At 47.4% G+C, this 70,997-nt stretch overlaps 2 protein-coding genes and 1 pseudogene across 2 annotated transcripts; 1 reads left to right on the top strand and 2 right to left on the bottom strand.

The window, feature by feature from the left end:
* Positions 1–748: 748 nt before the first annotated feature.
* LOC123630976 lies at positions 749–840 on the bottom strand (annotated as a pseudogene).
* Positions 841–15,945: 15,105 nt separating this feature from the next.
* On the top strand, positions 15,946–33,202 carry IDH3A (isocitrate dehydrogenase (NAD(+)) 3 catalytic subunit alpha). Its single transcript, XM_045542138.1, has 11 exons — positions 15,946–16,044; positions 20,974–21,036; positions 23,129–23,212; positions 24,787–24,901; positions 25,261–25,448; positions 25,947–26,080; positions 26,924–27,026; positions 27,125–27,189; positions 28,581–28,665; positions 29,091–29,243; positions 31,616–33,202. Exons 1-11 carry the CDS (start codon positions 16,018–16,020, stop codon positions 31,697–31,699), a joined length of 1,101 nt encoding a protein of 366 aa, XP_045398094.1. The 5' UTR covers positions 15,946–16,017; the 3' UTR covers positions 31,700–33,202.
* A 277-nt stretch (positions 33,203–33,479) lies between these two features.
* Positions 33,480–65,047, bottom strand: ACSBG1 (acyl-CoA synthetase bubblegum family member 1; the record flags this gene model as incomplete). The annotated part of the gene is made up of 13 exons (XM_045542129.1): positions 33,480–34,161; positions 36,898–37,144; positions 37,678–37,817; positions 40,812–41,029; positions 41,722–41,952; positions 43,212–43,393; positions 44,193–44,369; positions 44,690–44,839; positions 44,930–45,010; positions 55,414–55,534; positions 55,839–55,927; positions 56,369–56,589; positions 64,864–65,047. Coding segments are annotated over 13 exons (2,127 nt in total), but the record flags the coding sequence as incomplete, so codon positions are not given.
* Positions 65,048–70,997: the final 5,950 nt, after the last annotated feature.

Below are 70,997 nucleotides of genomic sequence, written 5' to 3'. Positions count from 1 at the left end.
TTGCTCAGGCTGGTTTCGAACTCCTGACCTTGAGCAATCCTCCCGCCTCGGCCTCCCAGAGTGCTAGGATTACAGGCGTGAGCCACCCTGCCTGGCCTCTGTTATGACTTTTTAAATGTTTTTTTTTTTTTTTTTGAGACAGAGTCTCGCTCTGTTGCCAGGGCTAGAGTGCTGTGCTCACAGCAACCTCAGACTCCTGAGCTCAAACAATCCTCCTGCCTCAGCCTCCCAGAGTGCTAGGATTACAGGCATGAGCCACCGCTCCTGGCCTTAAATGTTTTTTTCTTCTTCTTTTTTCAGATTTTTAATTTGCTATTTTCTATTCTATGTTTCTTTTTTCTTTTTGTTTCTTTTCTAGATTATTCATCCAAGATCATCTGTCTGCCTGGAACTCAGTTCCCAACTCCATGGCCCACGTGTGGAGCAGATGTCTCTGTCAGCCTGCGGGTCCACCACAGATCTCGTGGCAGAGTTGGCCTCTGTGGCACCATTGTCGCTCGCTGTCCCCTGAGGGTCAGTATTCTTCCTCCTCGGTTAAAGGGGGAAGATGCGCCAGCGTGTCCTGTCCTAGTTTACGTCTGCAGCATTTTGACTTGTTCGTACTTCCTTACTATGTGACAAATGGTGTGACTTATTTTTCTTTGTTTCTTTTTATTTATTCTCTCTTTTTATTGTAATTTTTTTTTGCTTCCTCTGTCTTTGCTAGTTTTCCATTTTTTTTTCTTTTTCCATTTTTTCCTTTTTACTACTTCAGACGGGTGACGTGTGGACACACAAGGAGGCACAACTCACATGTGCGTGTGAACACTGAGTCATCACCCTTGTGAACTGTAGAGGGATCTTGTATGACTTTTTTCGAGAACAGGTCCAGTGGCAGTTGGCCTCCTTGGTGCCGTCGTTGCTTGGTGTCACCCGAGGGTCAGTATTCTTCCTCCTCTGTAAAGGGGGAAGATGCTAGATGTCCCTCTCCCAGTTTGTGTCTGTGGTTTGTTGGCTTACGACTTGCTCTTACTACATGAACAGCGGTGTGACTTTTTTTTTTACTTTTTTCAGTTTTCCTTTTTCTAATTTTTTGTCTTATTTTCTGTTTTTTTCCCTCAGCTCTCTTCTTCATTCCAGGGGATGAGGGGGCCCCCACACCCCACTCTCGCACTGTTGGGTGGACCAGAAATGTCTCATGGGTGTTAGTTGCATGGGCAGCGGAGTCTGAGAGGTCATCTCGTGGTCGACCAGCTGTTTCTCCCTGGGCGGCAGACTTCGGCTCATGAGTCCATCTGGGCCTGGGCTGCAGATACCGTGGCCCACAGGTTGACCAGATGTCCCTGTCAGACATGTTTTGGGCTGAGGAGAGGTCTGCAGGTAGAATCAGCCCTTGCATCACTTAGAAAGTTAACATCCATTGGAGTTTTAGAAACTGATTCTCTGCTAGACCTTATAAACTGCTAAAGGAGAAGAAATGCCTTTGGTAGGATATTTTTTAGAAATGCCTTTCACAGGTGATTTTAGCAATGAAAGATGTTTCACATGAAAACACTTTCATTCATTGAAAGAAAGCAGCTAGAACTGAAGCAGTCAGTGTCTTCTATTTCTTATCAAACACCTCCATTTAGTAAAAGAAGTTACATAGACATGAATCTTTTAGGAAGTTTGCATGCGTAAGAGTTTTAGAACCTAATTGTCTCCTAGGCCTTATAAGCTCCTAAGTGGAGTAGAAAGATGTTTTGCAGGAAGAGGGTGATGTTAGAATGGAAAGATGTTTCATATGAAAACTATTCCATTCACTAAAAAAAAGCAGGTAGATGTTAGGTTTTTTACAGGTTTGCTTATCTCTGTAAACTGAAGCAGTATGATCTGTTTCTTACCAAACGCCTCCATTTACTAACAGAAGTTACATAGAGATGAATCTTTTAGGACGTTAACATGCATTGGAATTTTAGAACCTGATTCTCTCCTAGGCGTATAAACTTCCATGTCGAGAAGAAAGCCATTTCATAGAAATAGTGCAATATTAGAATGGAAAGATGTTTCATATGAAAACACATCCACTCACTTAGAGAAAGAAGACAGATGTTCGCTTGTTTGCTGGTTTGCTTAACTCTGTGAACTGAAGCAATATGTTCTGTTTCTTATCAAACGCCTCCACTTAGTAAAAGAAGTTACATAGAGATGCATCATTTAAGAAGTTAACATACATTAGAGTTTCACAACCTTATTCTCTCGTATCCTTAAAAGCTTCTAAGAGAAGAAGAAAGGCATTTTCCCAGCAAGAGGGTAATGTTGGAATGGAAGGATGTTTCACACGAAAACACTTCCATTCACAGAAAGAAAGGAGCTAGATGTTTCGTTGTTTACAGGTTTGCTTAACTCTGTGAACTGAAGCAGTATATTTCTGTTTCTTATCAAACACCTGCATTTACTAAAAGAAGTTACATAGAGATGTATCTTTGAGGAAGTTTGCATGCATTGGAGTTTTAGAACCTGATTCTATCGTGTACATTATAAACTTCTAAGAGGAGAAAAAAGGTATTTTCACAAGAATATTGTAATGTTAGAATGGAAAGATCTTACATCTGAAAACACTACTACTCACTGAAAGAAAGCAACTACATGTTCACTTGTTTTCAGGTTTGCTTAACTCTGTGAAATGGAGCAGTACATTCTGTTTTTCATCAAACGCCTCCATTTAGTAAAAGAAGTTACACAGAGATGCATCTTTTAGGAAGTTTGCATGCATTGGCATTTTAGATCCTGACTCTCTCCTAGGTCTCATAAGCTTCTAAGAGGAGAATAAAGGCATTTTTGTTTAAGCCAGGCTAAAGACATTTGCAAGCATGTAAAAAGGCCTTCTCTTCTCACTACATTTTTTTTGTCTTTGAATGTATCATTATTTTCCACGAAAATGTGTTATCTAATATATAATGGGTTTATTGTTATTTTGTAAATATTTCATAAATATTTTAAACATCTTAGTTGAATTGCTAATATGGTAAATAATCATAGGTATAATTTCTATCAGCAAAATTTGGGGTCTTTAATAATTTTTAACAGTGAAAAATAATCCTGAAACCAAAAAGTTTGAGAATCATTGCTCCACGGTGTGGCAAAAAAACTTTTTTTTTTTTTTTTTTTAGCACTTAAAGCCTTACATTCAACAGGATCATCATAAACACATTAATAATGCATTGCACTATGACATTATGATGGCTGTGACATCAGTAGGTGACAGGAATTTTTTAGCTCCATTATAATCTTGTGGACCACCATTGTATGTGGTTTGTTGTTGACCAAAATGCCATTATGTAATATATGACTGTATTTTCTTATTCTGGATGTTTTATATAAACAGAATCAGACAATATGTGCTGTTTTGTAACTGATTTCTTGCATTTAGCATTTTTTTTTTTTTTTTTTTTTGAGACAGAGTCTCGCTTTGTTGCCCGAGCTAGAATGAGTGCCGTGGCATCAGCCTAGCTCACAGCAACCTCAAACTCCTGGGCTCAAGCAATCCTCCTGCCTCAGCCTCCTGAGTAGCTGGGACTACAGGCATGCACCACCATGCCCGGCTAATTTTTTCTATATATATTTTTAGTTGTCCAGATAATTTCTTTCTATTTTTAGTAGAGACGGGGTCTCGCTCTTGCTCAGGCTGATCTCGAACTCCTGATCTTGAGTGATCCACCGGCCTCGGCCTCCCAGAGTGCTAGGAGTACAGGCGTGAGCCACCGCGCCCGGCCTGCACTTAGCATTTTTTCAAGATTTATCCATGTTGCAGCATGTATCAGCACTCTGTTCCTTTTTATTGCTTAATAATAATCCATTGTATGGATATATCACAACTTATCCATTCATCAATTAATGGACATTTAGGTTGTTTTACTTTTTGGCTATTATGAATAATGGTGCTATGAATATTCATATACAAGTTTTTGTGTGAATTTATGTTTTTATTTCTCCGGGATGTACAGCTAGGAGGGAATTGCTGGATCATATACTAACTCTGTGTTTAACCTTTTGAGGAAATGCCCAACTGTTTTCCAAAGTGGCTGCACCATTTTACATTCCCCTCAGGAGTGTGTGAGGGTTCTAATTTGCCCACATCTTCTCCAACATTTGTTATCTGTGTTTTTGATTGCACTCATCTTAGAGGGTATAAAATGGTATCTCCTTATGGCTTTGATTTGCATTTTCCTGATGTCTAATGATAAGCCGTTTTTGACCACTCTTATTTATCTATTTATTTATTTTCCAGCTAAGTCTCACTTTATTTTTTAGTTACAAGATTCTTATGAGTGTGGGTGTGTGTGAATCCAGATCCTGGAGTCCAGGGTGTGCTTGATCCCAGAAGTATGGAGACGTCTGGATGTGTGGATGACATTGGAAAAGACCACTCTAAGTGACAGCCCTTCCTCCTTATTCTCTATGGCTTCTTTCTGTTTTATTTTTCTATCTACTTGTCACCATCTGACATACCATGTATATTTCATTTGTTTATTTATTGTCTGTCTCCTCCCCCAGGGGGTAAACTCCAGGAGGGCAGCGATTTTGGTCTTTTCTGTCCTCTGCTCTATTCTCAATGCCTACAGAAGCTCTGTCCAATGGAAATATAACACAAGCCACATTTATAATATTAAAATTTTTAGTAGCCACATATTGAAAAGTTTAAAAAAGGTGAAATTAATTTTAATTAACCATATATATCTAAAACATTGTCATTTCAATAAGTAATCAACATAAAATATTAATAAGGAGCCATTTTACGTTCTTTTGTTCCAACTAAGTCTTTTGAATTCAGTGTGCATTTTACACTAAGCACCCATCTCAACTTGAACTAACCACATTTCACATGCTCAATAGCCACATGTGGCTTGGCTAGTGTGCTTCAGTATTGGGCAACACAGCCCAGAACGTTCATTTGATGACTGTATGAATGACTTGGAGACAGCTCACTGCCCTGGGGACAAGGAGGACTTTCATAAACATATTTACATGTGGTCTAGGGTGTAAATGATAAGCCTGGGCTTAGGTTTCCAATCCCAACTTGCTCACCGTGTCCTTGGGCAAGTCATTGTCCCTCTCTGAGCATCCACTTCCTACCTCTTTAGCTGGGAAATAATCTTTATGGTCCTTCCTAAGCTTTCAGTATCTGAGAGGAAGGTGGAGTGTCTGTGGGGGTGAAAATAGCACCCCAAATGCTGAAGTTCTCCATACTTTTTAAGAGCAGGTTGCTTTCTCCCTGGCTGAGAAGAACTCTTAATCACACAGAAAGGTGTTTCCAGAAGACCCCTGGGAGAACCACAGTGAGCTGGGGTTTCTGTGGTTGTAGAGAGGCCCTGGCATTATGATTTACATGAAAACAACAGAAGAATCTATCTAGGAATCCCTCACCCTTCCCAAGCTTCATCACACGGGCAACATCAGTGCCTCCAAAGCATTCACCCTAACGTGAACTGAACTACCTTCTAGAATTATCTTTGTAGCTCTCCCAGGTGACTCTGGGTTCCTCAAAGGCAGACTCTGAATGATTAGATATTCATTTCTGTGTTTGGAGAATTGTTCGGAAGTCTGTGTTGAGAGGATTCTAATTTAATTCATTTCCCTGCATCTTTCTGATTAGCCCAAGAGAATAGGAGATTCAGTAGTTTTTTTGCCATTACATTAGCTTCTGCTTGCTCAAGCATTTTTAAAGATGTCATAAGGTGTCACTTATATTAATCATAGAATCTTCAGAACATTCTGCCGGATGTTAAGCCCGTTTTACAGCTGAGGGAATGGAAGTTCAAGTTCACACATGTAGAGAGTCTCAAAAGAATGAGAATTGGGACACATGTTTGCCTGAGGACCTTCCACTATTGCCCTGACACCTTCGCTGAGAATGGGTGGGCATTATCCCTTTGAAAGTGGCAATGAGTTCCTCTGTCCAACCCAGAGACTTTGAAAATAATCTTTCAGGTGTTTGCTCCATTAACCTTGCAGCCTGAGGCTCAGCTACTCTAGGAAGAGCCAATTCCCATTGGCTGCGAGTCATTATCTGCTTTGAGGGAGGCTTTATCACTGTCTATATACCGGCCTCTGAACTTGACCTGTGGACTCAGGCAAACGGAGCGGAGCACATGTCAGATAGTACCCCATTATCTCCCCAGGACAGAGTCCAAGCAGCTTACTATGATAGGTGTGTGAGGGTCTAGACTCAGCCTTTCTCCAGCCTCTTCCCACCTGGCCCCTCGCTCTCCAGCCCTTGGTTTCCTCACATGCTGTATGATTGTCATTCACCTCCATGTCTTTGCTCATGCTGTCCCTTCTGCTTGGCACCCCTTTCCTTCCCTGATTTCTGTCTGGAAAATTGGCCTCCTTGAAGTCTTGTCTGCTTGTAGCAATCTCTGTCTGCTGTAAGCCCGATGTTACTCTGTCCCCTCTTCCCTAGTTCCAGAGGTACCCCAGGCTTAGAGCACCTGCACACCCTGGAGTCCACGTTGCAGCACATGTTACAGTGGATTGGGATCAACTGTTTGAATATTTGCCCTCTAGACCAGTGTTCTTATGGAAAGGATACTGCTCCCTAAGGAATATTTTGAATGGTATAGGGTGTTTTGTGGATGCAATGACAAAAGGATTCTATTTCCATTTAGTGGATGGGGGCTGGGATGCTGGGTGTCCTGCAATGCTGGGACAGTCCTGCCCAGTGGAGAATGTTTCATGTCCTGCAGGACTTTGTGAAGTTTAACCACATACTCATGTAGGTAGCACACCTGTTTATTATGATCTGAGTTTGGAACCTAACCGTGTTTTACAAATAAACTCAGTACTTTTTGCATGCTTTTAACATATGCTGAATTGTCCAGGAATGCAAATACTATGTAAATTAAGGGAAGGCTATACTTTGTTCAAAACTTTAGCAAGGGTTGGAAAATCAAATCAGTGTTGGCAACATGACTTGTGATTGAGAAAGAAGAAATTAACTCAGATGCCTGCTGGCAACTGAGAATTTTGCTTCACCATGGTGTAAATCCCCATGCAATACACCTATATTCATCTGCATTTCTGGATGTTGCCATCACTGTGATTCATGGTATACTAAAATTTACTTTTTTAGTTCTTAGTTTTAAATGCCAGAGCCAGGCAGAGTGGCTTACACTTGTAATTCCAGTGACTTGGGAGGCTGAGGTGAGAGGATCACTTGAGCCAAGAGTTTAAGACCAGCTTGGGCAACATAGTGAGACCTTGTCTCTACAAAAAAAATTTTTTTAAATTATAGTGGGACATAGTGGCTCACACCTGTAGTCTTAGCACTTTACCAGGCTGAGGTGGGAGGATCGCTTGAGGTCAGGAGTTTGAGACCAGCCTGAGCAAGAATAAGATCCCATCTCTACAAAAAATGGAAAAATTAACTGGGTGTCACGGTACACACCTGCAATCCCAGCTACTTGGGAGGCTGAGGCTTACTATGTAATTAATTACTATGTAATTTCCTCTGTTAATCATTTAGACTTTTTAATTTTCAAAATTATAAATAGTCCTATAATGAATATCTTTGCATTGATGGTTTTCTTTTCTGGATTTTTTTGAGCCCAGGAGTTTGAGGTTGCAGTGAGGTATGATGACACCGCTGCACTCTAGCCCAGGCAACAGAGTGCGACGCTGCTCCCTCCACCCCAAAAAAATTAGCTAGGCATGGTGGTGCATACCTATAGTACTGGCTGCTTGGGAGGCTGAGGCAGAAGGATCACTTGGGCCTAGGAGTTTGAGGTTACAGTGAGCTATGATTGTACCACTATGTTTCAGCCTAGGCAACAGAGTAAGACCTTGTCTCAAAAAAAAAAAGTGTGGCCTGAATATTAACTTACCTTTCTTAAATCCAAATTTATTTGTTATAAGTATGTACAAGCATGGGGCCGCTTCATTATGTCTTCTACAGTGTTAGACCTGACTGAGCATTTACATATTGAAACAGGTATGATAGTACTCCTTTTATTTCTCTTTCCTATTACAGTTGCAGAATTATGTTGATTTTGTTTTTGCATTATGTGTATAGTGGGTTATACTATCCATGCATTTCATTTCAGGATGGTAAAGAAGATATTCAAAATGTTTACTATAAAAAGGGGCACGTGACAGCACTGAGAACCACTCTGAAGTTCAAGAGGCAGGGACTTCACCTCCCGTGTCACTACCTTCTCTCCTGTGCCAAGCATAGGGCCTGGAATATAGTAAATGCACAGAGAATTTTGTTGAATGAATGATGCATTGAGGGTGATATCCTGGTTTTAGGTTTGGGCAACCAGCTAGGTAAGTGATGGGGCCCTTTCTGGGATGGGAACACGGGAGAGAAAGCAGTTGTGGGGGAAAGTGGTGAGTTCAGTTTTTAGTGTGGAAGTTTGGAGGGCCGTGGACCTTCCAGGTGGAGTGGCCCGAGGAACAGTGGCTCTGCAGGCCCTGATTCCTCTCTAAATGCCACGGGGAAGTAGGAAGTGCAAAGTCATAGTAGCAATTCATCTCTTTGGTCAGTAAACATTGCCAGATCTGTGTGGGATGAACAGACCAGTGGGGGCTGCCCACGAGGGGCTCACAATATAAGTGGTGGTTTCTGTACCTGCCCAGACCTCCAGAGGGTAGGGGCTCCTCCAAGGTATAAGATGGGGCTCCTTCATCTCTAGCCCTCACGGCTTCCAGCCCCAGCCTGATACACTAGGTGCGCAGCAGCGATTGCTAGAGGGACCCACACAGCAAAACCCAACTGTGGAAACACAAGCATTCAGGGCAACTTTCTCTGAGCTGAAGTCAGCGCAGTGGGGCAGTTGGGAGCAAGTTTGCCCAGGGCCCAGCTGCTCTCCCCCACCAGGCTCTGTCGTGCCTCCACAGTGGCAAGCCCGTGGGTGGCCTCCTGCTTACTAACAGGAAGGTATGACCAAGGGGAAAATCTCCGGATTGAAGATTTATCTCAGGCATTTTTTCACTCCTCCAGGCAAGGGTACAATTCCAGGCTCTAATCTCATCTGGAGCTTGTATGTGTGCATGTGCTTTAGGCAATACATATGCTGCTAGAAGGTCAAGGTACGAGGATTTTTTTTTTAGAACATGTAGTTTTTAATTGCAAAAGCAATATTTCAGGAATAATAAAGGAAATAAAAAGAAAAGCACAGGTTCATAGCAGCATTACTCATACTAGCCAAAAAGTGGAGACAACTCAGATGTCCATCACCTGATGAATGAATAAATAAAATGTGCTTTATCCATGCAATGGAATACAGCTTGACAATAATGAGGAATGAAGTACTGATACATGTTATGACATGGATAAGTCTTGAAAACATGCTAAGTGAAAGGAGCCAGTCACAAAAGACCACATATTGTATGATTCCACATGTATGAAATGCCCAGAGTAGGCAAATACATAGACACATACGGTAGATTGGTGGTGGACAGGGACTGGGGAGGGGGGATAGAGAGTGGCTGAGGGATCAAGCCATATGGCAGAGCATTCCAAGCATTAGGAACAGCAAGTGCAAAGCCCTGAGGTGGGAGAAAGTGTGGTGTCATCAAAGAACAGCAAAGAGGCAGGTCTACCTCAAGGCGGACAGTGGTGGGACATGAAGTCTCAGCGGGGGATTGCAGGACCAGACCATTTAGGGCCTTAAGGACCACTGTCAGGGCATTGGCTTTTACTTGGAGAGAGACAGGATGCCACTGGCAGTTTTGAGCAGAGCAGAGTATACTTATCTTATGTTTTAACATGATCCCTCTGGCAGGAGATAAGGGCTGAGGGTAGAAGCAGGGAAGCCAGTTTGGAGGCTACTACATTGGTTCAGGCAAGAGATGACTCTAACTTGGACCCAGGTGGCAGCCGTGGAGGTGGGGGGAAGTGTCCAATTCTGGATCCATTATGAAAATAGAGCTGATCTTCAAGCTCTTGGCCTGCACAGCTAGGAGGCTGGAATTGGATTTTAAGGAGTGGAGGAAGACTGTGGGAGGGAACAGGTTCCCTTCTATTCCTTGTTCACATACAGAAAGAAGTTATAGCAGAGCACAGATAACATCTTAAATTTTGATGTTCTTTTCTGAACATGAAACCATAAATATTTACCAAGATGCTAAAGTCCTCATAATGCTCAGTTTTGAGGGCTGTGTGGTAGTCCATTCAATTCATTTACTCTAAATTACATAACCATTTCCTCTGTTAATCATTTAGACTTTTTTATTTTCAAAATTATAAATAGTCCTACAATGAATATCTGCATTGATGGCTTTTTTTTTCTGGATTTTTTTTGGAAGAGATGAATTCTGAGGAATGGATTTATTAGGTGAAAGAGTAAGAACACTTAATGGCTCCTGAGACACATTTCTGAAGTGTTTTCCAAATGACTGTGGCAATTTATAGGGCCAGCCAAAATTTAGAGTGTAGTAGTTTCACCAGAAATTGAATAGTATAGAGCATTAACACATTATTAATATTTTCTAATAAAAGGGGTACAAAAGTAATTTTTTAAAACGTGCATGTATTTGATTACTGTTAAGGTCGAACTTCTTTTCAGTTTCTTTGTTTCTTTAGCTGTGAATTGATTGTTCAGATCCTTTTCCCATTTATCTATGAAAGTCCTAATATCGTCTTTACCAAGTTGTGGATCTTTTTGTAAAAAGGAGATAGGTATGAAACCTCTGCCAATCAAATTTTTAATGAAAATAATAGTTTAAATAAACTAGGGAAACTGTTGAAATGAATTTGTGTTCCTTTTGTAAAAAAAAAAGCATTTGGTATGTAAATAATTGTATTCTATTTTTCTGATTTATTCTTTTAAAAATTGCTACCTTTAGCTGGACACAGTGGCTCACGCCTGTAATCCCAGCAGTTTGGGAAGCTGAGGTGGGAGGATCACTTGAGGCCAGGAGTTTGAGACTAGCCTGGGCAACATAGCAAGATCCCTGCCTCTACAAAAAAAAAATAGTTGGGTGTGGTGCACGCACCTGTAGTCCTAGCTACTCAGGAAGCTGAGACAGGAAGATTATTTTAGCCCAGGAGTTTGAGGCTACAGTGAGCTGATTGCACTACTGTACTCCACCCTGGGCGACAGAGTGAGACTTGGTCTCTTAAAAAAAAAAACAAAACTGCTATTTTTTTCTCTTTTAAATAGGCACAGAACCAATGCATAAAAATTACTATCTTGATTATAGAATTTTTTTTTCTTAGAGTGAAGCACATCTGGATTGGATAGTGCTTGTAGTCATGGATGAGGGCGCATCTTCTAAATCCTTCTCAGTGGCAAAGTTTTCCCAGTATAATCCAAACATACCTACTGATAGTATCTCTGGACAGGACACAGTGCAAGAGTCAAAGACAAAAGATTTGTCCAGAGGAGAGACCTGTATCCTGAGGGAACTCTAGAACACATGTGAGGAATGTGACTGGGGCCTCTGGAGCCTGAGGGATGACTCAGGAAACAGAGCTCAGCTCAGAGTGAGGTCACTTTGGTCTCTCCCCCCATGTTCCTCCAGCTGCTGACATTTTACCTCTTCAAGGAGGGATTCAAATGCTATCCCCATTGCGAAATCAACACCCTCCCCAACCTGCCCCCCCCATCTGAAACTTCTGGGTTCCTCTCTCACTAGACCTGGAGGGCAGGGCTGGATCTTATTCATTACTTTGTTTTCACAGTGCACTTGATAGGGACTCAGTTTGGCAAGCCTTTGTTGAATTTGGCTCCACGAACAAACACAAAATGATCTCCCTATATATGTTTTCCCTGTAGCTTTTGGTTGGTTTTTTTTGGTTTGTTTGTTTTGTTTTTTTCTGTCTCCTGGGCTAGAGTGCAGTGATGTCATCATAGCTCACTGCAGCCTCAAACTCCTGGGCTTAAGGGATCCTCCTGCCTCAGTCTCCCAAGTAGCTGGGACTACAGGTACGTGCCACCGCGCCTGGCTAATTTTTCTTTTTCTTTCTTTCTTTCTTTCTTTCTTTTTTTTTTGAGACAGAGTTTCACTCTGTTGCCCAGGCTAGAGTGCTGTGGCGTCAGCCTAGCTCACAACAACCTCAAACTCCTGGGCTCAAGCGATCCTCCTGCCTCAGCCTCCCAAGTAGCTGGGTGTCGCGCCGCACTCGCCTGCAAGGACGACGCAACAAACTGGAGTTCTTCCAACAGCAGTTTAATGAGGCATCTAGTCTAGTTACATGGCGAGAGACCCCGAACAGGAAGGACAGTGGGCTTATATACCATTGCAGGTAGTCGTGGCGGGAAGTGATTGGTAGAGGGCCCTGACAAGGCTCCCAGCAATGATTCTATTGGCTATGTGCTCACCCGTAATCAGAGACCGCTCCCAACAGCTGGGACTATACAGGTATGCGCCACCATGCCTGGCTAATCTTTTCTACATATATTTTTAGTTGTCCATATAATTTCTTTCTATTTTTTTAGTAGAGATGGGGTCTCACTCTTGCTCAGGCTGGTCTCGAACTCCTGAGCTCAAACAATCCACCTGCTTCAGCCTCCCAGAGTGCTAGGATTACAGGCGTGAGCCACCACGCCCGGCTAATTTTTCTATTTTTTGTAGAGAGAGGGTCTTGCTCTTTCTCAGGCTGGTTTCAAAATCCTGACCTCAAGGGATCCTCCCACCTCGGCCTCCCAGAGTGCTAGGATTACAGGCGTGAGCCACTGGGCCTGGTCCCCTGTAGCTTTCTTATTGTAACTTCCTTAATTGTAGCTTTCTTATGCTTTGGATTCCCAGGCCAGTAGGGCTCTATGACCAGGACCAGAACGTTTAGCTAACCTTTTTACCTTTTGAGTTGTTTTCCAGAAACAGTGGATTCTTTGCAGGATAACAATGCTGAGACTCACCATTTATCACTAGCTTGTGATTGATTTTTTTTTGGAAGGACAGGGTCTCGCTCTATTGCCTAGGTTAGAGTGTAGTGATGTCACCATAGCTCACTGCAACCGTGAATTCCTGGGCTCAAATGATGCTCCTGTCCCAAGAACCTGGGACTACAGGTGCATACCACCATGCCTGGCTAATTAAAAAAAAAAAATTATAGAGATGGAGTCTCACTATGTTTCTTAGGCTGGTCTTGAACTCCTAGCCTCAAGGGATCCTCCTGCCTTGGCCTCCCAAAGTGTTAGATAGGATTACAAGTGTGAGCCACCGAGCCCAGCCTAACTTGTGATTTCTGGATTAGACTCCTGCACGTGTTGATTTCAACACAACCTGCTGCACTGCATATAGCTGCCTTCCTGAACCTCTTATAAAAATCTCTACCCTCAATTGGTCATTGTGATGGATTTGAGGCAGTTCTCGGTCTTCCAGCTGATGTTTTTCGTAATAAATTTCCTTTCTTTCTCGGCATTCCTCTGTGTCTCAATGATTGGCTTTCTGTGTGGCAAGTAACCGGACATAGGCCAGAACCCCCTTGTGGGTTCAGTAACAGCTGTACCTTAGTCTCCTTATAGAGTTGTTCTGAAGATCAAATGGAAATCGGACAGTGTTTATTTTATAATCACTGAGCAGCAAGTCTTCTTAGTGTACTAGTCTCTGTCCCAGAAATAAAGACATAAGAGATCATCTCTGGGCTTGAGGAATATCTTCTCAGTGGCACACAGCAGGAGAGAATATGAATAGATTCCCAAGAGAGGTGGGAGCCAAGTGCTAGGGGACTCTGAGTAGAGAGAGAGGACACATGGGTGGGCCTTGGGGCTTCCCAAAGGAATCAACATCTGAGCTGAGTCTTGACAAGTGACTGGAATTTCAACGGTAGAAATGAGGCAAAAGGGCATTCTGGCTCACGGAAGGGCATGAGCACAGATGCAGAGCGGTAAAATATGGCGAGCATTTGGGAACTGGCCAGCAGCCCTAGTTGGCTGCGGCTACATGTCTTTGGGGCTGGAAGGAGCGGTGGGAAATGAAGCTGGAAAAAGACAATGGTGTGGGAAGAGAATGCAAGGGAAAGCCAGGGTGAGAGAGCTGTGCCAGGGTCAGAGCTGTGCTTGAAGAGGACGGGAGGCGGGGAGGGCTGTAGGGAGAGAGGACGGGGAGGGGCAGGTTGGCGGGGGAAGAGGCTGTTGTAAGAGTCTGGGCACAAGGTGGTCAGGTCTGAAGGAGGGCAGGGGTGACACTGGGGATGGAAGGACTGTGGGAGAACATTTCAGGGTGACACTGCCAGGGCCTAATGAGGGGAAGGGCCCCAACAGGCAGAGGTTGATGAGAGCCCTCCTTCCTGACAAGGCCACAGATTTAGCCGTAGTTTATTATTGTATTTCATGAAAGCCCTTGGCACCACTTCTCCACCGCATTCAGCTCAGAGGTGGGCAGCTCCTCTCTGGACGGAGCCCTTTCCAGGGTGCAGTGAGGGAGATCTGATCTAAATCAACCAACCTCCCCCTGGCACGCAGCCAGGGGTCTGATGATCAGTAGGAGCTCAGGACTGTCTGTGATTGATAGGGAGAGGATGAGGGGGAAGGTGAGTATGGATGTTATTTCCTCAGAGAGGCCTTCCCTGGCTTCCAGGTTAGGTTTGGATCAGGTTGCCTGATTTTGCGTTGCCATAGTTCTTTTTATTTTTTTTTAATTTAATGTTAGTTTTAATGAAATAATGCACAACATTCTGAAAAGTTTGTTACAATAGACCTTGCTCATAAGCAGGGCTTCCAGAAATAGGCTGTGTCTGCTAAGTCACAGCCTCCACGCTGGGGAAAAGGTCCAGGCTGTCTGGCACAGTCCCAAGTGAAACACCAAGGAAAAGTCAAGACAATTACTGCCTTTGGAATTGAAACTTGGGCTGAGGCCACCACTTCTGGGATGCCTCCTGGCCAGTCTGATGTGCTGGGGGCAGTGGGGTCGGGGGCGCCTTGGTGGGGTCTTCCTCAGGTAGGTCCTGGGAGCCGAAAATCCAGCCCTTTCTTTGCCATCAATTACGTAGCAAGGTGCTCACACAGAGGAGCCTGGCTGAGGAAGGATGGACTCCAGGGTGGCTGGGAGGAAGGTTCCAGCTGGGACCCCAGAGAACAAGAGGGGCCAGTGGGGGGCGGGCTCTGGCAGCACACATGGAGCTGCACCCCCACAGGGGCTTGAGCAGGTAGGGCAAGGAGGCCCAGACTCCATGACTTGGTCCTCAGGGGGTTAGGAAATAAGCCTTGTGTGGAAGGCAGTGCTGCGTCTCACCAACCGGGTGGACCGGTGGGCTTCACTGCGTTTCTGACTCTAGGCCCAAACCCTGGGGAGTAATCACTGGGCCTCCAGTGCCTGTTGCCCGCTGGCATTATACCATAGCTCCTTGCTCTTTTTGCTTCTTGACACAACAGTTTGAATGACATGTATTTTTGTGATACTTGATCGATGCCTGTCTTTCCTCATGGACCATAAGCCCCACCACTTAGAACAGTGCCTGGCATCTAGTTGGCACTCAAAAGTATTTGTAGAGCTACAAAGATCAGTAGTTGCCTGGGACTGAGGATGGGAGGATTGAAAATGGGCATGGGGAACATTTTTGTGAACATTTTCGTATGTTCAAAAACTGGATTGTGGTAACGGTTGTGTACTGTTTACATTTACTAAAAATTATCCAACCGTACACTTATAGTGAGTGAATTTTATAATATTTAAATTATACCTCAATGAAGGTGTTAAAAAATCAAAATCGGATTCAGTAAAGCCAGATCAAAAATTTTTTTAAGTCAATATTTGTGGAATGAGAAAATTATGTCTTCCTCCACGGCACTGTAAGCTCCGTGAGAAGCGCTATAACCCCTAAATCTAGAAAATCACCGGTCACCCGGCAGGCGCGAAGCAAACGTCTGGGCCAAGCAGCCGGTACGAACGCAGGAGAGGAAGGAAGCTTTCCGCGGATCCCAGCGGGGCAGCTTCCGAGTTGCAGCTCCGCGAGTCGCGGCGAGCCGAGCCCGGCGATTGGCCGGCGGAGGCGCGGGCCCGCGGGGGCGGGCTTCCAGGGGGCGTGCCCCCTCGGGGGGCGTGGCTCCGGGGGCGGGCCGAGCGCTTGCGCACACTGCCGCTGCTGTAGCCGCGGTGAGCGCAGGGGACGCGATGGCCGGGCCCGCGTGGATCACCAAGGTGAGCGCTGGCAGGCCGGCGTGTGGCGGGCGGCTCGGGCCGGTGAGCAAGCCGCGTGCTGGACGAGGGCTGGCGCGCGGGCCCGGTGGGGAGGCGGCGGCCCGCGGGGACAGTTTGGGAGCCTGTCCTGGCCGCCCGTGCGGCGCACTCCGTGGCTGGCGCGCAGTATGTAGGATCTCTGCCCTGGGACAGCCGCGCCTGAGGCAGGGACGGCGTCAAGGTCAAGGCGGGGGCGCCGGCCATGCTCCTAGTGAGACCCGAGCCACCCCCCGCATCCGCCCGGCCAAAGGCCAGGCCTCGCGCAGAGCCGGGGACGGTCCCGGGAGTCTCCCTCGGCTCTGCTATCCCGGCCGCTCCCGAGGCTGCGGCCCTGCTGCCGTGCTGATCGCGCGGACAGACCCCGCAGCACCGCTCAGGCCTCTCCTCCGGTGTCTGGTCCCTTGACTGGGTGGCCGCAGGGACCGCGGGCGTTGGGTTTGGGGCGATTGCCCAGGTGAGGGAATCCCGGGGCCCTTTTTCCTGCCAGATTTTTTTTCTCTTGGCGCTCTTTCCAGTTTGACCTCTGGTTCTCTTGTAGCTATTTCCCTTTCAAAGGACGTAGGGCATCTTACACCTTGTAATTAACCATCTGAACCCTCGGGAGAGGGAATTAACCAGCAGCGTCTGCCTTCTTCCTTGTATCCGTGGGAATCCTGCGATCTAGAGAGCTTTAGCTCTATTCGGCAGCTCAAATAACCGGAGCTGGAAAGGTTTTCAGATGATCTATGTGATTTCTTGGTTTCTTTGAGGAGCTAACCTGTGCCTGTAGACCATCTTGTTCAAGGTCACACAGGAAGTCGGTGCCAGAGCTGGGAGAGGAACCTAAGTGCCTTGGTTCCCAGTTCTCAGTTCCATTCTGCCTGCTCTATGGCCAGGGTCCCATAGCAAATTATGGGTACAGGGGAAAATAGGCCTAGGGTCTCCTGTTGCTATGATCTACCATAAGCAATTTAATTTTTTTCTATGAAGTTTTATACTGCTTTTCTCCTTGGTTTTCAATTTAAAGAGAGATCCAGAGATGCACTGTTATGTCGTGAAAAGATCTCTGTGCTGGAATTTAGGAGTCTCAAGTTTAAATCCTGGCAATGCCGCTGATTACCTGTGTGACCCTGAGCAAACTACTTAACATCTAGAGAATCCTCAGTATGCCCATCTGTGAAATCTCTATACTTGTGTCATGGAGTTGTTTGAGTATTAAATAAAATAATGTATGTGGGCTGGGCACAGTAGCTCACGCCTGTACTCTTAGCACTTTGAGAGGCAGAGGCAAGAGGATTGCTTAAGCCTAGAAGTTGGAGGCCAGCCTAGGCAACTTAGTGAGACCTCATCTCTTTAAAAAAAAAAAAGTGAAAACTTAGCCGGCATGATGGTGTGCACCTGAAATCCCAGCGCATTGGAAGGCTGAGGCAGGAGGATTACTTGAGCCCAGGAGTTCAAGGTTTCAGTGAGGTATAATATCACCACTGCACTTTAGTCGGGGCTAAAGCCCTGTCACACACACACAAAAAGTATGTGAAAGCACACCTAGTGTGTTCAGAAGGAAGACAAAAATCTGGAGCTTTCTTAGCTATCAATGTATTTATCTTTGTGGTCGTCACGCAGGCAGTGATTCTTGAGCACCAATAACTGGAGTTTTTGCTCAGTAACTAGATTCTAGTTTGTCACCCTCTTGAGACAGGATTTGCTTAAGATAGTATCTGTGTCACATTTGCTTCTAAAGGTAAAGCAATTTTTGTGTCACTAAAAACAGAAGTCAGTCCTTTAATAACTGAGCTTACACTTGACACCTAATTCATTTTTGGTAGATACATTAAGCCTTCAGAATAAGGGACTAAAGCAACACTGTTAATGAATGTGCTGGTAAATTTGTTTTACCTTTAGTGTGTTCTGCAAGAAAAAAATATCTCATAGTAGGTGTTCAGAAAGAGCTGGGTTGTGGAGTCAGAAGATGAGGTTCTCTTTTGACAGGGACTTGCTGTGTGACCTCTGGGAAAGTCATTTGACTTCTGGGCCAGTTTCTCATTTTAGAGGTTGGAGCAGAAGGTGTCTCAGAGGCTGACCCCAGGATGGTGGGGGTGCTGAGCCAGATGCCAGTTTCAATCGCAGCAGTTCTTCTATTGGGTTTCCATTTAAAATTTTATTTGGGGGGGTGGAGAAAGAATCTGCAGCTTTAAAAAGTTTTTCACATAGAGAAAATAGTGAGTTTCTAAAGACTTCTGGCTCTAAAATACTATAATTGTAAGGAGCCAGTTCCCCACTAGCGAGCATGTATTGAGTCCTGCCCATACATCAACACTATATTTATATGTTTTTAAGTTGGAATCTGAAGGTAAAAAGGGAAATGAGGAACTATGGGTTAAGATGGCCCAGGACATGAAGTCAGAAGTTTGGGGTTTCGGTCCAGGTTCTGTGACCCTGGCTTCAGTTTCCTCATCTGGAAAGGGCCACTGATACCTGTCTCTCCAGATTTTACAGAAATAAAATGATATATGTATAAGTGTAGTATAAAGTAGGAAACAGTTTATGCTTTAACAATTTTTACTTAAAATTCTGCATCATTCTAATGACTTAGATGTAGTACTACTTTATTCTAGGGTCATGGAGGAGAGATGACAAATATGGAAAAAACTGGTTGTTAAAATCATGGCAGGTATTAAGGCTGTTTTCTGGGGTGGAAACTCTTCAGATAGAGATATGATTGAGGCTGCACTCAGTTTTTTAAAAAACCATCGAGTATCTACTATGAGCCAGGCACCATTCTGGGTACTGGAGATAAACAGTGAACAAAACATAAAAATCCGTGCACTTCTGGGTTTGCATTTTAAATCATTTGTTTTGGTCAGGTCTTCTGTCACAAGGACATGTATCTGTTTTGTGTGAATGTCTTTTCCCTCTTTTGGGGCGGAGTTAGCAGAAGGACTCATGTCAATTTTATACTTGATGTAAGTTTTAGGCTTGTCACAACATAGCCTTTAAATGGCCTCCTTTCCATAGCCCATTTGCTGGTGGATGAATCATGTCCTAGTATTAGGATTTTGGCTAATGCTTTCGGCATGGAGTATTCTTTTGGGTTTGGCCCTTTTATTTTCAGTCCAGAGACATGACTATAGATGCCAGAAGATTAGAGGGCACAATTAGTTCATATCTTTTTTGCCTGTTGATTGGTATCTCATCATTAGCAGTAGCCACTATTTCAGCAAAGGTTCAGGCCCCCAAAAGGAAGATAGGATATAACAGTTCTATCTTTGCTCATGTATCTAGCATGAGAAAAAGTTACCTTTAAAACTTGTAATGAATATTAATACTTTTAGTCTGTGTACCCAGTTTTTTTTATATTATTATGATATAGTATGGCTTTTATATAATATGACTTTGTACCAATTCTCCAGGACTGAGTTATTAAAGTTCAAAATACCCTTTTAAAATTTATTTCTCTAGCACTCTGGGAGGCCGAGGCGGGAGGATCGCTTGAGGTCAGAATATTCGAGACCAGCCTGAACAAGAGTGAGACCCCGTCTCTACTGAAAAAAATAGAAAGAAATTAGCTGGACAACTAAAAATATATAGAAAAAATTAGCCAAGCATGGTGGTGCATGCCTGTAGTCCCAGCTACTGGGCCTGGAGGCTGAGGCAGTAGGATTGCTTAAGCCCAGGAGTCTGAGGTTGCTGTGAGCTAGGCTGACGCCACGGCACTCTAGCCAGAGCAACAAAGCAAGACTGTCACCAAAAAAAAAAAAAAAAAAAAAAATTATTTCTAGTGTATGCTAGTGTTCATTGGGAAAAAAAATGTACCAATGGTAATATCTTGGGATGGTGGGATTATTGGGTAATTTTTATTTGATTTTTTTATGTCTTTCCCCAGTCCCAGCAAGTAATAATGACCATGTTACCTATATTATCAGAAGAAATAAATTATTTAAAAATCTTCATTTTGTATAGCATAGGCATTAAATGGTATTAAATGAACTTTCTTAGATTTTAGTATAAAAGGTAATTTCTTAATATTCATGGGAGAAGAATAGACATAATGTATCATTGAAAGATTGCTGGACTAGCAGTCAGACCTGGATTCTGGTTTCTGTTTTGCTTGTTACTGTGTGACCTTATGCAAATCCTTACTCTTAGAGCCCAGTGTCTCCACTTACAAAATAAGTGAGTTGTGCCCTGGATTTCATAAGGACTTCCTGGCTCTAAAATTCGTGATAATTTTCCTCGAGTATATTACCCCCAAATTGATCTGTTAGTCAAGAATGTCGACATAAAACCTTCCAGATCATCTAAGAAAAATCCAATGTTTGAGCTAAAAAAAGTATCTTTTGTTTGACAATGCATGTTTTTAAAATAGACTTTGAAAATATATAGTACTTAAATACTCAGATCAAAAGTAAAAACTGGGCTGGGCGCTCATGCCTGTAATCTTAGCACTCTGGGAGGCTGATGCGGGAGGATCACTTTAGGTCAGGAATTCAAGAGCAGCCTGAGCAAGAGCGAGACCTCGTCTCTACTAAAAATAGAAAAAATTAGCTGGGTGTGGTGGTGCATGCCTGTAGTCCCAGCTTATCAGGAGGCTGTGGCAGGAGGATCACTTGTGTCCAGGAGTTTGAGGCTCCTGTGAGCTAAGCTGATGCCACAGCACTCTAGCCCAGGTGACAGAGCAAGACTCTGTCTCAAAAAAAAAAAAAGTAAAAAACTGAATATTTAGGTTTTCAAATCTGAAATACCTTGCCACATTGAGCTAATATGTGAGAAAAGTGTTCCTGGAAGGTTCCTGAATTATCTGTGCAGATTTGCAGCATTATCAGCCGTCAGCATGGTTTCCTCTTCATCTCCACTGTTTGGTGTATGTGGTTTAATTCTGTGCATGACATTTCTCTGTTGATGTTAATATAGGTCTCTCGGCTGCTGGGGGCATTCCACAACCCAAAACAGGTGACCAGAGGTTTTGCTGGTGGTGTGAGTATAATTATGTCTTTTATTTTTTTGTTTTAGAAGTTTCTCAAGAAAGATGCTCTAATACATTTATTATATAGCGTTTTATCTCCCTTTATTTAAAACTAGGGAAAATTGGCCTTACTTATAATGTGTATTGAAATTGTCGGCTAACATGCGCAAATCTATTAGATCACTTGCATCTGTAAAGAATTATGTTAGAGCTGGCTATGTAAACTTGTTGCATTAGTGTCTTGAAGGAGCCGTGTTAAAAATAGATAGAAATTACCCTGTGTCTGTTATTTTATTTCACAATCTCCTTTTGGTGAGATAGTTTTTTTTAAAAACTAGTACAAGTTCAGAGAAAGTTGTTGAGAAGCTTCAAAACCTGCTTTGCATTTTTATTTTGTGAGCTTCCCTAAAAACAGTAGATTGATTGCCAATTAGGAATGCTTGAAACATCTATAAGCCCTGTAGGCTTATACTTGCCTTATACAGTCATTATAGAGTCTCATGTTAGTGGATCATCTGTTGCTCATTAAATCTGCTGCTTTTAGAATTCCCAGCATTGGATTTCTGTGCTTTAAAAGCTGACACCACATTTTTGGAACACTCTAAGACTGTGGGTCAGTGACTTCCTATTTGTTTTTGTTTTACCCCCTTTTTATGGGAATCTGATTTGGATTTCATAATTCCTGTACTCCCATATAACATCTTAGGCCGTGAGGAATTTATTAGCCTATAGTACATTTTTTCCCCATTTACTTTCTATACTGTGGAAGAAAAGTATTAATAGATTTTCTGGTAGTTTGATGACATTTATTATTACATGTTGGGAAAACAGGAAGAAGTAGCTAAAGCATTCTTTTGACTCTGCTTATGCAAAAAATATGGAATGAGGCTTATACTTCAAGCTCAAGGATAGCAAAGCTAGCATTTCAAACACATTCCTAAGCTGATGAGATAATCGTTGCTTCTGCTATAATTTAATTTTCAGGCTGTTTGTTAAAAAAAAAATAATAGCCTGATGGAGGGGATTATTTTTGAAGAAATAAGAAGAGGTACTAATTTTTAAAAAGGTTTCTTCAGTTGTACAGAAAACTTCAGAAATAGTTAGTCCACCTGTCCAAGGGATATCATTAGAAAGGAGAGTACCAGGAAACTTGATTAGTGATTTTTTAAAAATGTAGCTCAAGCAACTGGCACTGAAAAAGGCCAGGAGCCATTATCTGGGCCAAACTTCTAGGTGGGGGAAAGTCCCCAAATAATAAAATGTATGCTTCTCAAATTGAGAGAGGAGGTCTGAAAATTATCTTATCTCATTTAAATCCTCTGATCTTTTCCCCTTCCATATTTTTATTTCTATGTTTGAAATGCTGGTTTCATTTTGCCTGAAGCCTTTGAAAGAAATCATTGATGTTATATTATAAATGCACTTACTGTCATTCTGAATGTGACTCAGGCTTTGTAAGTATGATCACATATGCTATTCGTACAAATCAACTTTGCTGAGTTTATTTAGATTACGCTTATCTTAAAGGAGTCAATTTTATAGAAGAACAACAAAAAAAGAGGGTTTTCTCTTGATGTGAAGTCTGATTTTCTCTGAGTACTACAGCAGACCTCAGGAAATGTATCTGAAAGTATTTTGTAAGACTGAAGAAATTGCACGAAACACTTTTCAGGATCAAATGGAAAGGAAAGCACTTGCCTTTATGAGAAACTCTCTAAATTTTAGGTAGAGAACATTGTTAATATTTTTGCTGTCTTTGCCTTTAACGATTTGAATTAATTGGTCTTTTTATAGCTTCTCTGAAAAGAAATATCAGTTGGGAAGTCTACTTGGTAATCTAATTTCTTTTTGTTTTATGTAAAGAGCATCATTTGAGTTCCTTTTAAACCTCTGAACTCAGGTAAAGAGTAGAATCGTGGAGTCTCTTATCTGTGGATTCCTGCCTCCCTTTGATGATCCTGGGGGAGATAGGGCTGTTTTCTTAACAGCATTTGAATCTTTTTGAGACATCCTATAACGTGGATTTCTCTGTCAATAATATTCTTTTTTTAAACCTTCAAAAATATGTTCTCATTGTCTTCTTTGATGATTTCTTAAATTCAGGTTCAGACAGTAACTTTAATTCCAGGAGATGGTATTGGCCCAGAAATTTCAGCTGCAGTTATGAAGATTTTTGATGCCGCCAAAGTAAGTGGGCTTAAAAACTATGTTTAATAATAATTCCTTGAAAAGTTTTCTTAGCCACTTGGATTCTGTGAACACAGAATTATACACATTTCTATAAAAGTTGGTAAAGTCTGTCATTAAAATCCACAGATTGTCACTTTAACAGCATGTCTCAGTGCCGTTTGCTATTGCCGTTGTTGATAGTTTAAGCTATTACATTGACATCAGTTACATATAAAGTAATCAAAGCAATGCTGCAGTGTTTGTGGCTCTTTGAGCCCTGTTTGAGTTTAGGGTCTTTCAAATCCTTCCAAATCACCTGTCTACCTCATGCTACCTTTTTGCAAAAAGGGAATAGAATCAAACATCTGTGTAGGAACTTTTGAAAGAATCTTTTAAAAAAAAAAATTTCTGATGTATTATCAAAAATGAGGTGTTATTACTTCTAACAGCCCAGCCTTCAATATAGGTAGATATTTTAAAATATTTTTGGTTTTGGGATTTAGGGCACTTGGCCTTTGTTTGACATGATGCTTTGTTGTTGTTATTTACAGTTGTTAGGTGAAATAACACATAAGATTAAATCAGTGATGGTTATGACACCAACAGCTATAAGTTGAAGAACGAAATTTATTTAAGCTATGTGAACATTTTTTTTCTATTCTAATTGAAACTCCTACAGAGGAGGTGATGTTTGTCAAGTGGCAGGTTCTGCATGGGATCTGCAGTGTGATTGCTTACTCGGTTGTAAGCTCCTTGTGAATAGCACTGTATCTTACTCTGTGCTTCTGTTCCTAGAACATGCTCAGTCAGTGTGCTGGCTGTCAGATGTGTGCATACATACATGAAGGATGTAGGTTGAAAGAAGGGGGACACTATACCTTAAACTGGTACCTTCATAGGTTATATGATATTAGTTTTTTAAAAATAGTTTTATTGTGATATAATTCACTCATTTAAAGTGTACGTTTCAATTCAGTGGTTTTTAGTACATTCACAGTTATGCAGTCATCACTGCAATCGAATTTTAGAACATTTTCATCACCCAAAAAGAAACTCCATACCCCATAGCAGTGAGTCACTCCTTGTTCCTCCTCCCACCCACCCCTCATCCTTTTCCCTGCCCAGCCCTAGACAACTAACCAGTCATCTACCTTCTGTCTGTATAGATTTGCCTGTTCTGGGCATTTCACATGAATGGAATCTTATAATATACGGTCTTTTATGCCTGGTTTCTTTCACTCAGCATGTTTTCAGGGTTCATCCATGTATCAGTACTGTGTAATGTTTTCTATGAACCATATTTCTCTGCTGCTTGTGACATTCTAATTATAGCCACCTTAAGAGTCCTTGTGAAAAAAATAAGTGGGCAGGTGGTGGCTAGGAGTGATGATTGGGTGTGGGTGATGTGGGGAGTCCCTCTGGGCATGCTGGAGAATGGCCTCTCTTCTTGCATGCCAGGAACTTTCTGGACCTTCAGTGTACGTGTGTTTACCAGTCGCACCCAAAGTTGAAGAAGTTTGTTTATCATCATAGTATGAATGTCAGTCTCAGTTAAGTCTTTCCAGCTCACTGTGCTCTGTGGTGGCTTCTAGGCACCTATTCAGTGGGAGGAGCGGAATGTCACAGCCATTCAAGGACCGGGAGGAAAGTGGATGATCCCTTCAGAAGCCAAAGAGTCCATGGATAAGAACAAGATGGGCTTGAAAGGTAGCACTGGAGGGAGACGATGGTTATGATTGATTTCTGCCACAGGTGTTACAGTTTTGAAAGTTTATGCATTTAAGCTAAATAAGGCCTGGCCTATGTAGGATGATGGTGAGGGTTAGGTAATGTCAAGCACATGATGTTAATACAATGCTTGGTCCTCAGGAAGTTGTCAAAATGAGAAATGCAGTTAATGTTCCAGAAGGCTTCCATGAGGCAATTTTCCTCCTTCATTTGAATCTGATAGAGAGGGTGAAGTTAGAGACAGAACACATTTTGCAAAGTAGCCCAGGTGGGTTAGGAGGTCACACACGAGACCAGAATGCATTCTGTTGTCATCGGGGTGTCGTTCTTTATTACAGGCCCTTTAAAGACCCCAATAGCAGCCGGGCATCCATCTATGAATTTATTGCTGCGTAAAACATTTGACCTTTATGCGAATGTCCGACCATGTGTCTCAATTGAAGGCTATAAAACCCCTTACACCGATGTAAATATTGTCACCATTCGAGAGAACACGGAAGGAGAATACAGTGGAATTGAGCATGTGGTATGTTCACCTCAGATACTTTTCTATTCCCTGTTGGGCTGCTTTCTGTGCAGTTGGGACAGTTGTTCAAACTCACAGTAGAAAATATCTCCCAAAGACAGATTGGTTTTGCCTCTATGAGGAGTTACGTGTGTTTGTCTTGGTGCTGAGTCTCTGGCCAACAGTGCTCCCGTAGATACAGCAGGAGCAGGGTGTTGGTGGTTCAGGACACGGGCCTGGGAATACACTTTCTGAATTTTGAATCTCCTGCTTCACAGGTATACTCGTGGGCCAGTGACCATCCCTGCACCTCAGTTTTCCTTATCTGTGCAGTGGGACTTTAATACCTGCCTCATGGGGCTAGGGTTAATATAAACCCCATTGATGTACTGTGTGGGTGATACCAGCCGTGCTAGCTGGCACCGTGCAAGCATGCCACAGATGACACCGTCCACACACTGCCAGCTGTCAAGTTGTTGCCATACCCTTTCCAGTGAGGTGATTCTTCCTCTCTTTCAGATTGTTGATGGAGTCGTGCAGAGTATCAAGCTCATCACCGAGGCGGCAAGCAAGCGCATTGCTGAGTTTGCCTTTGAATATGCCCGGAACAATCACCGGAGCAATGTCACGGCTGTGCACAAAGCCAACATCATGTGAGTACCTGCAGGGGCTGACGCCCTGCCTTGCTTTGTTGTGGGGAGAGCAGTGACGGAGCCTCCCTTTCTTCTCGCCAGCTCACTCACTGATTCCTGATATCTCTGGAAAAGAACCTCGTGATAGTCAGAGAGTCTGGCATTTCTGTCATCATCTCCTTTCTGCACTTCACGGGGTGAATGACAGGAGCAAATGAGGAGGGGCAGGAACTCAGGTCTTGGAAATTTTAGGAGGGACCGAGGGTTATCAGAAAAGGAAGCTGGAGACTCTGGGTCCCCAGATGCTATGGCCAGCAGCCACATAGTTTATGTTTTAGAATTGGAATAGTGGGAGTGTTTCTGAAGTGGCCACGTGCTCAGGGGCTTATAATAGTCAGTGCTAAGGGTGCTAGCACTACCTGATGTGTTAAGCTAGCGGTTCAAATTCTCTCCATCCAGGGTCGATTAAAGGCCATCTCCGAATACATTAAGACACAGGTTTCCTAACCCAAGAAAAATGTTGAACATGTAAAATAATAAAACTGTTTAAATTAAGTTAACCTTTTAAAGCAGTTTTAATATTAATGGATATTTCTTAGTCTTGCTAGATAACACCATAAAAATATAGTCTTCTATTATGATCAAACTATTTCCACGCTTTTGCCCTTTAGTGTTTCAAGAAGGGTCCCAAAACATTTTCAACTTGCAATTTATTAACTACTTAAGAAATAATTTTACTGTAATTGAAGTCAGACACCTTGGCTTCTGGAACTTAAATTTCTTGAACTTACTTTACTTCTTTGATTCAATTGTTGTCTTTATGCAAGTCTTTGTTTTCAGCAGTTTTTATTTGATTAAATACAGGCGGATGTCAGATGGCCTTTTTCTGCAAAAATGCAGGGAAGTTGCAGAAAACTGTAAAGATATTAAATTTAATGAGATGTACCTTGATACAGTATGTTTGAATGTAAGTATATATTCATTTATCTGCTACTTTTTATGGTGAATAGTATGTGTGTACTGTGCAGTTTTTGATTGCTAAATACGCAAATGCATTCCTTGTAGATGGTACAAGATCCTTCCCAATTTGATGTTCTTGTTATGCCAAACTTGTATGGAGACATCCTTAGGTGAGTCTGACTGCACTCTTTTTACTTTAGTCTATGGTTTATTTATAAACATTCTGAAAATATAGCTTAAAAATTTCAATCAAGTATTATAAAGTGTAGCATTTATTACAAGATATGAATTGAATTTTAACAATTCAAGTGGTGATATCAATGATTACATGTTGGGCAGGTTGTTCATTTATTTGCAAATCGATGCTGGGCTATTTCTGCGTATAATTAGTTCACTCTTCCCATTTTTTTCAGATGTTTTATTGATTGCTTATTAATTTCAATATTTTGTATAGCTAGGTAGATGGGTGGTCATTTATACAATTTTTTTATAACTTTTTTTTTTTTTTTTTTTTTTTGAGACAAAGTCTCGCTCTGTTGCCCGGGCTAGAGTGAGTGCCATGGCATCAGCCTAGCTCACAGCAACCTCAAACTCCTGGGCTTAAGCGATCCTCCTGCCTCAGCCTCCCGAGTAGCTGGGACTACAGGCATGCACCACCATGCCCGGCTAATTTTTTCTATATATATTTTTAGTTGGCCAGATAATTTCTTTCTATTTGTAGTAGAGACGGGGTCTCGCTCTTGCTCAGACTGGTCTCGAACTCCTGACCTCGAGCGATCCACCCGGCTCGGCCTCCCAGAGTGCTAGGATTACAGGCGTGAGCCACCGCGCCTGGCCTTTTTATAACTTTTGACATAATTTCAGACTAACTGAAAAGCTGTGAGAGTGGTACAAAGAATTTCCTTACACTCAGCACCCAGATTCCCCAGATGTTAACATTTCACAATATTTACTTTGTTACTTCTTCCCACTTTCTTTCTTTTCCATTTCCCTCTCTTCCATCCTCCTTCCTTCTTCTTCCTCCTCCTCCTCCTTTTGTCTGCCTCTGTCTCTCTCCCCCGACCCTCCTCGCCCTACCCCCCAACGTAAGTTGTTGGCCAAATGGTGATTTTTCTAGGCCTGTCATTCCTTCTACATTTATTAGTTGGCAGTCAGTCTACTGTAAGGATAAGCCCTTTCTTCTTGTTTATTTATTTGTTTACTTATTTATCCGTATCAACATGGGCTCATGGTTTTCTATTTTATTCAGTGGTGTATCCATCACTATTATCATTTATATTGATGCTCAAGTTGTCCCAACTGGGCCAGTGGGGATTCCTTCACTGTCCCCTGTGTTCTTTTGACAGGGCTCTTAATTTTTTGAGCTTCGCCTTGCTTTCTGGCCCAGTGCGATGCTCCAGCTTCATCTGTAATGTCCTAACCTTAGCTCTGGAATCGGCCATTTTTTTCAAGGAACCCTGGATCCTTTTGGTGGAGAATGGTATTTCAAAACTAAAATCTGGGTGCTAGGTGAGATGTTTTATTTCTCAAAGTATCCTTTGAAATGTTTTTCTGTCCCTAGTGACCTGTGTGCTGGATTGATTGGCGGTCTTGGTGTGACACCAAGTGGCAACATTGGAGCCAATGGGGTCGCGATCTTCGAATCGGTAAGGACCCTGACACCTAAAGTAGAATTCAGGTTAGAAAAGCATGAGAACTCAAGAGGAGTTATCCGTATAAGTATGTTTTAACTCTTGAGTTTTTCAAATTGTGAAAAGAAATTGTGCTTTGTTTGTTTTTTTATATAAGTGTGGTTTGTTCCTTCATTTTCCTCCAGATATTTCCTTATTATGTATACTTCCTTCGTCATTAAGATACTTTACCAAAAATTGACTGGAAAAGATTGTTGGTCCATATTTTTATACTTCTTGTAGGCTTCATTTCCAAGATCTGTGTCAGATGAATTCCACACAGTAGCTTTCAGTAAATATTTTTTCTTGATGAGGAAAGATGATTAAGACCCCAGCTTCCCCAGAAGAGAGCCATTAGTTCTCGTCTCCCTCCTGAGGATGACACTTTTCCCGATGCACAGGTTCACGGGACTGCCCCGGACATCGCAGGCAAGGACATGGCCAATCCCACGGCCCTCCTGCTCAGTGCTGTGATGATGCTGCGCCACATGGGGCTCGTTGACCATGCTGCAAGAATCGAGGCTGCCTGTTTTGCTACAATTAAGGATGGAAAGGTAACAGTAATCTTGACTTCCTTACGCAGGGTAAAATGCATTTCTTCCACATGTTTTATCTGTGTGGCAGGGACAGATAATAGTTCTCAAGAGAGCCGCAGGATTTGATGTTGAACAAGGATGCTTACTGTGGGCTCCCCCATTGAACTGGATGTACGTGCACACGTCTGCATTTTCTGAGGATCAAATGTTTCATCCAAGAAAGCTTAAGAAGCACTGATGTAGAGAAAGCAGTGGTTTGGGAGCCAGAGTCATGTACAGGCCCAGTTATCCTCTTGTTAGCTGTGTGACCTTGGCCCAGTTCATTAATATTTATAGGCAGCTTTTTCCTCCTCACAACAGGCATCTATTGAATGTACATTATAAGATGTGAAGAATATAATAAAATGATGAGTAAGATAAGGTCCTGGGCCTCAAGAGTCTTGGAATCTAGTGGCAGATACAGATGTGGATGTGTCTATAGTACAATATTCTTATGTGTTATACTATCTGCATTTATAATACAGAAGCAATACAGAAGTTATATAAAAGTAATAATCATGGCTAATTTTTTTTTTTTTTTTTTTTGAGACAGAGTCTCACTCTGTTGCGCAGGCTAGAGTGCTGTGGCATCATCATAGCTCACAGCAACCTCAAACTCCTGGGCTCAAGCGATCCTCCTGCCTTAGCCTCCCAAATAGCTGGGACTATAGGCATGTGCCATCATGCCCGGCTAATTTTTTCTACTTTAGTTGCCTAGCTAATTTCTTTCTATTTTTAGTAAAGACGGGGTCTCACTGTTGCTGATGCTGGTCTCAAACTCCTGACCTCAAGTGATCTTCCTGCCTTAGCCTCCCTGAGTGCTAGGATTATAGGCATGAGCCACCACGCCTGGTTGATGGCTAATATTAATTGAATACTTACGTGATTTAAAGTTCTTTTTAGATATATACATATACATATATATATATCATCTCAGCAAATCTTTTCTACTCTGTAAAAGTAGATATTATTATTAATCCCATTTTATCAATGAGGAAACATGTACAGAAAGACTAAGTAATTTGTCCAAGGTCTCATAGCTCCTAATGACGAAGTTGGTGTTCACACTCATTCCAGCTCTTACCCAACAAGCTTCATTGCCTTCATAGCAGCCGTGGCCTATGGAAGGAGTGTGGTGGCTTGTTCTCAAAGTGAGAAGGGGGACAGAGGAGGTAATGGCTTCACAAGTCTGGGCCTCAAAGGCTGATCCCTAATTTGAGGTCCTTTTTTTTTTTTATTATTGTTGTTAAAAAATGTATATACACGGACACACAATTTACCATTTGAACCATTTTTAGATGTACTGTTCAGTAACATAAAGTATATTCACATTATTATGTCACCATCACCACCAATCCTCTCCAGACCTTTTTCATTTTCCCATACTGGAACTCTGTACCCATTACACAATAACTCCCCCTTCCACCTCCTCCCAGCCCTGGCAGCCACCGTTCTACTTTCTGTCTCTATGAGTTTGACTGCTCTAGGTGCCTCATCTAAGTGGAGTCATACAGTAATTGTCCATTATGTCTGGCTTATTTGACTTAGCATAATGTCTTCAAAGTTGGCCCCCTCTTTTTAAAAAAATTCTGTAACTTGAAATTCCATCTTCTGGCCAAAATGCAAGAAATCCAGGCTTGTTTTTTAACAGCCTCATAGTTATAATACATTAGAGGGCATAAGATTTAGTTTTTCATTCTGAAGCTATACTTGGAAAGTTATACTCTGGAGACCCTGAATGACACAGTGGGCCCTTTTAATTGTGTAAGGTGGGAAAATAAAGACAATTAAATATATGGAGGTCTGTTTGCAGTAAAGAGAGGATAAACTGTCAGAACAGATTGGTTGTATGGGTGACTATCTTTCCTAAAGAGAGAGGTTTAAGAATTAGTGATTTAATTCTTTGGTATTTAGTATTTGTTGACCAGCCTCCAAAAATAAATCATAGTCTTAAGTTTTTTCACCTTTAAAAATTCCCCAAGGACTTTATGAAACCTCTGGTTTGGATTTGCTTTCATTTAAATGTCCACAATCAGCCAGTTTTTCTCAGGGTCTATTATATGAACAAGGAGAAAACTTTGGAAAACTTCCCTGCTTCCCTTTGCATCGAGAACACCTTGTTCTTTTCACAGTGTTCTGTGTGCTCTATCTGATTGGATTTTCCTGGTCCTCGGGGGGTGGGCAGGTGCTGGTGGGGTGGCACCCCACTTGGAAATGAGGCACTAAATGAAAGTCAAGAGTAACCCAATAACTTGCTTGGCTGGCATCTCATTGAGGGCTTTAAATAAAATTAACCTTGGTTTAGTTTAGTGTGTGAATACATTTTTATTTTTCCTTTTTCCATTTCTCAGAGCTTAACAAAAGATCTGGGAGGCAACGCAAAATGCTCAGACTTCACAGAGGAAATCTGTCGCCGAGTAAAGGATTTAGATTAATGCTTCTACAAATGGTATTCATGTCAATCACTCCAAATGGACACCACATAAACCTCTATTTAGGATACCTACTGTTACGTATGCATTTGGTTTGGTTGTTTCTTGACAGTACATTTTTAGGTCTGGCCTTTTCTTAACAAAATGTGTGGAAAGGATGCAGGTGATGTCCATAGGCCTGCTTTCAAAGGACTTTTTCCAAGTGCTTGTGTTATTTATTAAATGTCTATCCGGTAAACATTTTTTTGTAAACTCTAAGTGAACTGTATCGTTTGCCATTCTTAACCATTTTACACTTCAGTTAAAATAGTTTTTCCTCAGCTGTAAATATCATGATACAGAATTAATAAGAAAAAATATCTAACTTTTTAAAGAAAAACCCTATTTTCTTTGGTTTATGAAAAACATAATGGAAATAGAATAGGATATTGACATGATAGCACAAGATGACATTCTTATAAAACTAAAAGGGCACAAGAGAAATTTCCTGGGAAAGTGCAAATCAGAAACTGTGAATGTGGTATATTTCCTAGTGATATGGAACATAGAGACAGATTTGTCCTTTACATGAATTACTGAGTATGAATAAAAACTTCAGATCCAAGAAATATATAATGAAAAATGTAATTTTTGTTAATAAGATATAGGTAATATATTAGGTACAAAGACACATGCATTGTGTGTTCAATTATTTTGTTATCTTGAGATTTTAATATTCTTGGAAGAGCTTTTCATAAAGCAAAGGAGTGGTACCTCCTTTTCATTGGATACAGTTTCAGCATCACGGGTTGTCACAGCCCCTGAGCCCTGGTACTTGACGCTCTGAGTCAGGCTAGGGCAGCTGACTGTGTTGTGCATTTATTCTTGCATTTTGCTATCTGGAAATAGACCACACTCCGGCTGGTACTGCTAGGTGTGATACTGCTGAAAGAGCTGATCATGTGTATTTTTGCTGCAATTGAGGAACTTGGGATGCTGACTATTAATTTTAGGTTTCAGTGACTGCCCTTTTAGGACCCCAAAGAACCAAATCAGTGCCCTCCACCTCAGCTATATCAGTACAGAATGACATTTTTAGAGATGAGCTGCCTCAGCCAAAGTTGATTTACGAATTGCGCCACCCCGGGGCCTGGGCTTGGGCTCAGCTTCTGACCTTCAGGCACCTCCTTGCCCACCCTCCCCTCCCCTCTGCTGCAGCATGATATTTCTTAATCTTCAGATACTAAGTCACTATTTTCATGAACGGTTACCTCCTGGTCCCACACCAAAGGCAGCTCATGGCCTCCCTTGGCCCTGTGGAACATTGCAAACCTGTGGCAGTGTACCGAGGTCTCAAGGGGATTTCTTAACAACAACACATATCCCTGTCTGGGTCATTTTAAACTTGTAACCAGACTTACAATCTTACATGTATTTTACTATGTTTAAGCTGCTCCTCTGTTTTATTGGATTGTGCTAATTATCAGTGGTTCTTGGGTTCAAAATAATAAAGAATTCCCAAAATGATTGCGATGAATGCTTTTTCTACCTGTTTTGCTTAGTTCATCCTGGCCTCGCTTGCTGCTAAGAATGGCTTTTTCTGGTCGGGTGGCCTGGTGACAACAGGCTAACTCCACAGTTGGCTGCTTTTATTAGAATGTCCCACTTGATGCCACTCCCCTGCACCTTTGTTTATTTCATGGTCACTTATATTCCCATTGCACATAGTCCTGTGGGTTAAATGCCCGCTAGTCTCTGGACTAGTCCCATCTGCTCAATTGACAAAAAAATCAGGTCTTTGTTAACAGTTCTGTTAAAAGGTTTAATATTCAAATTACACATTAAATAGAATCAAATAGGCAGCAGCAGTTTTATTAAGCATCAAGTCAGTCGGCATGTGCATGGTGGAGGAGCGCCTGGTGATGGGATGACAAGTCGGTAGCGTCCAACAAGATTCCGAAGTAAGTCAGGCCGCTAGATGAGTTACAACTGTTTGCTTTCCCTGTGGCACATGCTAGTAATACCAGCTATCTCCCCCACTTCCCTCCACAGCCTGCTGCTGGCTGGCCCATTAGGTGAGCTGGCAGCATATTAATCTACCTCGAACTCAGGTCAAAAGTTATCTGCCCTTTTGTTCTGGAGAGCTGATCTCATCTGTCACCTGGACAAAAAGCAGTACTTAAATAGAATTAAAACTACCCACACGTGAAGCTTCTCGGAATTGTCAGCTATTGTTGGCGTAAGACCTGGCAAACATAGGTGCCAGTGCCCTCCCCTCACCTGGAGACCTGACAGATCTGCCAGAGGAGTGCCCGTGCCCAGACTGAGGGATCTGGGGCTCAGGAAGACATTCGGGGGGCCTGCCGTCCATCCCGAAGGAACTTCAAGCACGGCCCCTGGTTACATTTTCTCCTCATAGTAAAAAGAGTCAATGATATCTTTGTACTTCTCCAAAACTGTGAGCCGCTTCAATTTCATTGTGGGACCTGAAGGAGAAAATGGAAGAAATGAGGGAGGCCCAGGCTCTGAGAACTCTGAGAAGGAGTGTGGCAAAGACCCAGATTTCGGGAAGTCCTGCAACTCTAGAATGAAGCTGGACAGTTAGGACAGACAGTAGCCAGCCTCCAAGACAGAGCCCTTCTGGCATTCACTCCCCTAGTGTAATCCCCTCCATGTTGTGCCATCATTGGTCGCGTGGCCCACAGAGAGGAAGTGATGGTGTGACACTCCTGAGAGTAGGTTATAAAGGACTAAAGTGGTGTAAGCCACGTCTGCCTTGTCCTTGACCTACACCCATTCTTGGTCCTTGATCCATTTTCTATTCTGCCCCTTGAATGAATAAATGATTTGAGCAATCAAAAATAAAAAGACTACAGTTTCTGCCTTGGGCTCCCTCTTGGATCATTCTGGGGTAAGCCAGCTGTCACGTCCAGAGGACACACAGGCAGCCTATGGAGAGTCCGCTGGCCAAGGACAGGTCTCGGGCCAACAGCCAGTGAGGAGCTGACGCTGGCCCACAGCCACATGAGTGGGCGTGGGGTGGCCCTCCAGCTCCACGTGCCTGCTGGCCCAGCCCACACTGACTGTAGCGTGATGGCAGACCCGAGCCAGAACCACCCACCTCAGCTGCTCCTGGGTTGCTGACCCACAGAAATGTAGATAATAAATGTTTCCAGCCAGGCCAGTGGCTCACGCCTGTAATCCTAGCACTCTGGGAGGCTGAGGCAGGAGGACCACTTGAGCTCAGGAGTTTGAGACCAGCCTGAGCAAGAGTGAGACCCTGTCTCTACTAAAAATAGAAAAATTAGGCATCATGGTGTGTGCCTGTAGTCCCAGCTACTTGGGAGGCTGAGGCAGGAGGATCGCTTGAGCCTGAGAGTTTGAGGCTGCAGTGAGCTATGATGACACCACAGCACTTGACCCAGGGCGAAAGAGCGAGGCTCTGTCTCAAAGGAAAAAAAAAAAAGAAATTGAACCTCCTTCTCCACTCCCCACTTCATATAAAATAAATAAACATTTTAAGCTACTATGTTTGGGGATGATTTGTTACACAGCAACAGATGACTAATACATCATCTTTACATTTTTGTGAAAGTTCATACAATGTTGGACATTATGCTTTTTTCATGTGTGTGTTTGTGTGTGTGTGTATGTGTGTTTTTTTGCTTTTTTGTTGTTTTTTTTTTAGACAGAGTGTTGCTCTGTTGCCCGGGCTAGAGTGAGTGCCGTGGCGTCAGCCTAGTTCACAGCAACCTGAAACTCCTGGGCTTAAGCAATCCTTCTGCCTCAGCCTCCCGAGTAACTGGGACTACAGGCATGTGCCACCATGCCCAGCTAATTTTTTCTATATATGTATATGTGTATATATATATATATTTTTTAGTTGGCCAGATAATTTCTTTCTATTTTTAGTAGAGACGGGCTCTCATTCTTGCTCAGGCTGGTCTCGAACTCCTGACCTCGAGTGATCCACCCGCCTCGGCCTCCCAGAGTGCTAGGATTACAGGCGTGAGCCACCGTGCCCAGCCTGTATGTGTGTTTTAAGAGAAGAGGTCTCATGCTGTTGCCCAGGCTGGAATGCAGTGCTGTGATCACAGCTCACTACAACCTCACACTCCTGGGCTCAAGTGATCCTTCTGCCTCAGCCTCCCGAGTATCTGGGACTACAGGCATGCACCACCACACCTGGCTAACTTTTACATTTTTTGTAGAAACGAGGTCTCACTGTTTCCCAGGCTGGTTTTGAACTCCTGGCTTCAAGCGATCCTCCAGCCTCAGCCTCCCAAAGTGCTGGGATTACAGGCGTGAGTATCCGTGCCCAGCTGCCGTTATGCTTTGATGGATTTTGATGGGGCAGGGGAAAGCCCCAGTTAGGGGAAGCCTCTGCCATGGTCTTTATGAGAGATTTTCCCCAAATCTCTTCTCTCGCCCTTGGTTCCCCCCCCCCCCCCAAGTGAGGTTGAAAGGGTTCTCATTTGAGGTCCTGGGTAGCTTAAAGTCATTTTTGTGCCTAAGTCACTCTTGACTGTGTAACTGGAAACTTCAGAATCAAAGTCATTTCTGTTAACTGCTCAGAGAGGACACCTTCTGTCTGATTGTGCGTTCAGTGTGTTGGCACCAGGCAAGCTCAGGGTCTCTGACTGCAGCTCAGCATTACTGTAGATAGTTGCATGTGGGCTCAGCTTTGTTGGGTTTGAGCTAATCTCACTGGAGAAGCCATTTTTACCTCCATATGCCATGAGCACGCCAAGATGCTACAGCCAAGAACAACCTCATCCAACCAGCTGAGGCTGCATCAGAGTTTTTTTCTTGTCTTGTGGGCCGTGGGCCGTAATGGCCTCCTCCCCTTACCTGTCATTTGAGCTGACTTACTGAAGATTACTGTAGTCTCACGCCTAGAGCCAGGTGACCCCAGCACGAACATCAGCAAGGCCTTGGTGTTTGCCTGATAGTTCCACTGGTTTTAGGGGACAATGGTCCCATAGTCAAGGCAAAATTAAATGTCCTATGTTCAGATTAGTAAGTTCTAGCACATACACATTCAACAGGCTCTACACAATCACAAGCCCGTGTACTGAGCAATCAATGTGCTAGTGTCTCCCAAAGCCCTGTCTGTGACCTTCTCCTTGCCATGGCCACTTCGGAACAGGTGCCTCCGAGGCCCTGCCATGGCCTCTGCCTTCCCGCACAGCCCCTGGAATAGGGCAAAGCAAAATACCTACCAAACTCTCCACCTGAAATGGAGAAGTCCCTCTCAAGAATGGCCCACTTCTGGATGTGGTAGGGTCGGGCTGCCGCGTTCATGTTGACCCTCTGGATGCCCTCTTCGATGGCCTGATACACGGCCTCATCCTTCTTCCCCACGATCTCAGACACTGTGGTGGCTTTGCTGCCCACCCTCTGGCAGAACTCCACAGCTTGTTCGGTCAGATTGTCAGTCGGGTCAGAGGTGTCTGGGTCCAGAGTGCACTGAAAAGCCAGAGATCAGGTGAGGACCAAGCCTCGACACAAGCCCTGGTCTTGATGGAGGTCTTACTGCTGCTAATGGCAAGGGTGTGAATCGTGTGAGCTATGTTTCAAAGAGATGGTTCTAGAATGAGTAGGGTGCTACTATGTTGAGCCCTGTGGTGTGGCGGAAGGAGCAGTGGTTTGAGAATTAGAAGACCTCAGTCATGAAGTCGTCATCTGTAGCACACCCCGTAACTCCCACCTGTCTACTCCCCTGGGGGCATGGATCTGTGAAGGCAAGGGACAGGGGGCAGCAGCACTTCGTGAACGGGCATGTACTGGTAATGTGTCAAGGGTCATCATGGCTGCACACTGGGGACAGAGGGAACCTGCATGTGCTACAGCTGCCCCCACAGTGCAGGCAGCACTGACTGCACTTAATCCAGAATAAAGCCATGAGATCCAACCCTGGGCTGAAGATGGCTTCTGCTAGGCCAGACCCACAAACGCCGACTCCTGGCTGCTCCTCCAGAGCCAGAGTCCCCTGGACACACCTTCAAGGTGAGCAGCATGGACAGGAACTTCCTCTGGTCCCCGATCAGCATGGCGTTGCTGACAATGGGCAGCTCCATTTTCACGGCCTCCTCGATGGGCACAGGGGGCACATTCTCCCCACCGGCTGTGATGATTAGTTCTGGGAAGGCAAGGCCAGGCCCCCGGCATGGGCTGTAGTCCCGATTCCCCAGCTGAACCAGGACCCAAGCTTCAGCCACAGCCTGGGAGCCCAGAACAGCAGGCAGCACCGCTGGAGATGCCCCCTCTCTGGGAGCCAACAAGCGGTGCCAGGCCCTCTGAAGCACTTCACACCTGCTGGGGGATGGTGGCAGTCGCCAGAGGACAAATGCTCACCCAGAGCTCCCTCTCCTCCATTCGTCATCCGAGACTTTGCCTGCTTGGATGTCTCATCCATGGCCTCCTTCTGCCAGCCCCAGTTCTTCCATGGACCTCCCACTCTGTCCCCTGGATAGCCTGTGTCGGTTCCCCTCCTGCCTTTGCTGAATGACCAGCATCACCGTCACTCACACAGCACTCACTGCCACGCTCAGTGCTGCACATACAGTAACGTTTAATCCTCACAACAATTCCAGAAAGAAACAGGCACTCATTGTTTTGCAGATGGAGAAACTGAGGCACAAAGAGGTCCAGTAACTTGTCCAAACTCACATGCTAGTAAGTAGCAGAGCTAAGATTTTAAATCCAGCCCAGTTCCAGAGCCCATGCTCTTACCCGCCCTGCTGTGGAGCCTCTCACCTTGCTTGTCTGTCCCACTGGAATACCCCTCCGGTTCATTCCCCCCTTCCCACAGGCTTTGGGAGCTGGCCTGTTCTAGGGCCAGCTTGCTTGCCTCCTTCAAGAAGCCCTCCTTTTATTCAATTTTTTTTTTTTTTTTTTGAGACAAAGTCTCATTCTGTTGCCTGGGCTAGAGTGAGTGCCGTGGCGTCAGCCTAGCTCACAGCAACCTCAAACTCCTGGGCTCAAGCAATCCTCCTGCCTCAGCCTCCCGAGAAGCTGGGACTACAGGCATGTGCCACCATGCCCGGCTAATTTTTTCTATATATATTTGTAGTTGTTCATGTAATTTCTTTCTATTTTTTTAGTAGAGACAGGGTCTCGATCTTGCTCAGGCTGGTCTTGAACTGCTGAGCTCAAACGATCCACCTGCCTCAGCCTCCCAGAGTGCTAGGATTACAGGCGTGAGCCATCCTGCCTTGCCCTTTCATTCAAATGTTTATGGAATGTCTTTGTGTGCAATGTCAGGTGCTGGGCACACAGTGTACTGGTCTGCTGTTACCTGAATGATGGCTTACTTCCAGGCTTGATGGTCATAAATTCAGTAAAATAAATTGTGTGTGTGTGTGTGTGTGTGTGTGTGTATATATATATATATATATTATTATTTTTTTTTTTAGAGAGAGAGAGAGAGACAGTGTCTTGGTTGCCTGGGCTAGAGTGCAGTGGCATCATCATAGCTCACTGCAACCTCAAACCCCTGGGCTCAAATGATCCTCCTGCCTCAGCCTCCCAGGCAGCTGGGACAACAGGTACATACCAACATGCCTGGCTAATTTTTCTATTTTTTTTGTAGAGACAGGGTCTCCCTGTGTTGTTCAGGCTGGTCTTGAACTCTTGGCCTCAAGCAATCTTCCTGTCTCAGCCTCCCAAAGTGCTGGGATTACAGGTGTGAGCCAGCATGGCAGCCATAAATAAAACTTTAAAAATTTCTATACTAAAAACAATGCAATACACTATTGAGAGAAATTTAAAAAGACCTAAGTAAATGGAGGGATGGATATACCATGTTTATGGATTAGAAGACTTAATATTGTAAAGATGTACATCCTCACCAAATTAATATGTAGACTCAATGACATCAAAATCAAAATTCCAGTCAATTTTTTGAGGAAATTGATACAATGATTCTAAAATTCATAGTGAATTCTTCTGGAAAGAGGCTTAAAAAGAAAAGAAAAAAAAAAAAGAATAAAATTCATAGTGAAATGCAAATGGCAAGAGTAGCCAAGGTCATCCTGAAGATGAAGTCCAAGGCTGTAGGACTTACACAAGCATGTATCTAGCTCTGTCACAAAGCTACAGAAATTAAGACACTGGAGTATTGGTGCAAGGATAGGCAAATAGGCCAATGGAACAGAATAGAGTCCAAGAATAGACCTCTCATAGACAGCCACTTCATCAATGACACAGGTGGCACTGCAAGGCAATGGGGAAAGGCTGGTCTTTTCTATAAGTGGTGCTGGGTTACTTGTATTTGGAGAAAAGGTATCTGGACCCTTACCTCTCACCACGCTAGTTCTAAGAGGCGGGCCAACTCTGGTTGAACTGTTTTCTGGCTATTGTACTCGCTGTGCTGGGATGCCGGCCCCTCACCTGCCGGTGCAGAGGGGGACGCTAGGCGGCGCCCGCGCGCCCGGCTGCCCTCGCCGTCCGGCCGCGGTCTTCCCGGGAGCCCCGCGCGCTCGCCGGCGGCCCGCACGGCGTTGGGACCCTGCCCTCCAGGGAGCGTCCGCGCCTCCGTGGCCGTCGGTTAGCACCTGAGCACGTCGCACACCTGCCTGAGTGATTTCCAGGAAGCCGCTTCCCCGCTCGCTGAGCTCCATTGCCCCTGGGAAGGCTGGGCCTGGATCCCACGTGGGTGCTGCGGGTATTACACCCGCTTAGGCACAGTAAGCAAAGCACCTTTCCACGGAGGACTCCACACCTTATTTCCCTGTCTGTGCAAGCAATTTCTTTGAAGGCTTATGTTTCATTTTAAATTTTATATCCAATGTGCGTTCTGTTCTTCATATCCGTGTTTGCATGTAAAAACACATATTTATGCCCTCAAATCTTCCAGAACGACTTGCCTTGTTTCTCTAGGGGATTTGAATCCCAGCTGCATCATTTACTAGCCGGGTGACCTTCGGCAAATTACTTAGCCTGTTTGGATGCCCTCATTGATAAGTCGGGGTAATATCAGTACCTGCCCTCCAGGAAAGTAGAGTAAGTAAAACGACGTCAGTGAAGGCAAGTCACTTGTCACTGGCAAGTGAGTATAATTAGCAGTGGGAGTCGAATTCCTCCTAGGCTCCACTGTAGTCTCGAACCCCCACCAGCAGGCCAAGGCACTCACCTTTGAGGCGCCCGGTGATATAGAGGAAGCCATCGGCATCCAGGCGGCCGGTGTCACCTGTGTGCAGCCAGCCGTCCTCGTCGATGGCCTCACGTGTCTTGTCCTCCATGTTCAGGTAGCCCATGAAGATGGTGCGGCCCCACAGGCAGATCTCACCGATGCCCTCTGCATCCTGGTTCACCAGCCTCACGCGGCAGCCTGGCACCACTTTGCCCGAGCTGGCCATGAAGGGCAGGGGAGGTGTGGTCACAGGGGGCTGTCCCCCCCCCCAGGAGCCCAGGATCAGCCCCCACTGGGGAGCCGGGTTCCCAACCTCTCAGTCTTTACTGATGACTAGAAGGTGTCCCCTCCCAGGGTTTTTGTATTTTAATAGGGGACTTAGAGCTGAAAGGTAGAGCTAATTAAAGGGTTTTAGGTGAGTGGATGAAGGAAGGAAATGATAATGGGAACTTGGAGCCTGTGATAGGCTGGCAGGGAGGGGAGGTATTTAAGCACAACAAATGATCCTTCAGATCACTCCCCAGAGCTGACCGCCCTCCCCACCCACTAGAAGGCTGACCTGGTTCCCCCAATCCCACCCCAACCGGACCCTGGGCCATCAGCTATCCTGGAACACCCTCTAATACACCCCACCCTACTGGAGGGATGGAACAGAGGAAAATCGCTCCATCAAGAATCAGGGGACCCCTGGGCTGTTCAGGCTGTTTTCAACTGCAGACTCACGTGACAGGGTGGCAGAGACCACCCCCACCAAGATGGGCCCTGAGGGGCCCCACAACCCAGTGGCCAGGTCTCTGGGATCTGATCAGTGTGCAAAGAGGTGAGGGTCCCCAGGGCACTCAGCAGGGGGCACAGGTGGTGTCAGCAAGGGTGTGAGTGTGTGCACATGTGCAGTAGCCTCGGGCCTCACCTGTAGAGCCGGTAGTTGCAGGGGCTGGACATGAAGTGGGGGCCTGAGGTCTCGCTGAGGCCATAGCCCGAGTACAAGCGAATGTTGAGGCCCAGGAAGAAGCGCTGTGTCTCTGCAGTCATGGGCGCCGCTCCGTAGAAATTCTTCTGACACTTGGCAAAGCCCAGCGCCTGGCGGACCTTGGCTAGCACCAGGTAATCTGCGAGTCTGGTTGTGAAGGGCTTCAGGTCACTGGTGGGAGAGGGAGAATGGTCCATGGAAGAAAACACACACATACACATACATTGAAAGAATGGGTATTCAGTGGGTACACATGAGCACGGCCATTCCAATTGTCTATTCTGATTGGTTGGTGCCAATGCTGAACATGTTGGATTTTGAATATTGGACCTGTCCATGAAGATGTCTGCAAATGCAGGTGTGCAGGTGATGTGCACAGTTGTGTGCAAGTACATCTTGAGCCAGGAAATTAGACACACAGGTTCAGCTGTGTACAGGTGCACAGGCAACACAGATGCATGCCAATTTGCACATGAACTACACTCATGTGCAGAGACTTGAAGTATATATTCATGGGCACACATGTGTAAAGGTGTATGATCCCATTGAAGCCCCAAAATATTTTGTTCATGCATATTCACCTTTCACATCTGTGCAAATGAAGCTGTGGGTGCACAGATGTGTACCCGTCTCATGAAACATACTGTTTCACAGACACACGGGTAACAGAAACTACTTCTAAATTGAAACCAGGTCAGATTTATGTCACTGCCCCTCCCATAGCGCTGTATGGGAACTTAAAAGGCGATCGGCCGGGCGCGGTGGCTCACGCCTGTGAGGCCGAGGCGGGTGGATCGCTCGAGGTCAGGAGTTCGAGACCAGCCTGAGCGAGACTCCATCTCTACTAAAAATAGAAATAAAAAAATTATCTGGACAACTAAAAATATATAGAAAAAATTAGCTGGGCATGGTGGCGCATGCCTGTAGCCCCAGCTACTCGGGAGGCTGAGGCAGGAGGATCGCTTAAGCCCAGGAGTTTGAGGTTGCTGTGAGCTAGGCTGACGCCACGGCACTCACTCTAGCCCAGGCAACAGAGTGAGACTCTGTCTCAAAAAAAAAAAAAAAAGGCAATCGAAAGAGTGTGGGGAGAGAGCCGAATGGCCGCTTGGGATGCTGGAAAGGCTGGTCCCCGTCACTATGGCCCCTTCTCCGGCCACCTACTGAAGTCAGAAGACCTCAGGAGACTGTTGCAGGAGCTGCTCCCAGGGAGGGGACTTCCACTTCAGAGGAAGTGAGTCAGTCCTCCAGTCAGAACCGGAAGATGGAGTGACTGTCCTCAGGCCCCACTGACTGGGCCTCTGCACAGGGAGCCCTGCAACTGCCAGGCCACTGGAGCCGGGACAAGCCTGGCCTGTCAGATCGGTGGTGTGTACTGGGTGTGACCCAGCCCTGCTGCCTCCCCAGGCCTGCTGCCCCTGGGTCCTCCGTACCTGGCAGGGCAGGTGAGGTTCTGCTCCAAGGTCACCGACATGGCCCACAGCAGCATCTTGCGCCGGATGAAGCCAGACTGAGCTGCCACTTCCTGGATCCGCTCCATGATCTTCTCCCACACCCTCGGCACCCCCATGTGGGATGTGGGCTCCACCTCCCGCAGTGTGTTCACCAGGCTCCCCTGTTCACCGCAGGGAGAGGCGGGCCCGCTGGTTCAGGGCCCGCCAGGGGCCAGGAGCCCCTCCCACCAGTCATTTGTGCACACACCTCACAGGCATGCCCGTGCACGGATGCTCAGACGGGCGCGCACACACACACACACACACACACTTGCGTGTGACGTGCAGCACACACTGTCGGCTCAATGGCCGTTGCCTTGCTCTCTTTGCTAACAGAACCTGGTGGCAGTCAGGTATCAGGTGGCCAGTGCTTCAGAAGCTCCCGGGTCCCTTCCCAGCCCTGAGCGTGGTGACTGTTCATTAGTCTAACTCAGACATGATAATCCCATTCCCCTGAGCAGCATTTGGGTTAGGAATGGACACGTGACACTGTCCGGGCCACTGAGATGTGGGGTGGGGGAAGACTGCTGGGGGGTTTCTTGGAAAGTTTTTCTTACTGTTGAAATAAGGAAGCAAAGAACAGGTGTAGTCTGTGAGGATGGGATGCGGGGAGGGGCTGGGGCCACCTTGTGACCCTCTTGTGAACCTACTCTGAGACGCCGGTCCTCAAGGGTGTTGCAAACCCAGCAAACCGTTCTGACTCGACTCTTGTAATGTCATCAGTTTCCCTTGTCGTCTGGTCATTTAAGTTGGGCTGTGTTAACTGCACCTGACAGAATTCTGACTGATAAATGCACAGAAAACCAGCGCACGCGTGAATGCACATGCGCAGCCCACAGACACGAGTACACACGCGGGATGAGGCCCACCGGGCCCTTGCACACAGACCGGGACAGCCACACGGTAGAGAGGCGGACACACCTTCAGGGCGTCAGGCTCGGCAAAGCAGACCTGGGCTCCCCACTGGATGCCTGTCCACAGGTCGTAGATCTGGGCGGCAATGTGGCTGAGGGGCAGGTAGCTGACCACCACCTCCTGCTGGACTTCCGCTGGCTGGATGTCGCCGGCCTGGCTGCCGTACCTTGCTGTCCACGTGATCTGGAGGACAGGGAGATGGGCCCTGGCAGTGTCCACGAGCCAGCCCCGGCAGTACTCACAGTTGTGAGTACTTGGGGCTGCTTCTTCGGGGAACCCCAGAATGAGTACCCTTGCCGGCATTTCTGGGAGATCCCCAGGACAGGCCTCCTCTCTCCTCCCCTCCCCTTCGCTGGCTCAGTCGTGACTGCAGACTGATGGGCTGTTCTGCTTCTCCTGGCTCCCCGAGCCGAGGGGCCAGAGGCACTTCCCCAGGGGCTGTTGAGGTAGAGCCATGGCCCAGATCCACCCACAGCCACCCCCGCCCTGGGCATCTGTCCTACATTGTCTTGACTCAGCATCACGCCCTTGGGGGTTCCAGTGGTGCCCGACGTGTAGACCAGCACACAGCACTGGTTGGGCTGCTGGGCATCGATGATGACATCCAGGGCCTCCTCGGGCACTTCGTTCCCCAGCTGCATGAATTCCTCCATCTGTGGCCAGGTCGGGGAGAGTGGGCCATCAGGTCAGAGGGGTGGGCCCAGACAGGCCCCACAGGGCGCCCGGGGGCCCACTGACCATACCGTGTACACATTGGCCATCTTCTTTGCAGGAGGTTCTTTATATATCACCACTGCCTTTAGATGTGGCAAATGTTTCCAGATCTGCATTGATGGGAAAAATGAATTGGTTTCAGAAGAAAAATGTCACCTCCTGAAAAGAACCCCATCTCCTGGTCTCAGGCTGCTTGGCAGGCCCTTTGTGGCAAAGGTCTCTGGATTCTGCATCTCTGACCTTTGACCTCAGCAGGACAATTAGCCACCCTTGGTGAGAACGTGGGAGCAGCAGAGGTGGGGCTAGGCAAGAGGCAGGCAACAACTTCCTACTACAAGAACAAGAAAACCACAAAACGACCTGGGGCTTGGCCAAACAAACTATGATCCAGACACACAGTGGAGTAGTACTATGTCACTGTAGATGGGAGGGACAGAGGACATACTGACATAGAATGAGTGGTTTCTAGAATATAATATTAAGTGAAAAAAGGAATGTGTATAATATGCATATAGTATGCTATCTTTGAATAAAAAAGGGATATAATGTGAATATATGTAAATACATGTGTATATATGCAAGCATGTATTAACTAAAAACTGATTAAATTGACCATTATAGGCAGAGAAAGGGAATAAAGGTAAGAAGAAAGGGAAGCAAAAATTCTTTTGAGTATATCATGTAATTTTGATGTTGGAATCACGGATATGTTATAATCATTTGAAAAATAAAGTTATAGGAAAAAGAGAAAAAAGATTTTTTTAAACTTGAAAAAAGTCTGAAAGAAATAAATTAGACTTTATACCACATTGGTTTTACATAAACATACAAAGAATTACATCAGGGGATTTTTCCAATGGTGCTCTTTGATTCTCCTTTCTCAGTGATGTATACTCAAGGGGCAGAAGGGAATTCCAAACTTCATTCAATAGTCTTTTTTTTTTTTTTTGAGACAGAGTCTCGCTCTGTTGCCCCGGCTAGAGTGCCGTGGCGTCAGCCTAGCTCACAGCAACTTCAAACTCCTGGGCTCAAGCGATCCTCCTGCCTCAGCCTCCCGAGTAGCTGGGACTACAGGCATGTGCCACCATGCCCGGCTAATTTTTTTCTATATAGACTTTTAGCTGTCCAAATCATTTCTTTCTATTTTTAGTAGAGACGGGGTCTCGCTCTTGCTCAGGCTGGTCTCTAACTCCTGACCTCGAGTGATCCTCCCGCCTCGGCCTCCCAGAGTGCTAGGATTACAGGCGTGCTCCACCGCGCCCGGCCCATTCAATATTCTTATTGTTAGGCTTAATACTGATACTACTATTTTAAAGTTACTTGATGTATATTACAAGATTATGTTAATATTACTAGGAAATAAGATTTTAAGGAAGATAAAAGAAATGCAAGAAGAAATCAAACAAATCAAAGAAAGTAAGCTAAAGCCCCACAACGTATCACTGGAATCAGAAATATCAGTGTGATTTTTGTTAAAGTACATATTGCCGAGACTTCTCCTCCTGGCCACAAGGAGTAACCCTTATCCTCCCACTGTAAATACTAGGAGATGGACAAAACGTGTGAAACAGTTGATTTCAGGTACTGGACTACAGAAAGCCCAGGACTGTCATCCCTGAGAGATGAGCCTCTGGGTGCCCCAGGTTTCTTCCCCCAGGAATTTCTGGGGCATGGGGAGGGGAGGAGAGAGAGAGAGAGAGAATACAGAACTCGGTTGTCTTGCTGAGTTGAGGTGACAAGATCAGAGTTAAGGAAATTGAGGTGGTAGAATTTGTGGGACAGAATACTAGAGAGGAGAGACCTATGTAGACAAACAGAGAAAGAGTTCTAGAAATCCTTCTAGGGGTCCTGTTGAGTCTTGGCTGAATATCTGTCTGCACATGCACGGGGTGAAACTCCATGAAGCTGCAGGAAGATCGAGGACTGGGCTGGAAGTGGAACAAGAGCTCCCGTAGGAATTGCTCCTGTGTCCTTCAGCCAGCCTGGGGGCACCTCGGTAGGCATTAAGCAGAGACCAGAAGGGCCAAGACTTAGCAGTGGGGCTAAATTAGCCTTAGAGCAAAGACTATTCAGACATGCCCCAAAAGCCTTAAACACAAGCTTCAAAATGAAGTTCAGAGAGGGAAAAAAAAAACTGGAAAAAATTACCTGTGGGATAATATCAAGAAATATGAGCTGGGTGCAGTGGTATACCCCTGTAATCCCAGCTACTCGGTAGGTTGAGGTAGGAGGATCACTTGAGGCCAGGAGTCTGAGACCAGCCTGGGCAACGTAGTGAGACTCTTGTCTCAAAAAAAAAAAAAAAAAAAAAAAGAAAGAAAAAAAGAAACCTAACATATGCATAATTGGCTTAAAAATTGAAAAAAAGTCTGAAAAATTTCCAAATTTAAATTGGTGGATTAAAACTATAAATCCACAAATTCAAGAATCTCAGTAGATTCAAAGCAGGATAAACACAAAGAAAATCATCCCAAGACACAACAGAACCAAATTGCTGAAAAGCAGTGATAAAGAAAAAAACCTTAAAAGCAGCCAGAGAAACAAGATACACTATGTGAGGAGGAATAAAGATAAGAAATCATAGATTTCTTGTCAGAAACTATGCACATGGAAAACATAGGAATAGAATCTTGGAAGTGCTGAAAGAAAAAAAACAAAAAAACAAAAAACCTTGTGAACCCAAAATTCTAAACCAGCTGAAATACTTTTTAAAAAATGAACACAAAAATAAACACTTTTTAAGACAAAGAGAAGCTGAGAGAATGTGTTACCATCAGACCTGTACTACAAGAAATGTTGAAGAAAGTTCTTAAGGCAGAAGGAAGACGATGCCAGATAAAAACGTGGATCTAGCTGGGCGAGGTGGCTCATGCCTATAATCCTAGCACTCTGGGAGGCCAAGGCAGGAAGATTGTTTCAGGGCAGGAGTTCAAGACCAGTCTTGGCAATATAGCAAGAACCCATCTCTACAAAAAATAGAAAAATTAGCTGGGCATAATGGTGTATGCCTGTAGTCCCAGCTGAGGGACTACTCAGCCTCCCAGGTAGCTGAGACTACAGGCATGTGCCACCATGCCCAGCTAATTTATTTTTTATTTTTTCAGGAGGCTAAGGCAGGAGCATTGCCTGAGCCCAGGAGGTCGAGGCTGCAATGAGCTACGAACTTGCCACTGCACTCCAGCCTGGGTAATAGAACGACACCCTGTCTCTAAAAACAAACAAACAGGCCAAGTACAGTGGCTCATTCCTATAATCCCAGCACTTTGGAAGGCCAGGGAGGGAGGATCACTTGAGGCCAAGACTTTAAGACCAGCCTATGCAACATATCGAGATACCATCTATACAAAAAATAAAAAAAATAAAATAAAAATAAGCTGGGCATGGTGGTGCACACCTGTAGTCCCAGCTACCTGGGAGGCTGAGGCAAGAGGATTGCTTGAGCCCAGGAGTTTGAGGTTGTACTGAGCTATGATCACCCCACTGCACTCCAGCCTGGGCGACAGAGTGAGACCCTGTCTCTAAAAAATAAAAATAAAAAAAAATAATAACAAACAAAACAAAATAAAAAATTTGGATCTGCATAAAAGAAGGTTAATGTGGCCGGGCGCGGTGGCTCACGCCTGTAATCCTAGCCCTCTGGGAGGCCGAGGCGGGTGGATTGCTGGAGGTCAGGAGTTTGAGACAAGCCTGAGCGAGACCCCGTCTCTACTAAAAATAGAAATAAAAAATTATCTGGACAACTAAAAATATATATAGAAAAAATTAGCCGGGCATGGTGGCGCATGCCTGTAGTCCCAGCTACTCGGGAGGTTGAGACAGTAGGATTGCTTAAGCCCAGGAGTTTGAGGTTGCTGTGAGCTAGGCTGACGCCATGGTACTCACTCTAGCCCGGGCAACAAAGCGACACTCTGTCTCAAAAAAAAAAAAAAAAGAAGGTTAATGTTAGAGTGTTAGAAATGGCAAAAATGTGGGTAAACATGAAAGGCATTCTTTCCTTCTTTTAAAATTCCTTTGAAAGATACTTGACCGTTTAAAACAAGAATAATAACAATGTACCATGGAGTTTGTAACCTTTAGAGAAGTAAAATGGATGACAATAGCACAAAGGATGTGAGGGGAGTGGACATGCACTGCTGTATGGCTCTACATTACATATGAAGTGGTCTAATATTTGAGAGAGATTGTGATAAGTTAAAGATGCAAACAGTAAAGTCTAAGGCAGGCACTGATATAGTAACAAAGGACAGCTAATAAGCCTGTGAAGATCAAACACAATACCAAAACAAAACAAAACAAAACTCAACCCAAAAGAAGTCAAGAAGGAAAGAAAAGAATAAAGAACAGATGGAACAAATAAGAAACAAATACAGTCAAATGGTGGATTTATAGACAGTTTTGTCAGATTGGATAAAAGTGCAAGACCCAGATATATGCTGTCTACAAGAAACTCACTTTAACTATAAAGACACAGGTTAAAAGTAAGAAAATACAACAATATACACATGCAAACATTACTCATAAGAAATCTGGAGTGGCTATATTAATTTGAGGCAAAGTAGACTTGGAACAATAACTATTACCAGGAATAAGGAGGGACATTTCTTAATGACAAAGTATTAATTCATCAAGATAACACAATAATCTAAAGATGTATATGCTTAATAACAGGGATCCAAAATACATGAAGCAAAAACTGATGGAACTTAAAGAAAAAAATAGCTAAGTGCACAATAGTAATTGGAGATTTTAACACTCCTTTTTCTCAGTATTTGATAGAAGAAGTAAACAGAAAATCAGTAGGGATATAGAAGATTTAAACAACATTATAACACTACCAACAAACTTGACATAATTCATGTTTATAAAACATTCTGCCCAACAACTTCAAAACATACATTCTTTCAAATATACATGGAACATTCACTGACATTGACCATTATCCTGTCTATCACACCTGCTCTGTACAAACAGGTACCAAAGAGCCCCAGATGATGAGGGAAAGTTCTTCCTTTGGAGAAGAATTGTAGCCAATAAGTTATAAAATCAACATTTTTCCATCCCTCAAAAAATAATTCAGACAAAGATCATCAATGGATGCTAAAACCATTCGGAGAAAGGTCGATGTGGAACTTCTCAAGGCAGGAGCAGGTGATCACCATCTGAATCCACTGCTGACTGCCATCATCACAGAGAGCGGGTACCACCTGCCATCACGAGCCTCTTAAAGCAGTGCACTATGAGGTACACAGGACCACTTATGAAGTGTTCATGCCCAAAAAGATTTAATCTGAAATGCATCAAGCCTTTAGATCTAACAGGAAATACAGAGTTTAGAGGAACAAGTTCAACGACAGCAAGAGGAAGCAGTTAGACAAATTCAGAATGTGACAACTTATTCAAGACAGCTGACCTAGTTTCTGCAGAGTGTCTATGGCAAAGGTTCTCACACTTGAATATGTGTCAGAATTACCAGAGGGCCTGTTAAACACTGGGTGTGGGGCCCCAGACTCAGAGTTTCTGATTCAGTAGCCTGAGAATTTGCATATCTGACAAGTTCCCAGGTGATACTAATTCAGGAACCACGCTGTTCTATGGCAGGGCTTTGTTCTGAATTAGAAGACACTTAAGAGACACTAGTCACATGCAACATATGGGCCTGGTTTAGAGCTTGATTCAAATAAACCAACCATACAATGACATTGTGGCCATAGAGACAGAGAGAATGGTGGTTGCTAGGAGGGAATGAGGAGTTTTGTTTAATGAATACAGAGTTTCAGTTATGCAAGAAGAAAAGAGTTCTGGAGATGGATGATGGTAATGGTTGCACAACAACGTGAATGCATTTAACACCACCGTGCACTTAAAAATGGTTACATGGCCGGGCCCAGTGGCTCACGCCTATAACCTCAGCATTCTGGGAAGCCAAGACAGGAGGATTGCTTGAGGCCAGCAGTTCAAGGCCATTCTGAACAAGAGTGAGACCCCATTTCTACAAAAATAAAATACAAAAAATTAGCCTGTCATTGTGGTCCCAGCTACTTAGGAGGCCGAGGCAGGAGGATTGCTTGAGCCCAGGAGTTTGAGGTTGCAGTGAGCTATGATGATGCCACTGCACTCTAGCCCAGACAACAGAGCAAGATTCTGTCTCAAAAAAAAAAAAAAAAGAAAAAGAAAAGGTTAAATGGTAAATTTATGTTATATGTATTTTACCACAATTAAAAAATTGGAAAAATGACATTGTGTGTGTACTAGATGATATGAAAGAATTCTTTTACTTGTGCTAGATATGACAGTTGCAGGGATTATCTGAGAAAGATTTCACATGTTTTAGAAATGCACATTGAAGTATTCAGTGACATGGTGTCAGAGATTTACCTTCAAATGCTTCAGCAAAAAAGTGAATAGAAGAAGCAAGTGTGATGAAAACACACTGATAGTTATTGAAACTGATGATAGATATATGGGGATCCTATTTTTGTTTTGAAAACTTTCATAATACAAATTTTATTTAAAAATGGTGACCTAGGGTGATCATTTCCTAACTCTGGGCCTCAGTTTCTTTAGCTGCAAAATGTGGATGGGGATGGCATTTGGATTAGATCAACAACCCATGCAAAAGACCTCCCTGAGGGGCCTGGCAAAATCTACTGGGGGGCTTTTAAGTCCTTCAGCCCTCCCCAGCCCGGATTCTGATATGAGCAAGAATGTTGGGGACTGTCTGACTCCAAGGGAGGCTGGGGAGAAGGGCTGACTACTGGGAACTGGGCAGCTCAGGCCCTTGCCCGCTTGGCTGTCATGAAAATCTTAGCCTATCACAGCCTCAGGATGAAGCTGGCCTGGGGGAACCTGGGTCAGCTCTTGGCTGGGGCTTAGGGAGCAGGGCTCAGGAACCGACCCAGTGACCCATTTGCCTCTGAGGCCACTGGGGTCTGTGAAGCCTCCAGACCTGAGTAAATCAGGCCCACACCAAGTGCCAGGGTGCCTGGGCAGGCCAGTATCGGGACATCCCTACTGAGGCCAGCGGGGACGGGGAGGAGGAGGCACTGAGGAAGGCTCAGGCTTCCTTGGTCTCCCCGAGCAATGCATTTTAGGCTGCGTAATCTGCACGCATGTGTCCTCTCACGGTCTCGCGCATTTGTCCGAGCCAGACAGAATGGAGACATTCGGAAGGAGAGATGCTGAAAACACAGGGTTCGAAAGGAGCCGAGACAGAAGAGGACCCCGCAAGGAGGCAAGACAAGCCCCTCCGTGGTAAAGTGAGCCCATTTGATACGCCCTTCACAGTAGAACAAAGTGGGCCCAAATGCAGGTGAAGAAGAGGGCTTTCAAAGGAACCCTAAAACGGCATAAAAGGGGGTGCACTCACAAGGAGTAGAGAAACCCTCCAAGGGGTCTGGAACCCACGTCTGGAACCAACCAGCCAAATGCAAAATGCAAATGTGCAGCCCCTTTTTCAAATCTTTTTAAGAATTTCAAGATGTGACAGCAGAGCATTAAACTAAACTTGTGCCCTGTGTGAAGTGAAGCATGGGCCATGCCCCACAAAGGCAGCCCTGCCTGAGGGCCATTGACCCATTTCCCTGCCCAGACTCTGGCGGGGGTTAGAGGCCTCCCTCCAGCCCCCTCCCACAGTGGTTCTGGGCTCCAAGGGCTCTTGTCCTCACAGGGTACCCTGACCCCTCCCCAAGGAGGAGGGCATGCGATGGCTCAGTTGCTGTACTGGGGTATTCAGAGCGGGCCCTGGCCCTTCATCAGCTCTCTTCAAATGATGTCCCGTAGGGAGATGCAGCCCACTCGGTCTGTCTCACAAATGGTTCTCAGGGTTCCCCATGAGGACCTGCAGCACAGAGGGTCTGAGCTTGAGTCTCTCTGCTGCCCTTGCAAGGGATGGGACCTTGAGTAAGCCATACGCCACCTCTCTGGCCCTTGGCTTCCTTGCCTGTAAAATGGGCAATAAGAACCATCTCTCAGGCTGCTGAGAGACACAGGACACACGTGGAGTTGGCACCCCATGAATGGCATCTGCACTCTTTTACTGCTACTACGCTGTGGAGCCGTCTGCTGGGACCCTCCTTGTCCTTGCTGGGTCTGTTTCTCCGCGTCAGGTGGAGATGGGAAGGTACCGGGGCAACGGCTTTGCCAGTCTTTCCAAGCTCTACAAGTTCCCTGAGTGTTACAAAGGACCCCTTTCTTTCTCCTCTTGCAAGTCAAGACTTTAACAATGTAACAGTTTAAAAGCATTTATGTGGTGCTGCCATGGGATGAATTTTGTCCCCCCAAAAAGATACACCAAAGTGCTAACCCCAGTGCCCCTGAACATGACCTTATTTGAAGACAGGTTTTTTTTTTTTTTTTTTTTTTGAGACAGTCTCGCTTTGTTGCCCAGACTAGAGCCCCGTGGAGTCAGCCTAGCTCACAGCAACCTCAGACTCCTGGGCTCAAGTGATCCTGCTGCCTCAGCCTCCTGAGTAGCTGGGACTACAGGCATGCGCCACCATGCCCGGCTAATTTTTTCTGTATATATTTTTAGTTGTCCAGCTAATTTATTTCTATTTTTAGTAGAGACGGGGTCTCGCTCTTGCTCAGGCTGGTCTCAAACTCCTGACCTTGAGTGATCCTCCCGCCTCGGCCTCCCAGAGTGCTAGGATTACAGGCGTGAGCCACTGAAGACAGGTCTTTACAGAGGTAATCAAGTTAAAATGAAGTCATTAAGGTGGGTCCTAATCCAATAGGCCAATATGCAATTTCCCTTATAAAAAGGGAAAATTGGTCACAGAGACATGCCAGAGAAGACAGCATGAAGACACACAGGGAGAACACTGTGTGAAGATGAAGGCAGAGATCGGGTGATGCATCCCCAGACCAAGGAGCATAAAGATTGCTGCCAGCCGCTGGAAGCCAGGCAGTGGGTGGCACTTTGTTACAGCAGCCCCAGCAAACTAATACAAGTGCCATCAGGGGCCAAGAATTACCCTCATAACAGCCCCTGGAGGTGGCCACTGTTGCCATCACCATCCTGCTCCAGGCCACTCCCTGAGCTCTGGCAGCCCAGCCCAGAGCCTGTGTGTTTGGCCACTTTCCTGCACCACCTCGCAGGTTACACCCTGTCAGAGACCTTTGTGCATCCAGCCTGGGCAGCTCTGAGGTCTTCCCAGGGTTTCTTTTTTTTTTTTGAGACAGAGTCTTGCTCTCTTGCCCGGGCTAGAGTGAGTGCCGTGGCGTCAGCCTAGCTCACAGCAACCTCAAACTCCTGGGCTTAAGTAATCCTACTGCCTCAGCCTCCCGAGTAGCTGGGACTACAGGCATGCGCCACCATGCCCGGCTAATTTTTTGTATATATATTTTAAGTTGTCCAGATAATTTTTATTTCTATTTTTAGTAGAGACGGAGTCTCGCTCTTGCTCAGGCTGGTCTCGAACTCCTGACCTCGAGCGATCCACCCGCCTCGGCCTCCCAGAGTGCTAGGATTACAGGAGTGAGCCACCGCGCCCGGCCAAGGGTTTCTTTTCATTTTACCATGAGCCAGAAGTCCTTGGCCTGGGCTGCTCACAGTGTCACTTACTCTGATCTGGGGACACCCTCCAAGAGATTCTGCCTCAATGGTCTGGGCTACAGCCTGGGCCTGCCCCAGGGAGTCTGATATGGCCCTGTCGGGAGCCACTGGCCCAGGCTGGCTTTTATCTTTCAGTCTACAGGAGACTTTTGCGCTAGAGATGAGAGAAGACGCCTGCTCTGGCCCCTCGGGGCATCCAGGTCCCACAGTCCTGAAAGGCTGGAGACCACCTGTCCCGCCCTGAAGCACAGAAGGGGAGGCTGAGGCCAGGTGGCACCTTCCGAAGCACAGGCGAGCCAGCGAGTCCACCCTGAAGGCCTCCTTTGGGATGCAGGGAGCCCTGCAGGACCTTGCAAGCTGTAGGGTACAGCTGGGACAGAGAGGGGTCTTCAGGCCACCACACCCCAGCATGGTGCCTGTGGGGACAGAGCCAGTCAGGGGTGGGCCTTTAAGGGATCAGGAGGCATCATCAATGCTCCAGAAAAGACCCAGCTGGCTCGAGAGGCATTCTGGGCTCCTGCTCCATGACTGCTGCCTCCGATCCGACTCAACCTCACCCTGTGGCAGCCTCAACCCCTGCTCCCCACTAGGACTCAGTGTGCAAGGTGGCAGGGCCCTGAGCCACCCCTGTACCTCCCCACTGGCAGAGGACCCAGCCCTCAAGCTCTCGTTCCCCTTCAGGGGAGACCCCGTCCTAAAGAGAAAGCCATGGGAGGCAGCAGGCTGGACAGGAGTCCTAGTTCAAGGCCCTATCACCCACTTCCTAGGTGACCGCACACCCTTCTTGTCTCAACTTCCCGAGCTGTCAAACGAGTAGGCAACTATTGCCCTGCCTTGCTCGCTGTGGGGGGGCTGACAGGAGACTCTGCATGGGGGGGAGGGAAGGTCCTGTGTCAGTTGGGGTGGAGGTCCATGAGGGCACCCCTTCTGACCCCATGCCTGCCACCCCTTCCCCCAAACCTTCAGGATCTTTTCCAGCTGTTTCTGCGTGTCGACCACGACGATGTTGGCGCGGCAGTCATAGGCGATGTACTGGCAGGCCTCGGGGGAGCTGGTTGTGTAAATGCCGGTGACGATGCCACTGCAGGAGACCCCGGAGGATTTGTGTCAGGGCAGGTGCAGAGGGGCCACCCCTCGCCCTCACCCCCCACCCCTGCAGCCCCAGCCCCAGAGAGCTCCCATGGCCCAAACAGGCAGGGCTCCCACGACGGCCACCTCAGTACAGCCTCCCCGGCAGAGAGGGGCAAAGACAGGTCTGAGAGAAGGCCCCAGGAAAGAGGGGGGACGATGGGCGGTGGGGAGGGCTCTAAAGAGATATCGACCCTCTCCTCCTCTCTGTCCTCCACCAACCCACTGGGGCTCCCACCCCCAGCCCAGCCACTCACCCTGCAAACACCGTGCCCACTGCTGAGAAGAACCACTCCGGGGCGTTGAAGCCGAGGATGGCTACGCTGTGGGCCCGCTCCAGGCCGAGCTCCAAGCCAGAGGCAGACAGGCCAGGTCAGCCGGGCAGGGAAAGGGCCTCTCAGGCCCTACGTGCCCCCTCCAGGTTGCAGGGGACCTCCCCCACCTCCCAGGGCCCACCCAGAGAGTCCCCTGGGATGTCAATCACTCAGTACCCCTTGCTGCCCCTCCAGGATCTTCCCAGGGAGCCCGGCCCCTCAGCCCAGCACACTGGGCTTCCCAACCCACCTCGAGCATGAGGGCAAATGAAAAGCTTATGTCAGGTGCCCGGCACGTGGTAAGGGTTCAGTAAATATCAAATCCTCAGTACAGGGCCCAGCACATAGGCATTTACAGCTATTGTTTCCAAGGGCCTTGCCCAGTGGGGAGTCGGGGAGGAGGCCTGCAAGGGCCCCGGAGCTGGAAGGTGGGTCTGGGGAGGGGAAGGCCATGTCTGGCGGGAGCCTCTCACCTTCAGGAAGCCCTTGGCGGCCCTGCGGGCGAGCAGGTAGTACTGGGAGTAGGAGATGTGCTCCCACTTTTCCTGGCGCTTGAAGCCCAGAGCCCTGAGGTCCCCATACTTGTCCAGGGCCTCGTAGAACATCCGGTGCACAGTGTAGGGAAGCTGTGGGCAGCTGGGGTCCATCCGCAGGTGCACCCGCCCATCCGCGCGAGTCGTCCACAGCACCTCCTCTGCAGGGGGAGAACACGGCTTGCATCAAGCCAGCCTGGGCTGTCCCCAGGGGATCCCGGTACTGCCCTGGGCAGAGCTCCCAGCCCTGCAGGTGCTGACAACGCCTTGGGCCATGGGGCTGACAGGCAAGCCAGAAACTGGGGTAGGCTGGGAGGCTGCCTGGAGGAGGAGATCTGACTTGGCCTTGAAGGATGAGCCAAGCTTAGGAATGCTGCAAGGAAGAGGGGAGGGAAGAGCTGGAGAAGACCGGGAGGCCCTAGAGACGCTGAAGCCCCTGGACCTGGTTCTGTTTTTATCCCACCTGGGATTTGCCTCTCGGGGTTAGGCAGTGGAGCTTGGTCAGATCTCCAGGTGCCTTCATGGTTCCCATCCTTCCCCTGCCTGCTGTGAATGGATGGGGACAGACCCAACAGAACAGAAGGTCAAAGCATCAAAGAGAGTGACCCTCCCAAGGACCTGGAGGAGACGGAACACCAGCAGACCCTGATCTCCAGCCTGAGAAGTCTCCAGTCCCAAGAAATACCATCAACAACAGTGTGTGTTCATTCTCCCTCACACAAGGCGTCTCATTTAGTCTTCACAGCATGGGTTTGGACAGCCCCATTGCAAGGATGTGGCAACCACAGCTCCCAGAGGTTCAGTCATTTCCCCAAGGTCACACACCGGGAAGTGCAGAGTCGGGATTTGAACTCACGTGTGTCTGATGCCACAGCTCATGCTTGGGACACTTTAAGGCTTACTCTGCGTGTAGTGGGTAGGGACAGAGACTTGCCACTTAGTGTGCGGACTTGGGGCAAGCCACCAAACACTGAGTCTGTTTCCTCAGAGAAAGATGAGGATTCAGCTCTCAGGGTGGATACGAGGATCAAAAGAAATGGTATATATGAAAGAGCCCTGGCATACAGTTGGTGCTCAATAAATGCAGACTTTCCTCCCTTTTCCAGGTTCTCCAAATTGTTTGCAAAGCAAGCTTGGAAGGGTGGTCTGGACCCTTTGGGCACCCTGGGGCCTCCTTCCCCTGGGGCAAGGGTCGTCATTCTAAGACATGACCTCAGGAAGGGGGTGGCAAGGAGCAGGGGAGGGAGGCTGGCCAGGACAAGTGGGGCCGCACTGCCACCTGCTGGCCAGACCCACCTCTTCTGTTGTCCTGTCACTGGTCCTTCCCTGACACCAGCAGGTGGACTAGATGGCCTCATTCCTCCCCTTTGACACTCTTAGATCGCAGACAGACTCTGAGGTTGGCAGAAAGGGGTGAAGATCTTGGGGCTGGGACAGGAGAGTCCTTTATTCCCCCTGTGGAGGGCCAGGGCTGGGGGACGAGAGCACATACCCAGACCCAAACAGGAGAAGGGAAGATGTGAGGCAGGGACGTGACAGCCTTCGGGAGATGCAGGCTGGGGCAGGAGAGGGTGCCACAGAGGTCTTGTGTATTGGTGGAGGCCAAGACCATGCTGGCTGGCATCCACTCGCCCCCCTACCCCAGGATGGACGCCCCTGTCACCAGCCAGGCTGGAGCCCCATGCTCTCGGGTGGAGGCATGAGCCAAGGGCTGCCGAGTCCCCCTCCATTCACTCCTCACACTTCCCCAAGCCCTGTCCCCATATCCCGGGACCCCAGCCTGGCACACACCACTGATCCACCTCCTCAGAGCTTTCAACCCCTGCATTTTGCCAAAGTCCATACCCAGAGCAGAAAGTCAAGTACACCTGGGTTCAAAACGTCGATTACGTCACTCCCTGCTGAGTGACCTGACAAGTCATTCTCCTCTCAGCTGCACTCTAATCACCTGCAAGTGTGAGGGGTCAGGGAGGACGCAGGGACAGTGGGGACAGAGTGCTGGTGGAAAAGTGAGAAGGTACAGCCACACTGGAAACCAGCTGAGCAGTTTCTTAAAGCATTACATGTGAATTTACCATACAACACCACAAGTCCACGCTTAGGTATTTCCCCAGGAGAAATGAATAGACGTCCCCACAGAGACTTGAAGACTTGCACGTGGATGTTCTTAGCAGCATTTGTAATAGTCAAAAGTGGAAATAAGCCAACCGTCCATTGACTGGTGAATGAAAAACAAACTGTGGTCTATCCGTGTGATGGAATACCATTCCTCTCCTAAAGGGAACAAGTGCCGACACAGGCTACGACATGGGTGAAACTCAAAAGCATGTTCCGTGACAAAAGTGGGATGCCCTTTATAAGAAGTATCCAGAAAAGGCAGAAAAGATAGCACGCAGGCTAGTAGCTGCCTGGGGCAGGCGGTGGGAGTAGAGAGTGCCCACGAAATGGACACAAGGGATCTTTTGGGGTGACAGAAACATTCTACAATTGGATTGTGATGTTTGTGCAACTACATAAATTTGCTAAAAATCATTGACCTGTGCACTCAAAATGGTAAACTCAGTGGCATATAAATTATACCTCAATAAAGCTGCTTTTAAAAAAATGGGAGGAAGAATGTTGACCTCCCAAAGTATTGCAAGGATCCTGTGTGATGGCCCGGGTGGCATGTCCCAGGCTGGGCAGACAGCCGCTGGTCAGGGGTTGCTAGTTCTCCTCCTGGCATAGGTCCCCCCAGGGCCTGGACCAGAAAAGGTGTCTGTCTCCTCTGGGCACTTCTGGAAGCTCTTGCTTATCTGCAGGCAGCCCTTCTCCCAGGTTGCCAAGATGAGCAGAGGTAAGTCTTGTGTGATCTGTTGGCACAGCTTCCCTCAAGCCAAAAGTTTTAACTTGAACATTTATGATCTCTTTTTTAACAACGAAAATATGCATACTTGTGCTAAGAAATAGGAAGCAGTTTAGAAGTCTATGCTGTAAACGGTGATAGGCCCTCCTTATACAAATATACCTACAGGGAGTTTGGTTTTATTTTGTTGTTGCTGCTGTTGCTTTAAAAAAAAAAATGAGGGAGGGATCATGTTATTAATATTAGTGTATTAATCAAGGTTGCCAAACCCCAAATGTCGATGGGACCAGGTGGACGATGTATTAGGATCATAATAAATAATGTATAATAATAAATTAATGAAGTGCCCCAGGATTTGCAAGTGAAACCCAGAGATATAGTCTTTTCCACAGGAAAATAGGCTCCCTCTCATTTTCCTTGAGACACATGGTCCTTGGAGTCCACCCTTTTTTTCTCTGCTTTTGATGGAGACAAGCAGCGGAGCAATATTTTTCTATCATAAGAAAAGCTACAAAGTTCCACAGATCTATTGTACAACACGGTGACTAGAGTTAATAACAATGTACTGTACTCCTGAAAATCGCTAAGAGTAGAGTTTGTGTTCTCACCACAAAAAAATAATACGCGAAGTCGTGCATATGTGAATTAGGTCTCTTTTGCCATTCCACAATGTCTACATATTTCAAAACAACATGTTGTACATAATAAATATATACAATTTTAATTTGTCAATTAAAAAATTAATTTTAAAAAAGAAAAGCTATAATACGAGGGCAGTGATAATTGTATGGGCTCTGGCCTCAGTGTCGGGGAGGCGACAGGGAGTGGTGGGGTCTGGGGTGGGCCAGAGCGTCTTCATCCAAACAGTGGCTGCTCCCACCTCTAGGGCTAGTGCCCACTAGGAACAGAAACCAAGTGCTACCAGAAATCTGGGTGTCTATGTTTAAAAAAGTATTATGTGGACCAAATCAAACACAGCCATTAGCCAAGGCATGCACCTTTGATTTGGGTAGCATTAACAAGTCTCCCTCACCGTGTGTCGTGTTGCGTGACTGCGCAACGCTCCACTGTCTGGTCGTAGCATAGTTTACTCGACCACTTCCCTACTGAAAGAGACTCTGCTGATTTCCAGCCTTCAGCCCTCGTTCTAGGCCTTTCAAGAGATACATTTCTAGAAGTAGGTTGACTGGATCAGAAGAAAAAAGTGTTTAAAACCTGATGGACATTTTGGACAGAGTTCCTCAACTAATTTCTCCTTTCCCATTAACGACGTGGTTCTGCCTTTTTCCTGTTTTTTCCCCTCATGGTGCCTATTCCTTTGTGTCACCTCACATCCTTCCTGGAAGGAGGAAAGAAGGAACGGGAAGAGAAGGACAGTTGGCAGGTCTGCAAGGTCAGTCTCCTCCTAGCCCAGCTGGAGGGGACTGAGACTGACGGGGACAAGAGACCTGGCCCTGGAGGACCTTATGCCCCTAGGGAAGGGCGACGAGGCCCACTGGCCAGCACATGGCCCGGCCCTGTCTCTCCATAGCAGGACCGGTCTGGGCCCCTCCACCAGCCAGGAGAGAAGACCCTGGCGGGAAAGGGGCCTGCCCTGCCCACCCTGAGGCCCTGATCATCTCCTGCCTGCCAAGCACCCGCCGTGCACCAGCGAGACCGTGTACCAGCGGGGCCGTGGGCCATCCGTTCTTTGCCCATCACCTCCTAGCTAAAGCTCCAAGACTCAGGGAGGCTGAGTGCTGGCAGAGCTGAGCAGCAGAACGAGGATCGAGACCCACACAGCTCGATGTCCAAGTCCACACTGCTCCCTTCGGGCACGTGGCCTCTCAAAGAGGGCTTCAAGGCAGACCTGGGCACCGTATCTCCTCTGGGGAAGGACCATCATGCCCCCTTCCCAAGTCCTGTGCTGCGGCTCAGGCTGGGTGACCTTGGGCAGCCATGACCTCCAGCCCCTGGCCTTTTCCCACATTGCTGAGGCTCCCGGAGTGACCTTTCTAAACCCAGATCTGACCTGCTTAAAAGCCTCCGACAGCTCTCATTGCCCACAGGGTAACATGGACACCATGGCTTCCAAGGCAGGCACTCCCCAGAGGGGCTCACTTACCTTTCCCAGCCGCAACCTTCCTTGCAACCAACCAGAACTGCTCCCCATTTCCCTCGGTTCCCTGCCCCTGTGCCTTTGCCCGTGCTGTGACTGCCTGGAATGCCCTTCCCTGGATCACACATCCGCCCTCCGCCGCACTTCAAGGCCCTCGTGGCACCTCCTCACTGAAGACTTCCATGCCGGAGCCTCACTGAGGGTTGGGTCATGGTCAGGGCTGCCTCTCCACCAGACTGGAGGCTCCTGAAGCAGCAGCCTGGCCCAGAACAGAGGCCGGTGGGCCTTCGGGGAAGAATGAGTTGGCCTCCGTCCCATCCCAACCCCAGGAGGGCTGGACTGAGTGACTGTGTGTGTAGGGGACCCAGGCCTTCGTGTCTCCCCACCGCACCCTTGTCCCCAGGATGGCCTGGTGACAAGGCAGGACACATTGCTGCCCAAGTGCAGAGTGAGATGGGCCCACAGAACAGGTGCTGGCCAAGTGGGACACGTCAGGCTGCACCCCCCACCCCACATCCCTAAGAGCCCCAGGTGGGGCCCAGCGAGGCCCTGCCCTGCTCAGGGTCCTCTCAGCCACTGGGGCCAGTTCCAAGCCCACTTCTGGATTGAGAGTGGAGAGAAGACAGCCCATCTCCCAGCCCGGGGTGCCAGTCCTCCCCACCCTCCTCACACCATGCAATCCCACCCTTGGCTGGGTACTTTCCAGACAGACCTCCCACGTCGAGGGGATTACAAAAGGAGTATGCTTTGACCCATCAATCACACTTTTAGGAAGTTACTCATGGGAAACAATCACACACACCAAGAATGTGGAGACAGATATCTTTAGAGCACATTTTCTATTAGCAAAGTCATTGGAAACAACACAGATGTCCAACAGGGGACTGGTCGAGCTCATTATGGTACAGCCATATCATGGATTCCTGTGCAGCCATCAAAATATCTAACGACGTGAGGAAATACTTACAGAGTAACATCAAGTGAAAGAGGGAGCAAAGAAAAGTGCATATAAAAATGCACAGAGATGACATTACTGTGTTCTAGCCGGGGTGACAGAGCGAGACTCTGTCTTGAAAAAAAAAATACAGACAAAACTGAAAAGATCTGTATCAACATATTATTAAAAGACTTAGCACATTGTGGGCACTCAAGACATCACTCTCTACCCTGTCTAACTAGGAAAGCTGAGTGTCCTTGTTAGAAGCTTCTGAGCTTCTGGTGCAAGCATTGAGCTTGCAGCAAGTGTTTGCCAGAGGAGGAAACCAGGTGAAGCCTGCGCTCGATGCCTGTAGTGGCAGCAGGAAGACTGGCAGACCCTAGCCTGACAGGTCACCTGGGGGAGGGCAGGGAGTTCCCACACACAGCATATCAGAGAGAGAGGGTGCTTTTATAGAGGAGAAAACTGAGTCCAGAGGGGGCAGGGATGGCCAAGGTCATAGCAAGTTAGGGGCAAAGTTGGGACAAGACTTCAGTTGGTCCTGGAAGCTACCTTATGTCCAGAAGCTGCTGGGGTGGGGGCTGCTCAGTGAATAGGGTGCAGGCTGAGGGTCCATGGTCTCTTCCCTCAGGGATGGTGTTGGGGTGGAGGACAGCGGTGCCTGAGCCCCCTGAGTCTGCCACATGGTGGGCTGCTTACAGCCAAGCAGGAGGGAGGGATGTGAGCGGGGCCCAGGTCTGCCTGGCACCTCTCGGCCAGCCTCTCTGTGGATAGTCCCCTGTGGGCAGGAGATGTTAAGCCTAAGAATACTGATTTAGAGAAATGCCCCCTGTATTTTTAGAGACAAGATTTGATTTCAGAAGTCAAGCAAGGCTGAGCCTTGAAGAAAAATATAAACATGATAGTTCGCATATCAAAAGCCGCCTCGCCTGCCTCGGGAGGGCGTCTCAGTGGTCAGTAACAGCTGCATTCCAAGACGACAGCTGTAATTCAGCCTTAAGGTTCTCACCTGTTTTGAAAGACAAAGCAGGTCTTGCCTAGAGCCATAGGTTGCCAGAGCTGATCAACAAAGACAGACCTCCCGGGGAGGAGAGCTGATTATGAAATATGCTGAGAGCTGATTAAACAGATATATTGCCCGAGCGGGGCCCAGACGAACTATGCGTTTAAAGTAAACAAAATAAAGCGCAACTCATGTTGACTTCTGAAATCTCTGTTTCAACTCAAAACAACCAGAGCCAGATGTCTCTGTTTTTGCTAAAGTAATAGCCTATCATAAACCTAGAAGTTTACCCTAAGAAGATTTAACTCGTTGTTTACCTAGGTAGAGTTAGTTGAGTGATCTGTAGTAGCCTGTTAGAAGACTTTTGACCCTGAACCAAGCTATCTGTCATTGTGTAAATGGGCAATGGGAGCCTGTATCTGCCCTATAAGTACCTGTGTAAAAGTTCAGTCTTTGTTACATCTCCGTGGGAAGAGATTGTAATCTTCCGGATACCCTCCTTTGTCTGTCTTCATAAACCTTTACTTTATAAACTATATCTTTGGCTCTGCGTATTATTTTTTATTTCTGTTTCCTACTATTTTTTCATCCTTTGCGACGACCCCTGCCTGAGAGACCCGACACAAACCCCTTTGCAGGGAGCGTAGCTAACTCCCCGCAAGGAGACACTTATGAAATCAGGTTGCGTTCCCAGTCCTCAGAGCAAAGTTCAGCAGAGGCACAACCATCAGTCTGTCCCATATCCAAAGTAAGGTCACTGCTGCAATAACAGCCAAGAACATGGCCAGGACCCAGTAATGGTTCCCATCACCCAGCAAGGCAACCAGATCCCAACCCAAGCTGACTCCAAAAGGCAACCAGACCAGATCTACGCAGTGGAGACCCAGCTAGCCAGCAGCCCGCGGCCAACAGCCAGCAGCCCCAGCACACAGCCCTCCAAGAGCCAAGTCAGCTGAGCGCTGGGGGTCTGGGGCGGGCTTTCCCAGGCCCGGCTTGTGCTTCCTGCCGCCTCCCTCCCCCTCTGCCTTCCTCTCCATGGCCACTCCTCTTGGCCCGACCCTGGCCTTTGTCTGATCAATCCACCCCTTGTGTTGGGGGGGCCGGGCAGACAGGGAGCTGTGTTCTCTGGAGTTCTGGAATAAAGGCATCTGAACAGCGGAGGAAGCCACTCAATTAGCTGGGAAGGACAAAAACAAGCACAGAGAGTGTGAAGACTGGGGTGTTTTCTGTAGCCTGTGGGAAAGGCCGCACACGGAGGGCCACGCTGGTCCTGAGGAAAAGGTGGTCCTCAGGCCTGGGACAGCTCTCTCTCCAAGACACCCCCTCGGGGTACCGGGCCCACGGCCCCTCCTCCATTGTCCGGTCTGAGGTCCTGCTCCAGGAGGGCCCTCTCTCCACACAGGCCCCCGTGCTGAGGGCCAGCCCTATGCCAGGCACTCTGGGGACACAGAAGAGGGAGAGGCCAACTTGGCCTCAGAAAACAATGAGAGGTAAGGACAAGGCCTGGGACAGAACAGTCTGCTGTACCCTGGCCAGGTGGTGCAGAGCATACCTGCCAAGGCGCCGGTGATTCCCGTCCTCTGTGCCTGAGGGGCGAGGCCCTGCAGCTGCCAGCCCGTCCCCAGCCTTCCCGCCGGACGGTCACGAGCTCTGAGTTCCGGCCACCACAGCAGAGTGACCCTGGGCAGAGCCCTGCCCTCCCCCGGCCTCAGCTCCCCATCTGATTTACAATCGGGATGGACAGATGGTCTCTGTAAGCTCCCACGGTCATTAAAACAATGACCAGTTTTTCCATCCTGCCCCAAGGATTTCATTCGTCCAGGCCTGAACCACTGGGGTGACAGAGCCGAGACGGGCTCTCCCTGCCCAGTGGTGGGCGCTCGGGACACGCACAGGAGACCCTGAGCTGGGTCTCCACCCTCACTCAGCAGAGAAGTCGGGTCTGGGAAAGGACGCCGGCATCCTACGCCAGAGCCCCAGGGCTGACATGTCCCCACAGCAGGGCCCTGAGAGGAGACAGCAGGCGAGGACCCCCAGGCAGTCTGAAGAGCGGATGTCTAGGCGGGATGGCGGGTGCCTCTAGCCCTGTGGGAAAGGTTTCTCTAGGGCCTACCAGAGGCGCCCTCGTTTTGGCTGGCAGGGCCAGGATTACCACCTGTTCCCATTTCATAGGTAAGGAGCCATCTACATTCTTCTTTTCTCACCCTCGGGGAGCCTTCCCTACCTTCCCCCAGCCCTACCAGAGGCTGAAGTGACAGCAGGTCCCCCTGGGCCTCTTCCAGCCCCCCAGGCTCAGGCTGTGAGCTCCCTGAGGACAAGGGTCGTATCCAGCCCCTTTCTCGCGCCCTAACTCGCAGCTCCGGCCTAAAACACCACCCATGTCCTTGGAACATTCGGCAAGGGTGGGAGCGAGGGACAGAGGAGGCCCGGCAGATCCTTTGACCCACAAAGGGCCTCTCTGGGCTGGAGACCAAGCTGGGCTGAGCACCCAGCTTCCCCGTCTTTAGTGAAGAGCTCCCCAGTGGGTGTGGGAGTTTCCTGGAGAAAGCGGGGTGGGGGAAGGGAGGCCCAGCCCCGGCAGCTGCCCTCCCCTTCTCTGTGGCCTCAATGCTGCCCTTCTCCAGCTGGGGTTCATGCTCAGTCTAGAAAGGGCTAGAAAGAAATGTGTCTCCCGGGTCCAGTACAAGGCTGCCTTTGTGTGGTTGTCAGATTCCAGCAGCTCGACGGCCGGACTTGGTGGGGCTGTTCCCTGGGAGTACAGCCATCTGGGCAGCTCGGAGCCCTCGAGCTTCTTGGGAGCTCAAGGAGAGCCAGGAGCCTCGAGGGCTCCAGGGTGAGCCCTGATTCCTGTATGTAAGACTCAAAGAGCTCCTCAGAGGGGCTGCCAGCTCAACAGCTAGTGGAGGGGAAGCAGGGGCTGGCCAGGCCTGGAGGGAACCAGACTGTCCATGATGCCATCTAGGTCCCAAAGAGGCAGTGTGGCCAGTTAAGAGTTCCACCTCTTACTGGCTGTGTGACTCTGAGAAAATCACTAAACCTCTCTGAGCTCCATTTCCTCTATCAAATGGTAATGATAAATATGGCTTCTCCACTGCCACGATGAAGATAAAGTGAGGGAATACAAGAAAGTTCCTTGGCACGGGGCCTTGCCCATGGTGGATGTTCAGTAAGTTTGCTCTTCTTCTTAAGGGGGCAGCTGTGTGGAGAAGGAGGCCTCTCGTAACCCCACAGATCCCCTCCCCGAGAGTCTTTGACATGGGCAGTTGCCCCTTCTCAATCTTAGGGAAAGGGCAGCTTCCAGACCCCTCCTAACCTGTGACAGCCCCAGTCTCCTCCCTCGTACTGAGTCTAGGGCCCAGGGCCCCGGAGCTTCTGGGGAGCCAAGAAGATAAAGGACCCCAAGCCCCGGCTCGAGGCCTGGCACGCAGAGGACACACAATCCACGCTGAATCTGGATCCCACCACAGCTCTGTTCCAGAGCCTCCCCTCCAGCCCTGGGTACAGCAGGGGCTGCACGGGACAGGGCTGAGCAGAGCGCGGCCCACCAGCCAGGCCTGTGAGAGCCAGCGAAGCCTGCTCAACACTGTCCTGGGCAGCATTTAGGGGACCTCTGCCCTGGTGCCTGCCGATAGCCATGGTGTCCAAAGGCCCCTTGGCCCCTCCCAGACTGTCCCTTCCTCCCCATCACCAGCCCTAGAAGCTGAGCTCCTGAGGGCAGATCATTCAGCCTAGACCCAGGCGCAGAGGGAGCTTGCAGTGCTGAGGGCAGCTAGAGGTCCCCATCCTCCAGGAAGCCCACCCTGACCCCTGGTTCCCGACAGCAGGTCTTCCTTCCTCAGCCTGTCCATGCCCTTTCCCAAGGGCCTGTCTGCCTCAGACTGGGGGTTCTCTGAGGGCGGGAAAGAAGACTTGCCCATCCCAGTATCCCCAACAGCCCAGCACACAGGATGGAGGGGCCTGGTGCACGCCCAGCCTGGCTGTCCCTGGCAGCTTCCCAACGTTCCCATAAACTAGACCGTGATGGCCTTACCATCTCCACTGCAATTGCCTGCCCAGTCCCCACCCCTCCATTAAATCCAGTGCCCACCCTGTTCTCCCGTCCTGGCCCCTGGCTGCTCAGATGGCCCTCCTCCAGTCCCCTCCCTTGGGACCCTCTCTGGGAGTCCCTACCCTGCTTGTTTAAAACCCGCCTGTTCTGTGTCGCCCGCTGCTGCGGGAGGCCAGACGACAGCCATCCAGATTAAGCAGTTGAGGCTCACAGGGCTGGGGACTGCTTGGTCCTCCAGGGAGATGCCAGATGCTTTTCTGGGGCTCAGGGGGACAGGGAGCTTCCCCCACACTGGGTCCCTTCCTGCCCCCCGAACTGTAGGAATAACAATGCTGTTGTCAGCACACTCAGGACTTCCGGAGCTTCAGGGCTTTGCCGTGCTCAAATTCCCTGACATTGCCACCAGCTCTTTGAGCACCCAAAGAAGGACTATAAAGTCTGAGGCGTCTGAGGCTGGTGGGACTTCCTGAGAGCAGGCAAGTCAGGGAGGTGCCCTGGCTCCTGGGAGGACAAATGTGGGAGGCCACCTATGCCCGGCTGGCCCCTTCCCGACCTCTCTCTGGGGACTTTCAAACCATTCTCAGAAACCAGTTGGGCCTCTCCCTGGCCCAGTTCTTTCTCCTTTATTTCTGAGGAGGGACATGAGAGGTGCCGTCCACCCCTGGAATGTGCCCCACCCACCCCTCAGGCCAGGTCCCTGGCAAGGCCACCCAGAGACACCCAGCCTGGAAGAGGTGGCTTGTCCCAGGGAGAGGATTGGCACTTGACCTCCAAGGAGCCAGGTGGCCAGCGCACTGGATCGTCCCGGGCCTCAGACTGGGGGTTCTCCGAGGGTGGGAAAGAAGACTTGCCCATCCCAGTATCCCCAACAGCCCAGCACACAGGATGGAGGGGCCTGGTGCACGCCCAGCCTGGCTGTCCCTGGCAGCTTCCCAATGTCCCGATAAACTAGACTGTGATGGTCTAGGCCAAGTGTCTCCCCTCATTACACTTCTTTGGGCCTCAGTTTCTTCACCAAACAAGGGCACAGCACCCTTTGCCCTGCCTCCTGACGCCTCACACACGACCATGCGGTGACAAAGCAGAGAGCTGGGCCCTGTCCCTGTCCTCTGGCTTCCTTCCCAGGAAACCCCAAGGGAAGAAGACTGAGAACAAAGGCCCAGTGTGGCCTCCTCCCTCCTCCTGTCCCCTGGGCCTGGCCTTGTCACCCTGCTGGTTCAGGAACTCTTGGAAAGGGCCTCTTCTGCCCCTTCCTCCCCAGCTGGTCCCACTTCACATCTACCACCTACTCTTCAAAACCCGTAAGCCCTAACCGGGAGGAAAACAGGCAGACTCAGACAGAAGGCCTTCCTGCCAAATACACGACCAGCTCAAACACCACCATCTAACATTCACCTCGCTCACCCTCCCCAGATGCCAGGGGAGCAGGGTGGTCCTGGGGATGGCGGCCTGCCCACCCCGAAGAGGGGCCTGCAGCTGGGAAAAGTCACCACGGGGAAGACCAGCAACCCAGGCAAGCGCTTAGCCCACGAGAGACCACCCAGGCTGGCCACAACAGTGCATGGTCCCAAGGACACACCGATCTCAATCTCCAGAGACTGAGAACTACTGTTTGCTTTTTGTTTTTTAACTTCTGTTGTTGCTACAATGTTGTGCAGCCAATAAAAGTGAACAGCTGCATTATTATTATTATCATTGTGATGACGCCTCAGAGTCAATGATAACTCTGCCTTCTTTAAGGCACAATTATCTGAAAGTGAAGGTCGTAAAAGAGCAGCCCCGAATGAGGTCATTGCTGGCTCCCTGTCCCTGGCCTCTCTCCTCCCCAACCTTCTTGAAGAAGGAAGCTCCCCTCGTTGCCTTCCATCATGCCTGGCCCTGATGGTGGCCACGGTGGCCGTGAGGGAAGGGGCTTGTCAGGGTCCCTGGGAGTGTAGACCGGCAGGATCTCCGCCCACCCCTCCCCCAAGGCTCTGGGCCCTGTGCCCCTCCTGCACACCAGCACAGAGCAGCGCCCAGCCCCTGCAGCCCTGCCCAGCAGCCCCCAGCTGGCTCACCTGGAGAATGCAGCAGGGCATCCTGTACCTTCTCTGGGGCCGAGAGCTTGAGAGCATGGCTTAGAGACTCTTTGGAGAGTGTCTGCCCGTCAGTCAGGGAGCTGGCAGGGGACCAGAGAAAACATTCATTAGAACATGACTCTGACCCAGCACACATCTCAGCACCCCAGGGCGACGCTGCCATCTCGGCCTCCTGCAGACTCTTGGGGGCCATCCACCGAGGGGGCCCCGGCAGAAGTCAAGGGGACAAGACTTCAGTGGTTGCAGGGGTGGACCCTGCCCCCACCCCAGCCTTTCCCTGCAGGTTCTGAGGGCTCAGTAAAAACAGAAATCAAGTCCTGCTGTGCTCTGATTTGCTGTGTGACTCCATGCAAGTTCATGCCTCTCTCTGGGTCTCAGCACCCCCATCTGGACAAGGAAGGGGTTGGGGTCTGGCATTGGAGGATTCTGAGTACCACCCCTGTAGAGAGCAGGCTTTCGGGGCTAGGAGGAGCCCCCACTCCTCACCCCTCACCCACCAGTCCTCAGCCATGCTTTGAAACTCAGAAGGGGGCTGTGGATAGTCCTAGGGCTCTCAGGGGTCCTGACCAGGCCTCCTCTCTTCCACGGGACCTGTGGGTTCACCCCATGGAGAGAACAGGCATGGGACCAAGGAGACGTGGGGCCTGGTGCCATCTGCCTTCACCCCTGGCTCAGATCCTCCTTGCTTCCCAGGCTCAACGACCCTGGATAAAGGGTCTCCTCTCCCGGCCAGCCCAGGCATTACTGGGCTCCCATTATCATCTCAGCCTGACTGTCTCTCAGCACCATTTTTTCCTCAGGGTTCACCTGGCCAGACCTCAACTTCCTGGGTCGCTGAGGAGATGGATTTCCGTACACACCTCAGGACAGTGCAGGGTTGCAGGCTTACACAACCCAGGGACAGCTTTCACGGTCATTGTCTATATAAACAGAGCCCACTGCAGTGGTTCAGTGTGCAACCTGTGCAGCTGAGCATGGCAGCCCTGAGGGTAGGACCTTGGCTCCAGGGAGTCCTGTCTGTCTGTCAGGGAGGGGTTAGCCCCATCCCTGCCCAGTCCCCAGGAAGCTGAGCCAATTACCTGCTTCTCACATTCAGCCTTACTTCTTGCCGGTACTGCAGCTTCCGAACAAAACTAAGTTTGTGAACACACCCAGGCCCCCTCGGCGGCAGTCTGCTTAAGAACCTGAGATAGGTTTTGAAGCAAAAGACATCAGGAGGTTATGAAGGGATGGGGAGGAGGGGAAGGGGGACGAGTAGGGAGCTGAGCTGGCCCCCTCTTGGGAACTTTGTAAGCAAGCCCCGGGCCATGGGGCTGGAGCAGCCCTTCTGTTGCTATGGCAACTTGCTCCAGGGAGGTTGCAGAAGGACTAAAAGGATGACAAAGCATGGTTCTGGGGTGAGGCCTACTGTCCCAGGCAGAGGGAAACAAGTTCCTGAACTTGTCCTGCTGACTTGGGGTCATGAGCTATGGCCACTATTTTCTTCAGTTGTCAGGGAGAAGCTGCCCTCACTTTGGGACAAAGAAGACTATAATGTTACCAGTTGGCCCTGAGCTCTGG

Source organism: Lemur catta, chromosome 1, assembly GCF_020740605.2.
Source record: "Lemur catta isolate mLemCat1 chromosome 1, mLemCat1.pri, whole genome shotgun sequence".
NCBI lineage: Eukaryota > Metazoa > Chordata > Mammalia > Primates > Lemuridae > Lemur > Lemur catta.
Note: the sequence above shows the minus strand (reverse complement) of the source record. Positions and strands in the feature narration are given on the sequence as shown.

Bases quoted from the DNA above. Each gene is read 5' to 3' on its own strand.
- IDH3A (XM_045542138.1), top strand. From the start codon at position 16,018: ATGGCCGGGCCCGCGTGGATCACCAAG. The intron at 21,037-23,128 runs GTGAGTATAATT...TCTTAAATTCAG, and splicing joins CCAGAGGTTTTGCTGGTGGT to GTTCAGACAGTAACTTTAAT. The intron at 27,027-27,124 runs GTAAGTATATAT...CATTCCTTGTAG, and splicing joins TTGATACAGTATGTTTGAAT to ATGGTACAAGATCCTTCCCA.